At 37.4% G+C, this 72089-nt stretch overlaps 4 protein-coding genes across 7 annotated transcripts; all 4 read left to right on the forward strand.

Moving 5' to 3' along the window:
* Positions 1-1178: 1178 nt before the first annotated feature.
* On the forward strand, positions 1179-13922 carry mcoln2 (mucolipin TRP cation channel 2). Of its 3 annotated transcripts, none has more exons than XM_077226692.1 (14): positions 1179-1431; positions 2202-2352; positions 2967-3140; positions 4162-4309; positions 4395-4473; positions 4571-4667; positions 5281-5380; positions 5496-5608; positions 5761-5910; positions 7000-7101; positions 7262-7384; positions 8667-8873; positions 10762-10901; positions 13082-13922. In XM_077226692.1, the coding sequence occupies exons 1-14, from the start codon at positions 1382-1384 to the stop codon at positions 13116-13118; spliced, it is 1671 nt and encodes a 556-aa protein (XP_077082807.1). In that variant the 5' UTR covers positions 1179-1381; the 3' UTR covers positions 13119-13922. The 3 variants fall into 3 exon arrangements, with proteins under 3 accessions (XP_077082807.1, XP_077082809.1, XP_077082808.1); XM_077226693.1 differs by having other exon boundaries at positions 1181-1431; positions 2228-2352; XM_077226694.1 differs by lacking the exon at positions 2202-2352 and having other exon boundaries at positions 1180-1431.
* Positions 13923-16164: 2242 nt separating this feature from the next.
* On the forward strand, positions 16165-29246 carry lpar3 (lysophosphatidic acid receptor 3). Its single transcript, XM_077226673.1, has 3 exons — positions 16165-16568; positions 17441-18204; positions 28241-29246. Exons 2-3 carry the CDS (start codon positions 17463-17465, stop codon positions 28570-28572), a joined length of 1074 nt encoding a protein of 357 aa, XP_077082788.1. The 5' UTR covers positions 16165-16568; positions 17441-17462; the 3' UTR covers positions 28573-29246.
* A 5840-nt stretch (positions 29247-35086) lies between these two features.
* LOC143736092 (retinal guanylyl cyclase 2-like) lies at positions 35087-48450 on the forward strand. The gene is made up of 21 exons (XM_077226674.1): positions 35087-35135; positions 35203-35344; positions 36503-36635; positions 36800-36918; positions 38171-38275; positions 38362-38464; positions 38702-40732; positions 40945-41071; positions 41224-41310; positions 42540-42683; positions 42764-42885; positions 42991-44258; positions 44353-44460; positions 44602-44721; positions 45638-45731; positions 45925-46012; positions 46421-46560; positions 46653-46805; positions 46946-47044; positions 47363-47454; positions 48075-48450. Exons 12-21 carry the CDS (start codon positions 44031-44033, stop codon positions 48165-48167), a joined length of 1215 nt encoding a protein of 404 aa, XP_077082789.1. The 5' UTR covers positions 35087-35135; positions 35203-35344; positions 36503-36635; positions 36800-36918; positions 38171-38275; positions 38362-38464; positions 38702-40732; positions 40945-41071; positions 41224-41310; positions 42540-42683; positions 42764-42885; positions 42991-44030; the 3' UTR covers positions 48168-48450.
* A 189-nt stretch (positions 48451-48639) lies between these two features.
* On the forward strand, positions 48640-55891 carry LOC143736093 (afadin- and alpha-actinin-binding protein-like). Of its 2 annotated transcripts, XM_077226675.1 has the most exons (12): positions 48640-48814; positions 49602-49748; positions 49875-50078; positions 50626-50736; positions 51187-51322; positions 51501-51576; positions 51685-51865; positions 52229-52376; positions 53230-53345; positions 53542-53715; positions 53801-53912; positions 53984-55891. In XM_077226675.1, the coding sequence occupies exons 1-12, from the start codon at positions 48773-48775 to the stop codon at positions 54043-54045; spliced, it is 1509 nt and encodes a 502-aa protein (XP_077082790.1). In that variant the 5' UTR covers positions 48640-48772; the 3' UTR covers positions 54046-55891. The 2 variants fall into 2 exon arrangements, with proteins under 2 accessions (XP_077082790.1, XP_077082791.1); XM_077226676.1 differs by lacking the exon at positions 50626-50736 and having other exon boundaries at positions 48650-48814.
* The last annotated feature ends 16198 nt before the right edge of the window (positions 55892-72089 follow it).

Raw genomic sequence — 72089 nt, forward strand, 5'->3', positions numbered from 1 at the left:
AGTATGATTGATGTTTTGGGGACTGTTATCCCAATATAACCAGTCAAATGGCCGTGATCAGACTGGCAGCTTACTGACGCTTTGCTCGACGCTCATGAATCAGCCGCGGCTGATCAGCGAGTATAACGCGTTGGCTGACACTCTCGCTGCACGGAAATTAATTGTTTTCTTATTAAGCATATAATGTCATGCATCTGTTCTTTAGTATAATTGATGTTTTGGGGACTGTTATCCCTATTAAACCAGTCTAATGTGCCATGATCAGACTGGCATCTACTGACGCTTTGCTTGAGTCGCTCGAGGCTCATGAGTCAGCCACGGCTGATCAGCGAGTGTAACGCGTTGCCTGACAATCTCGCTGCACGGAAATTAATTGTTTTCTTATTAAGAATAATCTCATGAGTCAATTCACTGACAGAAGAGAGTGAAGCCCGACTGAATAGCTACAGACATTTTAATCCGTGCAGATCTACACTGTAACAAATATTTAAATGAAAAAAAACAAAGATCCCCTATACCCCTATAGGGGGTATGTCCCCCTACTGGACGCATCAGGAACAACAGGGGCGTAAAACTGCCAGGGGCGTATATCTGCCAGGGGCGTATATCTGCCGGCTCCAGGTCTGCAGCCTCCCCATATAGGCCACTACTTCACACAAAAACTGTTTTTTTTATGTATTGTTTTTCTGTCTTTCTCCATCTCATCCATATCATACATTCATAATGAACTTCTAATGATCTTGGATTAAATCTTAATGATTTTTTTGTTGTTGTTGTTGTTGTTGTTCGTTTTAGGTGATTTTTGTCACTCCCAGCAGAGAACGGAACACTTTAAACTAATTTAATGACATTGACTTTACATGTACTTTTATGATGATGTTTTGTAATGTGCATTGAGCACTGGCTGAAAGCACTGTATAAGTTAAACATTATTATTATTATCATAGAATACACCATTTTCTCGACTTGTGGTAAAGTGATATTTCTCAAATGTGTTATTTCGTTGTGAAACAAATGCACCTCGTGACCTCAGAAATAAGTTCCGGTTTGGAAGCATTTTTAATATCTAAAAAGGACATATTTTTACCTTGTTCACTTAACTTATTAAAAACAGCTTATGGTCTGTTTGTGTTTTAAGTTGAGACTCCGTAGTTCAATCGAACCTTTGTGACGTTTCTAAAGTCGGTGAGCAACTGAAAGAACGTTCTATTTGGTAGAATGAGCCCACGCCCATCGGGAAACTTCCAAGCTTCTGATTGGTCGATAGGTGCTGTTCAATGTGTATCAGCTGTGACGTCAAACGCGAGGTTATTTAGTAATTTTAGTGATCAAGGAACGCTTGTGGCTGGGAAACACGGTTTGTTCTGAGATAACAGGTGGCATGGAAATGTCTGATAGTTACTGCCAAGGCGTCAGGGTTGACATGCCAAGGTAAGTTTGACAAAAGTTTTTATTGAAATCCTTAGCTAGAATTATTTGTCATGGCAAATAAACAACCACACATTCAAAAGTCGCATTTTAATGTAGATGTAATAAAATACATGACACTGCAGAATTGGAATGTCCTGTGCTTTTGCAAAGAACATTTAAAAAAGAACTGTCTTGTTTTTTACTCCTGAAGTCAGTACGACATGTCAGTAACTACTGTCAGTGCCATTGAGCGGACGCTTGGACTTAAACCTCTGCGTTGGTAGTGTAAATGTGGTGCAAAGTTTTAGCAGTTATTTATTAAGGGCTCAGTTAAAATTTAAGAAAGGTATATTGAGCAACTCATTTCCCTCCTCTTCTGTTTTGTTGACCTCTTCCATGTTCCTCATCCCAAACCGAACTCTGTCACATGGGTAATGTGTCACAAAGTTGATTTATCAGCTGCTTGTGCTCTAAGACATTTTAGTAACATATCACAAATCAGACTTATCAAACTGTATGTTCATGGAGATATGCAAGGTTATCCACACATCTGAATGAGAAGTGTATATATAGCCTAATTTAATTCTGAATATTATTATTATTAACAAACTTTTGGGCACATCAAATATTTTATTTTTTATTCTTTTACAATTTAGAATAATATTTAAGTAATTAAAACTACTAAATAACAGATTAAAGCTGATTTTCCTTAACCACTTGTTTCATAAATGTAAACAATGTTTTCTGCAGATTTATCTTCAATCAGATATGTATTGTATATTTTAATATAGCGTCTCTACATCCATGTCCATGACAGAAGAGACATTGAGAGATGACCTGAGGTTTTACTTCATGAGCCCTTGTGAGAAGTACAGAACACGGCGGCAGCTACCATGGAAACTAGCTGTGCAAATTTTGAAAATATTCATGATTACACTCCAGGTATTTATAGGGTTATTGCCTGCTTGCTTAAAGCCGAAAAGTGTAAATGTGTTCTTTAAAAAAAAAAAAAAACTTTAGTATCTCAGTTTGATATGCTGAGACCAACCCAATTCAAATCAAAACACATTTCTGTTTGTTTGCAAATCCCATTCCCAATCAGGGGTGTGTTTCCCAAAAGCAACTATGGTTGCAAGTTCCGTCGTTAGCCTACCAACAGAGAATGGAACTTGCGGCCATAGTTGGCTTGCCATGCTTTTGGGAAAAAGACACCCCTAGCACAGCAACGATGGCTTAACCAATTGTTTCATTTGGGGGAGGGGCTATCTGTTTCTGTCCGACCAATGGAAGACAGGGGGAGTGGTAAGGAACCTTTTTGAACACAGTCACTATGTTTGCAATTCCATTTGCTGAAGCTAGGGGTGTAGAAATGACACACTTAAGCTTTCCATGTAAACATTCTCTGAACTTTTGCAAGATTTTTCATTATATGATTAAACATTTGTAGTTCTGTCTCTGTAAATTATCATTTAACGTTATTTCCTTCAAGTTCCTTACAAATCTGTAATGTTCCACCAGCCAGAATGAAAACCTCTCTTCCTCTGTTTATTTCAAAGCTCATACTGTTTGGACTGAATAACCAGCTTGTGGTGTCCTACAAGGAGGAGAACCTGATGGCCTTTAAGAATCTGTTTCTTAGGGGCTACAGTGGTGTGGATGAGGATGATTACAGTATTGCTGTCTACACCAAACAGAATGTATATGATAGTTTATACTATGTCATAGATCAGGTATGTATTTGCTTTTCATCCATCGTGCTTCTTTCTCCTCATGTTTATTTTCCCTTCCATCGCATAGCATTAATTATGTTAAATGTAATTTTGTTTGTTGCGCTGGTCAGTGTTTCTTTGTCTAAAAAGGATAGTGCACACAAAAATGAATGGTGAACCTCATGTTGTTCCAAACCTGTATGAGTTTTTCTTCTGCTGAACATAAAAGATATTTTGAAGAATGTCGGTAACCAAACAGTTGGTGGGCCACCATTGACTTCCATAGTATGACAAAAAAAAAAAATACTATTGAAGTCAATGTGTCCCATCATCTGTTTGGTTTGGAACAACTTGAGGGTGAGTAAATGATGACAGAATTTTAATTTTTTGGTGAACTGTCACTTTAAGGTTCGTTCACGCTATGTCGGAATTACCGTAATCACGAGATTCCAACTTGTAAAAAGCACTCATGTCCTTATGAAATACGTAATTGCAACTTGTAAACTGACTTTTCTTAGAGCTCTGACTTGAACCAAGTGACCGCTGTACCACCTGACCATTGCAGATTCATTTTGGTTGTTGATAGTGTTGCCACAGTAATGCATAGTTCCGAAGACGTATTTTCATTTTGCAATTATGCTAATTACGACATTTTGTGAATGCAGTATTATACTGATACCTAATGGTTTGGATGAAGCATCACATGAAAGCGAATGGTTTTTCATCTTTGTAAAAAAAAAGATCCAGATCAGTCCGCGATGATAGAAAGTGTTTGATGATGAAAAGATTAGGGTAACCCTAAATACTAAAATAGTATTTCACTGGTCAGGTGATTTCAAAATGTCTGCCCCCATGAGGTTACCCCCTCCATGTAAAATAAAATGGCTTTTATTTGTCTTCTCATCTCATGTAAGTGCACACAATTTTAAACATATTTATCAAAAGTGCTATTAATTTAGGTATGTGCAGTTTTAAAGTTTTTTAAGTTATAAACTATTGAGTTAAAATTACTCAAAATAACATTTATCCATGTCTTCAACAGTATTCACAGTTACGAAACCTGTCTGTAGGACCCATTAGTTATGCTGAGGAGAATGAAAAGTTTCTGATTATCTGCAAGAAGAGCTACATGAGAGGCAGTGTGGAACCGTCTGACGAATCTTATGATATTGACGCCCAGCTTGAAACAGGTTACACATTTTACACAAAATGTAAAAATATTGTAGCCTATAAATCATATTTTGTGCCTAAACTACACGTTCTTGTCTTTTCCAGTTTGCTTGGCTCTTGATCCAGAGTCTGCAACAACATGGAGAATGAACAACGCTTCCTTTTTTGAGTTGGAATTTTATAGGTTGCTAAACCTAAATTATATAATCAAAACATGTAAACAATACTCTAATTTATCACATAATGGTTTCATTGGCTTATTGGTTTTGTTTGAAATACAGGCTTGTTGAGATTGAGATCACTTTTGCGCTCAAAGGAATCAATTTGCAAACTGTTCGTTCGCATGAGCAGCCTGACTGTTACACATTTTTTGTGAAGGTAAGGTCAAATTTGGGATCTTAAAAAGGACCTATTATGCTTTTTTACATGGTCAGCTTTCTTCTTGAAAAATGTCTGCAAAGCTACAAAGCACAAAGTTAATCCAGAGAGAGTTATTCTCTTCTGTTTCTGAACTCCCTGAAACACCTCCATTGTAGCCTTGAGTTTTCTTCCAGGAACAAACACGTCACAATATTCCTCATTTAAATAATTCCCGCTTAAAACATACACAAAAAAGGGTCAAGGCCTGATTGAGTTAGTGTGTGGAACCTTATGGTTATGGTAAAGGGGCGTGACATTCCTGAAGCGCATTCAAAGCCAGTTGACCAATCACAACACACTGTTCCACGTGACCAATCAGAGCACACTGAGCTTTTCAGAAGGAGGGGCTTTATGATGACAGGAACTAAACGGAGCGTTACTGACAGACTGGGAAGAGAGTTGCTGCAACAATGTCAAATATGTGAAAAAGTGATTTTGGAACGTTCAAGGATGAAAACCTATTCTAGTAGATCCCAGAAACAAAACCAAGACTTTGTAAAATGGCAGTTTAGGTCATCTTTAAAAAATATCATCCATTTTATCTAAATTAATTAATTTTGATTCTTTGCAGATTGTCTTTGATAACAGTTGCCATAGCGGGAAGGTGAAATTGACTCTTGATTTTGATGATGCCAGTAGCGTGTGCAAAAACTGGAAGATTTCGGGAACTGGTGTGTGAAAAATCAACTACAGTGAATGCTTATTGTCAATGAATAATTGTGAGAAGTTTTTAATGTTATGACATGGGCATGTGGACTTCAGATGGTTTGCTATTGTGTTTTTCAGCTCAGAAGAGCACACACTACCTCCTGATCTTTGATGGCTTAGTTATTGTAATCTGTCTGATCTCTGCAGTGCTCTGCACACGTTCTATTATACTCGCTGTGAAGTTACTTAAGGTAAATCTGTCTGTAAATCTGTATATTACTGAATTCTGATACATCAACATTATAGTTATTTTTGAAGTTCTGACTCAAAGTGAACTCATGCTGTTCTGATATTTTTGTGCCCTGTCAATGTTTCCTTCCTGTGTCACTTCCTCTCTCTGCAGCGGTTTTCTATCTTCTGCCTTGAGAATTATAATCATAAAGTGTTTGAAGATGACCAGAGGGAGTTCTTAAACGGCTGGTACATCTTGGTGATCATCAGCGATGTTATGGCCATCATTGGATCGATACTAAAAATGGAAATACAGGCTAAGGTGCAAGAAAACTTTTTTTTTTTTTGCTGATGCATTCGATAACCACATAATTTCAAATGTTGCAAAGAATATTGTAGTTCCCCAATTTCAAAAAATGCTAACTGTGATAGATGTTATTATTGCACCCCCCCCCCCCCCCCCCCATGTCAGTACTTGCAGAACAATACAGTACTTTCTTTTATTTTAAATCAACAAATTAAAGACCTGTATTTAAACACTTTATACAGTAAAATATTTTATTTATTTTTATTATTTTTTATATTTATTATATTTATTATTTAAGTTTTTTTGTAAAAACAAACAAAAAAAGTAATGTGGAGAGGAAATTGTTTTTAGTTGAAATAAGTATTTTTAAAATTCATTTATTTATATTTTTGGTCATTTATATTTAAATTTATTTATTTTAAATGTTTTATTTAATAAGATTGATTTAGTAAGGTATTCTAAATTTAGAGGGGAATTATAAAAAAAATCCCTTTGTAAACACTTTAAAATTTATTTATATTGTTTTTATATTAGTTTTATTTAATTTTTTAATTATTTTTTTGCAAGGTACATTTGCAGGAGAAACAATACAATTCCTGGAGAAGAAATGTATTTATTTTTAATGAAAATAAATGGATTTTTGGCCTGAAATATTAGAATTTATTTTATTTATTTGTTTGTTTGTTTATTTATTTTTAATCATTTATTTAAAATGGTTCTTTGCCAAGTACATTTGGCGGAGAAATCTGCTTGTTAAATATTATTATTATTTTTATTGTATTTGTTTATTGATTGATTGATTGATTTTGTAAGGTAATAAAAATTTTGGGTTAGGCTGGAATTTGCTTAATTTTCATAAAGTAATTTGATTTGCATTTCTTTGTTAGTTAGAAACTTCAAAAAATGTATACAAAAATTCATGTTCCTCTAAAAACAGCACAAATGTTGCAGATTTGAGTTCTTGAGAGACACTCTTAGTCTTTGGACTTCAAGTCATGGCAGTTAAAAATGTTTTATGTAATGTTTACTTTGTGCTTGCATGGAAGCGCAAGTTTGGCCCATGTTTATGCTAATAAAGTCATCCTGTTAATTTTTTTCTTCCAGAGTCTGACCAACTATGATGTGTGCAGTATCTTTCTGGGAACATCAACTCTAATGGTCTGGGTGGGCGTCATAAGATATCTGGGATACTTCGAAAAATACAATGTAAGTCAAACTGCACAAAATCACATTAAGCACACCAATGTAAATGTAATAGCAAGGTTGCCAAGGTGTTTTATTGACCACAAGTTATATAACAGTGCTGGTTGTATAAGACCAATCATTTATTAAGGCCCTAAAATGTTTGTTTTTTATGATAACACAGGTGCTTATCCTCACTATGCGAGCAGCCTTACCGAAGGTCTTGCGCTTCTGCTGCTGTGCAGGAATGATCTATCTTGGCTACACCTTCTGTGGATGGATTGTTCTAGGGCCCTACCATGAGAAGGTACCAACAGAAAGTCAATATAACAGAAAATAAATAAATATACCCATTCTGTAATTGTATGTAGTTTGAGTTGTGTACCGGTGACACATGTACGTATATACTCTGCCTTGATTTGAGATTTGCAGTCTTTCTTATGAACAGTAGATGGCAGTACATGTTGGCTTATGTATTTAAAGAGCCATCCATTTAATGAATAATATATAGATGTATTAATTTTCAAATATTATATATTTAATAAATAATTATTTGATATAATAGTAGTTATAAACAGGTTTTATATGATAATATTTATGTTATATATATAACTTATTAAAATATATTAAAAAATATCTTAATTTAATTTTCCTTATGAACATTAGGTGGCAGTACATCTTAACATGTATATATTTAAACATCCTACTGTTTTTATAAATCATGTTTCCTTGATTTTGGAATTTTTATGGCAGTTTACGCTAATTTAATATATTAATTAAAAATATTGAAAATAGTATAATAATTTATATACAATATATAAATGGTGTAATACATTTTCAGCCATTCTGTTGTAGACTTTTCCATTTTGGCCTAGTTTTTGTTTTATTTTGTTTATAAATAAATAAATAAATAATGACACAGTTTAACACAGTAAACATGTGTTTTTGTTCATTTGAGGTTGTGTCTACCTAATTTTAAGACCTGCCATGGGCCAAAAATATTTTTTATTATGTCCTGATACATAAAAACATAGAATTCAAAGAGGATGTCCTTTCTTTTTCACGTGTGTGTGTGTGTGTGTGTGTGTGTGTGTGTGTGTGTGTGTGTGTGTGTGTGTGTGTGTGTGTGTGTGTGTGTGTGTGTGTGTGTGTGTGTGTGTGTGTGTGTGTGTATTGGCAGTATTTACAGACTATCAGATGTTTGCAATGAACAAATCAAACAAAAGAAAAACAACTTTTAATGACTTCCGCAGTCTCAAAATTATTCAACCCCCTGAATAGAATTATATAATACATTTATCATAAATGTATTATACATAAAATATTTTTAATAATTAAATTGTTTCCTTGATTTAAGATTTGTAGTCTTTCTTATGATCAGTAGATGGCAGTACGTTAACTTATATCTAAAGAGCCATTTATTAATATAATATAATAGTTATAAAGTTACGTTTACAGCCATTCAGATATTTGTATATAGGTGTGCATGTAGTTGTTTATATATATATATATATATATATATATATAATTAAATATATTTAATTGATGAATGAATGTCTTTCCCCTTGCATCTCCCATCTCTCCATCAGTTTGAAGGTCTGAGTCGTGTGGCAGAGTGTCTCTTCTCTCTTGTCAATGGGGACGACATGTTCCCTACGTTTGCAGAGTTTGGGCAAAAAAACACAATGGTGTGGCTGTTCAGCCGAGCCTATCTCTACTCGTTCATCTCCCTCTTCATCTACATGGTGCTCAGTCTCTTCATCGCTCTCATCACAGATGCTTACGACACCATCAAGGTACCATCGACTCGATAAAAGGTTTTGATAGATAGATAATGTGACTAGTTTTTAGGATTTTGCATGGCTCGGTGATTAGCTCACAAGCTCCAACACATTGTGAGTTTGAATCAAGCTGGCAACATTTCCTTATCTCGTTCCCCCTCTACATCTTATTATTTCCTAGTCCCTTTCCACTATCCTTATATCATGCCCTTAAATAACCGAAAAACGAAGTGTTGGACACTTCATGCACATGCACTAGCGAAGGGGGAGGGGCATCTGACTCTGACGTTGAATGGAAATTCATAGACTACATAGAGGTTGAGGATGTCCATAAGTACATAGTGTATAGTGCATAATCTGGGACACAACTTTAGGTATTTTAATTAATGAATTTAGGGGTTTAAGGAAGAGGACTTGTTAGTAATATAATAGCATATCAAATGAAAAAATAGCTATTCTCTTAATAGGTTAGTTCACGCAAAAATGAAAACTGTTATCGTTTACTCTCATCTTTCCCACCTCTTTTTATTTTCTTTCTTATGCAAAAAATTAAAATTATTTTATTTAAATAACGAAAAACTCATCATTTGCTCATTTCTTTCCAACCCCATTTTATTTTTTCTTCACAAAAATAAATAAATAAATAAGACAACACATCCTAGCTTCTCCATATAAGGGCAGTCAATTTGTTTCCTTTGGGGTTTTTATGTCTGGTTTTGTTTGGGTTTTATTTTTTTGGTGTCGTTTTACATTGCTTTGCTTTTTGTTTTGCGTTGCGTTTTGTTTGGTTTTGCTTCATTTTACAATTTTGTTTGTTTTTTTGTTTTGCTTTTTTGTTTGGTTTTGCTTTTTGTTTTACTTTTTTGGGTAACACTTTACAATACGGGTGCACTAATAAGCATTAATTCATGCTTAACTAATGCACAGATAATACTGAATTAGTGTGTAACTAATGATTGACTAAGCTATTCATTAATGATTACCACATTAGGAACTAATTAAGAGTCTGTATGGTTAATGTATTAGTTCATACATGAATTTTTATTAATTAAATATGTAATTGTGAATAAATTCCCTAATAACTCATTTTTTTAACTAATAGTGTTAATTAATATGTTAATTACCAGAATGAGCCAAAGCCTTGTATTTCAACTTCCAGATAATACAGGTACACATTAATACATGATTAATTACGTCAATTGTTAGTGCAAATTCATGTGTAAATTACTACAATTACTAAATGACTAGTTAATAATGATGTGCCTCAACAAGTAAAGTCATAACATAATGATACCTTTGCAAATCATTAGCTAATGATTAATTAAAGCAGACAACTGGTAGTTGAAGTGCATAGCTTTGACTAATTGTGGTAATTAACACATTCATTTACACTATTAGTTAATATAATATGTTATTAAGGAATTAATACACAATGACACATTGAATTAATATGAATTCATGTATTACTTAATCTATTAATCATATAGACTCTTTATTAGTTGCTGATGCAGTAAGAATTAATTAATGGTTTAGTTCTTCATGAATCATACATTAACTCATGATTATCTGTGCATTAGTTAAACATGAATTAATGCATATTAGTGCACCCGTATTGTAAAGTGTTACCCTTTTTTGTTTGGTTTTTGTTTTGCTCTTATACCACCAGAATTTGTAGTTTAGTGTTTCACCAAAGAAACAAATAAAACTGACAACATCAGAGTGAGTAAATAGGGACATTTAAGTTTCTAGATGAACTTTCCTTCAATTGAATGTATACTATGTATATTTATAATTTATGTGTAAAACGTTTCTCCGTATTGCATCACACATGGTAGAATTCAACAAACAAAGCCATGCTATACTTGTTTGTAGCGCTTCATATCAACTTCTCCATTTTGCCTAGGGTTACCAAACGACAGGCTTCCCCATGACAGCGCTCCAGCGGTTTCTGATGGGCCAGAAGGAGGGCTTCCCCCTCCAGGGGCAGGAGTGCGACGAGGTCGAGAACGTCCACCCTTCTGTTATGCTGTGTTGCTGCAAAAGGTACAGTATATAATCCCAGACATCAGCTGCAGGGCAGCAGTGTTTCCTCCAGAGCTGAGGTCAGCCCACTATGGCATGAGAAATGGAATTAGTGGTGGGAGAGAAAGACGGACACACCCAGCAAAGTGCTGATTACAGAGAAATGTTCTCTGTGGGGGGAAAAAAATCGAGAAGGCTTCCCCTTGCCTTGCAGGAACGATAAACAAACGAGAATTTAGAAACTCTCCATGATGCCCATTTATTTTCTGCGATTCTTTTCCTCTGGCGAATTTTGCTAGAGCCTTTTGTCTTGTTAGTATCTGGCGGTTTTGGGTTGCAATGCAAGAACTCGAAACTGACTCCACAAGGAGCATTCATTGTTTGCTTGAGTGTAAACTCAAGGGAAGGGATGCCCGGCTATAATTTGATGCTGCGTTTAAATATCAGGTTAAAAGCCACTTATTCTGCACTGAGTGGATTTTAGCATGGACATTACAGTACATTGGGATTGAATTGGGTTTTACTGTGATCTCTTTAGATTAGATCAACTGGTGTTCCTGCTCTACAAGTGGACCAGAATTATATTTCCATATCTATTCATCTCGCAAATCTTTATCACCCCATTATAAATGTTATGTTTAAATGGGCCACATCTGTTTAAATTTTTATGCTCACTAAGGCATTTACATGATCAAAAATAAAGTAAAAACTGTAATATTTGTACAAATATATTACAATTTAAAATTGCTTTTTTCTATTTGAATATATTTGAAAATGTAATTTATTCCTGTGATTAAATCGGAATTTTCAGCATCATTCCTCCAGTCTTCAGTGTCACATGATCCTTCAGAAATCATTCTAATATGCTGATTTGCTGTTCATGAAAAATTTGTTATTAATGTTGGAACAGTTGTGCTGCTTATTGTTTTTGTGGAAACCATGATACATATTTTTCTGAATTATTTGATGAATAGAAAGTTAATCAAAAGAACAGCATTTATTTTAAATACATTTTTTTGTACCGTCACTTTTGATCCATTTAATAAGTTCTTGCTGAATAAAAGTATTAACAAACCAACTTTTTGAAGTCCTACAGGGACTTTACCTAAAGAATTTACCTTATTTGACTTGAAACTAACCTGCAAATCTCTCTTCAAGTTTCTTGGGGAATTTTTACTTTCACTTCCTTTGGAAACTGCAACCGGACACATTTAAGCACATTTGTACACATTTATACTGGACACATAAAGGTAGAAGACCAATCCTCAATGAAAAATACTTTAGAACTAAAAACCAAATTTTCAAGTTGGTTCAAAGATGAAAGAAACCGTTTTAAAGACTGTTTCAAAACATCTACCTCCCAATATATGGAACGGTTTCCTCCGAGGAGGCAAGGGAGGCAGTGCCTCCTCAAAAAAACTGGATGAGAAAATAACATTACAAAAATAAAACGGCATACATATTACCAAATTTGACATAAAAAACTGTACAAATCACCCGTTTTTCTAAACTGTCCAACAGCGACACCAGCAGGTAAAGTTACAGCGGGACGCCGCATCTCTCTTGCCTCCCCTGAGCCCATTGACTTTAGTGGTGTAATTGAGTTGAATGGGGTAAAGTCACGTGAGAGGAGGCAATGCCTCCATTGCTCTATGACTGGATATGATTGGTTCACGCGATAAATCCCTCCTCTTGTTTTCGTGCGCATCCTCGAAACGGTCTGAATAAACAAGATTATGGCGTTAAAGGGAAGACTAATGAAGAGTAAGTAAACAGCTCAGCCACTTAAATATCAACCGCTTTGTCACATCAAAATCAAACTTGAAATGACCTAAAAACATGGTGACTGAAAACATGATGCATTTTTAGTAAGCAATCAGCTTAGAAATTAAAGGAGAAATTAAAGACACATCTTCGTGTCTGTGACCCAGTGTTTACCGAGCATGACTGATGATCCGAAAATATTTTACTATTAAAAAGAATAGCTGAACATCAGTTCATAAATAAAACATCGTTTAAATTGTAACTGTGTTTAGTTAGTTTATCCTTTAATATTTTGGAAAAAAAATCAAAATGCTTAACACTTGATGAGATTAATTACATAGGTAATGTAAAAATACAAATATAATTGTAATTTTTATGTAAAGTTATACTTAAACCAGGAAAATGTGACAATATACTTAATTTGTGTCCTTTTGCAGGATTCCCAAAGACGACTCCATGATTCTCATCAGCTGATCGCAGTGAATGATTCAACATTGAATCTACTGAAAACTGCAGTGGATTTGCAGCTTAATCAGGGAAAGATTGTGTGAACATGTTTACCGCTCTATGTACATGGTTCATGTACACAGGAAGCAAGAGCTTAGAGCACATGCCAACTTCATTAGAAACCGGTGAGACCTGCATTAGCAAACGGGTAAATGCCGTATAATATCTGCCAAAGTGCACTACAATGCAATTAAGTGCGAAAAACGAGGGTCAAATGGCAAGCATGGAAGATGTTTGATGCATCTTGATGTGCAATATGTAAAATTATCCCTGTTAAATGTTGTAAACCAGAGGAAATATATTTTATGAAATTATTTATGCGTCATCTGGATTGTCCACCAATGTTTTACATTAGAGGATCTTCTCAAATTACACATTTGTGTTTGTTTTTATATCAACCCGTTCTAGCATGATTCCTCAAAGGCATTTAGAACATTTGCAGCTAGATAGTTTGACAATAAAGTCTTTTAATATTGTGCTTCAAATATGTAAAGTGCATAAGGAGTGATTGCGATGTACTGTTTGTGCAACACTGGAGTGCTAAGAATGCATTGTTCACTCATGGCTGAGGTAACTTTTTTTTTTTTTGTCTTTGTGGAAATTATTTTACTTTATGATGCGAATTACATCTCATTATGCCCATCATCCCACAATTAACAGGGAATACAGACAAGTTTCTTCGTGACTTGCTTCGAAAAGGAGGTGCTCACTGGGAGAAGGACCTGGGGTGAGGGAATGAAAGATAATAAAATAATATTTTGTATTTGCAAACTTAGTGTTTGTGCAGTTTTCTTGTTTTGTTTTGGTTTCATTGTTGGCTTAGTAAATTGGATATTGCATCATGCTAGAATGCAACCTAGAAACATGGTGACATGTTTTTTGCAAAAGGTGCTTTTTGACCTCAAAAAAAAAAAAAATTCACAGAAGCGCTTGGTTTCTAGGATGATTGCTTCACTTCTTCTTTCTATAAGAAATGAAACTAAATTCCAAACCAGACATGAAATCTGTAATTTACCTGATCTGTCTGCCCGTATACTGATTTATTTTACTGTCTTTTATATATATATATGTAATTTTACTTTTTTACAGAACATCGTTTACAATCATTTACAATTGACTGGATGACTAGTTGACTATAAATAATAAATAGATATTTTTTGATAAATGTTCATATGCAAAATATATTAGAAAAGGCATATTTTCTTGATTAAATATTAAATGTTCAACAATTAAGTCCAAGATGTTGAGTAAAGGGGAAATGGTAACCCTTTATTTTACATTGACTTTGTTTACAGGTAAATTATGCAAACTTACATGAAACTAACCCTAATGTAATCAGATTACTTTTTTCAAGTAACTACTAAAGTAACGCATTACTTTTGAATTTACAACAAAATATTGAAGTTGCTTTGTTTCCCATGTATTGACTGACATATCTCCTGTCCCCAAGTTGAGAGAAATCGTGAGTAAGTGCCAAGGCGTTGTGTGTGAACATGATGGTGTTTGTGGTTTTAATCTAAATGTGACCAGGCATTTACTTCTCACTTGTACAAAAACAGATTCAGTAATTCTATCCACAAATGCATAAAAACAGTGAAATGGAAACTTAGAATATTACGCAGACATACAATAATTAAATATGTTAAATAACACAAATATACTTATCCCCCGTTTCACAGACAAGGCTCGAGCCAGACTAAAATGCATGTTTGAGCTGTTTTAACTGAAAGCAACTTGCACTGGCACATCTTAAAATATATCAGAGCCATTGTTTTGCCTCAAGGAGCACACAAGTTTTTTTTTTTTTTCGAAGGCACATTTATAAAAGCTACTTAAATGTCCTAATTGTACTAAGGTCTAATTCTGGCTTATCTAAGCCCTGTCTGTGAAACCCGGCCTTTGTGTATTTAATCTCACTTTATTTTCTAATGTCTTTGCTTCTGACCTTTTGATTATCCAATTCAGCCATACCAAAAATGACTTAAAACTTATAAACATCACATTTGTGTTTCTTTAGTTTTTATTGCTGACGTAAGAGTGTTAAACTTTCTTCTTCTGCAACCAGAACGGCAGCACAGCTGAAAGGTTTGTTTGAGCTGCGCCCTCTACTGTACAGGGTTTGAATGTATATGTCCTTCAGCCTGAGGGTTATTTGTTTTGAAAGGACCTTTACATTTGCGAAAAATAATACTTTTGTTGTTTGTTATTAAAACAAAACAATTTTAAATTAAAAATTAGTTAAAATATTACTACTTTTATATTAAATTATATTATTTATATTACTATAAACATTGATATTAGTACATTATCATATCTATATTAGTTCTTAAATGTATAATTACAGTGTAACGAGGGAAGTGCACCCTAAAATAAAGTGCAACTGATAAAATTAAGTGTTTATCAATGTTTTAAGGGCTGAAAGACCTTTCATCAATTTATAGATGTTCGGTGTTGTAGACACCGCCTTAATTTTTTCCCCACCGCCCAATTATTATTATTTTTTACCTCAAAAACCAATTAAATCAGAAGTGCTTGGTTTCTAGGATGATGGCTTCACTTCATCTTTCGATAAGAAATGAAACTCAGTCAGGAAATCTTTAATTTACTTGGTCTACCTGCCCAGATGCTGATTTATTTCATTGTAGCCTTCTTTTTTTTTTCTTCTTCTTTTTTTTTTTTTTGCAGAACATGATCGATTTTACGTTTGCAATTGCAATGAAGCATTAAGCCGTTGAAAACATGCTATTCAATGGCACCAAAATAAAAATGACTAGTTGGCTATAAATAAATAGATAGGCTAGGATTTTGATGTTCATACATTCGAAAATGCATCTTTTCTTGTTATCTTCACTGCCATTGTGTTTAAATATTAAATGTTCAAGAATTAAGTCCAAGACTGAGTATCAGACTAAATTAAGTCTTTATCAATATCTGACTGACAGACATTTGACCAAAATAAGTGTTGTAGACTCTCCTTTAGGCTACTTCACACACCTGAGGAAAATTGCGTAACATTACGCAATAGACGCTGACACAGAATAAGACTCATAAACAAGTCATTTATACACCTGACTTCGCTTGAACTTTAAAAAACGATTACAGTTTTTCTATTTAAACACTAACAATGATAGTTGTTCGGCTGATAAGATGAGTGCAAATTTCGCGTTGCCTAATTGCGTTTTAAGAAAACGTCATAATGTTTTATGTGCTTTTTCACAATTGAAAGCAGTCAGTGTTCTCTGACCACGCCCTCAGAGACAATCTGTGACTCCCGCTCTCCTCCCTAAAACTCTCGAGATCAAACTTCAGCAGATACTTCACCGAGAGTCTCCCAGTGTTAGTGGAGTCACGCCGGATCTGAGCGATACTTCGGAATACTAATGGAGAGTGAACTGAGAAACTGACGAGTCTGTCTAGGTAAGAGCTTTATCTATCATTGCACATTATTGTACGAGTTTCATAAGTTTGGTTATTTTTTTAAGGATATAATACTGCTGAAACCTGATTTCACATGAAATTTTTAAATAGCATTCCATGAGCTTGTTCTAATTGAGAGACTACATTTTCATCTAAAACAAACATGTGAAAACAAAATGTGATTAAAATGGGGCTAAAATAAAGGACTTAAAAATGTTAAAAAACAATGCTACAGTAAAAACGTTGGCTATATGAACTTAAATGTTATAATTTAAACCCTTCGTACGTTTTTTTAATAATGCAATACAACTACTTTTATGGTAAAATGTAATTTATTTATTACTTTTTTGTGGAAATGAATGGAAGCTTAGTTATACCACGCAATACTTACATACAAAAGGTAGCCTACCTACAATTCAGATTTTTTCCTCGCACCTCTGAAGAAAACAAAACAAAACCCCAGAATATGGTATACCCAGATATTTAAAGTTCAAGAAAATTCTGAATTGTGAGATGTAAACTCAAAATTCTGAGGGGGGAAAAAGATGAATTGTGAGAGAAAGTAAAAAAAAAAAATGCTTTCTTCCATGGCGGAATCAAGCTTCCATAGAAAGGGCCATCAAAATCACATTTATTTGGATTTTATTGAAAAAGTTAGTCATTTGGTGATCAGTCATGTACATTTGAGTGTTTATGTTGCATTTAATGTTGTTTAGTATTGGATTTTTTTTTGTCACGACATGTCTGTTACCCTGATGGCATTTTGTCTTTGAATAATGGGTTTTCCTATAAATGAGTCATGAAAAACAAACTGAAATAATTGAGACATTATAGTTCCAGACAATACACTCATATTGTTGTTTTCCTTCCAGTCATAGTGTTTTGTGTCTAAAGATGGCAAAGTATAACATTTGCAACTATGATAAGCCCATGGGCTTTTTCTACAACAACAGCAACACAACCTCAGACGATTGGGACCGGACGCAGCTCATCCTGGTTCAGTGTGCTGGATCCATCTGCTGTTGCTTCATCCTAGTGGCCAACGCCATGATCATTGCAGCGGTGGTGACGAACAGAAGGTTTCACTACCCCTTCTACTATCTCCTCGCCAACCTCGCCGCCTCAGACTTTCTCGCCGCGATCGCTTACGTGTATCTCATGTTCAATACAGGGAAAATATCTCGTGATCTAACCGTTCATGGCTACTTCTTTAGGCAGGGTTTGCTGGATGCGAGTCTCTCCGCATCCCTGACCAACCTCCTTGTGATCGCTCTCGAACGCTACATCTCCATCATGAACTGGAAGGTCCACAGTAACCTCACCAAACGTCGAGTGACCCTGTTGATCGTCTTTGTGTGGGGTGTATCGATATTCATGGGGGCCGTACCTAGTTTGGGCTGGAACTGTATCTGTAGTCTAGACCTATGCTCCAAACTGGCTCCCATCTTTAGCCGGAGCTACGTGATCTTCTGGTCCGTGTCCAACCTGGTGCTCTTCCTCATTATGGTGTGCATATATTTGAGGATATACATCTATGTGATGAAAAAGACTGCCGTCTTGAAGGCGCACACTTCGGGATCTATGAATCGTAAGAGGACGCCAGTCAAACTCATCAAAACTGTGATGACCGTACTAGGTAAGTTCTAGAGATCTTCTGAAAGATATAGAAATGAAAATTTGCACTTTATTTTAAGTTGTCCTTGTTACAGTGTAATTATACATTTAAGGACTGAGTAATAAAAATTAACTACATGTACTTATGATAGGGTTAGAATTAAGGTTTGGTTAAGGGTTAGTTGCATGTAATTATGCATTATTTACTGTTATTACTACAGAAAGTACATGTAACATGTAACAAGGACCCTGTAAAAAAAAAAGTGTTACCAAAAACTCTCATGTCGTACCAAACCTGTATGATTTTCTTTCTTCTGTGTAACACAAAATAATTGGTTTTGGTTTCTTTTCTTTTTTCTTTTTCATTTCTTTTTTCACCGTTAAAACATTAGGCCTAATCAAAATATCTGCTTTAGGATTTTTTTTATACCAGTTTGTATTAATGCACTGAAATTCCATCAACCGTAGATATTTAGTCATTTTTGGCCTTAATAGTTTTGGAAGGCAGACTGATTCTCTGATAACTCATTTTGTGCACACAGCATTGATAAGCTACAGCAGGTAAATGTCAGCAATGTGGACACAATTTACCATGACCAAAAATGAGGTCGGAGTAGCAATATTTAAACTATATTTAGCTGAAATATTGAGAGGCGACTCATTGCCAAAGACCTGTACTACAAGGATTTTTATACACCCTGAACAGCATAAAGAGCTGGATTACCCAAACTTCATTTTTAGTTTTGGTTTTCAGCTAAATTAAAAATTCTGTGGAAAAGTGACTTGAGATGTTCGTTTAGATTTGTTTTTGATAAAAGGGATAGTTCAACTGTCGTACCAAACCTGTACGACTGACTGACTTCTGTAAAACACAAACAAATTTTTTTTGAAAGTCAGCGGGGTCCAATTTGTGGTTTTGGACCCCATTGACTTTCATTTTATGTTCAAAACAGTTGAAAGCAGCACTGGACTTCAGGCATTTTGGCATTTCCTTCTCCCCAGTCTTCCTCCAGACTCTGGCACCTTGATTTCTGAATGACATGCAAAATTTGCTTTCATCTGAAAAAAGTACTTTGGACCACTGAGCAACAGTCCAGGTCAGGCGCTTCTGCCGCTGTTTCTGGTTCAAAAGTGGCTTGACCTGGGGAATGCGGCACCTGTAGCCCATTTCCTGCACACGCCTGTGCACGGTGGCTCTGGATGTTTCTACTCCAGACTCAGTCCACTGCTTCCGCAGGTCCCCCAAGGTCTGGAATCGGTCCTTCTCCACAATCTTCCTCAGGGTCCGGTCACCTCTTCTCGTTGTGCAGCGTTTTTTGCCACACTTTTTCCTTCCCACAGACTTCCCACTGAGGTGCCTTGATACAGCACTCTGGGAACAGCCTATTTGTTCAGAAATTTCTTTCTGTGACTTACCCTCTTGCTTGAGGGTGTCAATGATGGCATCTGGACAGCAGTCAGGTCGGCAGTCTTACCCATGATTGCGGTTTTGAGTAATGAAACAGGCTGGGAGTTTTTAAAAGCCTCAGGAATCTTTTGCAGGTGTTTAGAGTTAATTAGTTGATTCAGATGATTAGGTTAATAGCTCGTTTAGAGACCCTTTTCATGATATGCTAATTTTTTGAGATAGGAATTTTGGGTTTTCATGAGCCGTATGCCAAAATCATCAGTATTAAAACAATAAAAGACCTGAAATATTTCAGTTGGTGTGCAATGAATCTAAAATATATGAAAGTTTAATTTTTGTCATTACATTATGGAAAATAATGAACTTTATCACAATATGCTAATTGTTTGAGAAGGACCTTTATACACGTGTGTGTGTGTGTGTGTGCGTGCGTGCGTGCGTGCGTGTGTGTGTGTGGGTGTGTTCCATAGAAGGACAAAATGCATACTGGTTTGTATTGATGAACTGAAATTTAAGTGCAAATTACAGCAAAAAAAATAAATAATTGTCAGTTTTGGCTGAAATAATTTTGAAAAATAGTTTTGGCCATATGTCTATTTTTTTTCACAAAGTGAGGATCAGCTACAGCAGATGAACATAAACTGAACATAAACAGAACTGCATAAAGAGTTATTTTAAACTACCCAACAACCAAAATTTAAGTAGCCAATCTTTAGATTTAATTTTGGTTTTCAGCTAAATTAAAATTTTGGTTTCAGTGTTTCAGGAAAACGACATGATGTTGAGGAAATGATAACTGAAATGTTTATAGGTGATCTATCCATTAGTATAGCAATACTACATTAATACATTAATACAAGCAGCCTGACAAAATGGGAAGTGGAGTCATTGCAGCATGTTGAGGCACCACATGCATTCCAGACTGTGAAATGTATAAGTCAGAATGCACCATCACTCCTCAGTCACTCAAAGTTCAATGGCAATTACAGTATATGTTGGTTTATAGTTTTCCCACAAGCCTTCATAGCTCTGATGAGCTGTCCAAAGTCTACGCCTTTGGTCTGTAAGCATGATAAACGCTCCCAGACTGCTGAATATATTAATTTAGCTCACAACAGAGGCCTGCGGGGTCTGAAACATGTCTTAAGAAACTCGTAACCCACCCAACTTTGGGTGATGTGGGACTGGGTAGGTAAATATTTTAGTGAATTTTTACAGCCATGGCAAATATTTAGATTGGAAGGATGTGCTCATATCCTGTTATCCACAGGCAGACATTAAGTATATGTATACATAATACACCTTGCTTTTAAGAATTTGAGAACTTGATGAGATGTACACAAGAAACTGAAGAGTTAACGTACAACGAGACGCAAGTGTTAACAATTAGACACAAAACACGAAACCTCACACCCTCGCATTAACCGATTGCTATCAGAAGCTCAAAGGTTGTGTTTTTTGCCTTTTGTTTTTCTTTCTTTCATTATGAATCTCATGTAATGAGAAGTAAAAGTGGACTTGATAAAGAGAAAGACAATATTTTAGCAATCTAATATCAAATTTTTAGAAATGTGCTTGTTCATGTAAAAACTAAAAACCAATGTAGATAATGCCCTGTAGATAATGATGTGGTTACAAGCAGATTGAGTTACGGACCTTTCAGCCTGTGCCATCTAGAGTTTCATGACACAACCTTGTATTTTATTCTAATATTATAAATCATTAATTCATAAATATTATGTTTTGGTGGAGTTGCACCTCATGACATTTTACAACTTTGACACTTTACTTTTGACTTTAGACAGGTTTTAGGAGTATCTCTTACTGCTGCAAATTGCAGATAGGGCCAGAGTGGAGGAGCCGTCTCTTCCCAGCACAACAGGCTTCCTCCAGGCCTGTATAATTATCTTGCACAAGGTCGCTCTTTACACTGCCTGGCATCTGAATCAAACCACCAGCGCGAGTGGCCTGTGGCCTTGAAGAGAAAGAACATGAACCTCATAGTAGATGCGTGTCTCTCTTTTAAACCAATTGCTCGCATGTGTGAAACCCCGTTTTTGGTCAGACGAGTTTGTTTAGAAGGTTTAGAAAATGTGTCTGGGAGACTTAATGAAGATATGTGAAGATTCACAGTCCGTTACTCATCAGTTATTTTCTTGAAGGAACTGCTAATAAAAGCAGACGCCTGCGTTTCAGAAGCACGCTACATTCTTGCTTTTGTTGTTTTGTGGCATTTTTGGAGGTAAAGGTTACATTAATCTGTTGCATGTTGCTTCTTTTGAAAAAGGATGAAAAGTCTTTGTTTAAAAAGAAAAAAAGAAAGCACACCAGTGAAACACTTTCTTCTTGTAAATATTAAATTAATCATAGCTATATTTGCTTACATTCTGTGCAAATGTTGACAGTTTGAGATGTTTTGTTCTTCAGCTTGTAGAGATCAAAATTGCAAGCATTACAGGATAATTTCTTGAAAATCTTGAAACCAATTTTCAGTCTGTGCACACTGAACGTGACACTTTCACAGCCAATCAGAAAATATTTGATGTTTAATGTACAGTTATGAGGAGGAAGATTTTGGACCAATGAGATTTCACAGTGGGCGGGGCAAACCAGTGCAACAACAAAAAAAAAGATTCGATGTGGCGATGGCTGGTTAGCACATAAACTCAGATATAAAGGAGATTTCACTGAACATCGGTTAACGTTCTTATTAGCATATTTATGAGGTTAAAACATTTATTAAAGATTTGTATACTCAATCTGTATAAATGTTTCCATGTAATCTGTCCAAAACAAGTCTTCTGAAACACATTTTTTTTTATTACAATTACAAAAAGACGAAAAGTTATTTAACATTTGTAACTGCTTCCTAAGTAGCCCTTAAAGGAACATGGTGACAGAAAGTTTTGAAGGGGACATTTTTAATATTTCAATACCTTTGCACTCCCCCGAAAAACTTTGCGTTCCCATGAGAAACTTTACTAGCAAAATTCCTTGGCTGATAACCGATATATTGTCTGATAAATATAATAAAATTTTTTATATAGTTTTTGAGAGTCTGATTACAAAAACAAAAGTCTTACCATTAAAAGCCATATTCCAATCACACAATTATAATGTTATATGACAGACTTGCGTTGCACATGTTGCACTTAACTGTATTTATCTTTTTTGGAGTGATTCCAATCATATTTCAAGCAATTCAAAACCATCTTGGCAAACAGTGCGCATCTGAAGTGTCTCAGCTTAAAGGTGCAGTGTGTGATTTTTAGCGACATCTAGCGGTTCGGCTGCGAGTTGCACTGAGGGCTCAGCCCACTGCTCACCCCTCCCTTTCAAAGAAGCTACGGTGTCTAACATGGGACAAACATATCGTCGTCTGAGACAGCAGAGAATAGTCAGAGTAAGCCGAGAGTGTGTAACATTGTCACTGTTTCTGTACCACAGTCCGTTATAAACCACATCATGGATAAAGTTTACAAAGCCATAGTCATGTGAGGATCAAGGGTCTTAATATATAATATAATAATAGTAATCAGCTGATTGTCTCACAAACGTAACCAGCACATTTCCCCCCACATAGCAAACCCATAATACAGCGAGGGAGAAGAACCACATGAAACTATATGCAACTATATATCTTTTCTAACAGGAAAGTAAAAGTTTAGCTGGCTCAATATGAGCTGTTACTGTGGCTGAGCTGGTTAAAGCGTAAAGCCTTGTTTAAACTAGATTGTTTAAACTTGTTCCCCTAGACACCATTTACTACACACAATAGGCTTTTTTTCTCTGATTTTGAAAACTCTTCGCGATCGACTTAAAATGCTTCCAAGATCGACGGGTTGGTGATTCCTGTAACGTTACTGTTTTGCGGTCAATGACAAGAGTGCAAATCAGCTGTCTCACAAACGTAACCAGCACATTTATCCCCACATAGCAAAGCCATTACACAGCGAGGGAGAAGAACTAAGTTACATGAAACAATCCAACTACATATTTTACACCACTGACAAGGGAAAAGTCACTACTCATGGTGTTTATGGCTAGCTTCTAGCTTTCTGCTGCTTCTCTTTCAAGGTAGTGATGAAACACGCTCTGTAGCGCTGTTTGTTCGCGTTCGGCTACGGTAGAAACATGACGTCACAATATGTCGACCTTCATAGAAGGGGATTCCCGCGGTTATGTAGATATAAATGCCTCATTCTAAGGTAATAAAAAAATTACGGTTTATTAAGTAAGTTCTTTATACACCACTGAACACATAGTTATGGATGTCATATTGCATTTCTGTTAATAGATACTCAAATTTTTTACACATTGCACCTACATTATTTATCGGCCGATACAATATGGTGGCCGATGTATTGTACGTCCTTAATTGAAATATCCTCACATTTTTCTCCATCACCATGTCCCTTAGGAGCGTTGTAACCTAACACAATGACTGCATCCAAAATTTTACCCTTTTTGAGTCGCTACTTCTTTTGAATAAATGCTTATTTTGCGATTTATTACAAAATAATGTTCTATATGTGTGTAGTATGAGTGTAGTCAGGACGGGCTACAATCATCATATTGTCATTATCATGTGACCTGTCAGCATCAGTTGCATCGCTTACCTGGCATTCACAAATCCTCTCCCGTGGCCTCATGGGATAGTAAAGTGTCCGTCCTGTGGGCGGAATACTTGTGTGAATACTGTGAATTCTCACATACGACTCGCATACTGTTTTACAATAGGGAAATATGTGATTTCGGATGCTGCCGAAGTGTTAAAGCATAAATATTAAGCAAAGTTCATGAATAATTAACTTAATTCAGTTTTTGTTTAGGATTGTTTCGGTGTTTTGTTGCTAAATACTTTCTATAACATTTCATAATGTTATGTAACTGTTACTGTTGATTTTTAACAAATTATATTTACTTTTAATTGTTTATGCTTGAATGGTGTTCAGCAGTGCTGCCATTGTAGGAGTTTTCGCATGCATTCAAAGTCTTCTTTTAAAATAGTTGTGGCCCCTGTGGCCCTGCGGTACCCGGCCCTTGCACCACTGCTGTTCATTATGCTTAGAAAACGTGCCGTGTAATAAATTCATGCACGCAAAGAGCGCTTATAACACTGTGCACATCTGCAACAAACATGGCGTGCCGTTCTCCTCCACATGCTGTTTAATATGATTAAAGAGGAAGAGTGCTCCCTTAAATGGGGAACTTATTGGAACCACAAAGGAGCCCCCATTTGATGAGGTTTGGTCACAACCTCTGCATAGCCTTCTCTAGTAAGCGTTTCTGGAGCCAAATAAGCACATTTATCACACTTTTAACCTTACAAAAACCTTGTGTGTGTGTGTGTGCATGGATCATACCAAAAGTATGGGGGGCTATTCAATATTAGCTAATCAATAACTACTATTTTTTTCATACCTCCCAGAAGTATACTGATAACTAATATATACTGGTTCATAATTAATTTGAATAATGCATAATATATCATTAATTATAAAGTGAAGGTACTGGTAACCCACTAGTTATGACTTGAGCATTACTACATCCTTCAGAAGGAACTACTAATTGTTTGAATCAGTATTATAAAGTGAAAATCATGATAACGCCCTAGTAATGACTTAGTCATTGTACGTTTTTTTTATTATTTTTTTTAAGGTTTTGTATAGTAATTCCTTCCAGTGGATTTGGTAACACTTGAGTCATTACTAATGTGTTAACATGATCTCACTTTAGAAAACTGATTCAAATAATTAGTGATTTCTTTAGAAGGATGTAGTGACACTCGAGTCATTACTATCCAAAACCTTACAAAAACCTCAAAAGTTTTTCACATTAGAATACTGATCCAAATAATTAATAATTCCTTTTGATGGATTTGGTAATACTTGAGTCATTGCTAGGTTACCATGATCTTCACTTTAGAACGAATCATACATTATCCACATTAATTAGACCCTGTATAGTAGTTATTAGTAGTCCTCTGGGAGGTATGAAAAAAATAGTAGTTACTGATCAACTATAATGAATCATAGACATCAGATTCTATATATCCAGATTAAAAACTTTAATCCCAATACTTTGGGATATTTATCTTTCTATAATACTTAATATTTGCAACTCAGAAATTATATATATATATATATTTTTTTTTTCTAAAGAATGTTTCAATATTTTTACTAATAAAAAAAACACAATACTGATTAAGAAAACTACTTTTCTGTATAACTGGAGATGGGTTTTCAGGAGAAGCTCTGCCACCTGAAAACAACCATCTCCTTTGTTCATTTTAGTCATACAAGTGTTTTCTGACCTTGAAAGACGTGCCGCTACATGCTCTCCACCTGAGATCCGTCCTGTTTGTCTAAGCTTGTTTTGCGTTGCAGGCAGAATTTCATGGTAACTTGAAAGAATTAAGTGGAACTGCGAATAAAGGCAGGTTTGTTGCTGTGAGTCACCATATCGAAGGTCGGAAAAGGGTTATTGAACATGTTGGGGCAGAAGCGCATTCTCTAAATTAAAACAAACAATGAGAGAAATCACTGTAGTGTCTATGCAGTGCAACATGCAATTTGTGTTAAAAGTTTATCTTAGGGTGAATATATATATATATTATTAAAATAATATACATAAATAAAATGTAAAAATAAGATGTGTGTGCATCTATGTATATATATATATATATATATATATATATACGCACATTTACGTAAACAATTAGGCACAAAATGTGTGAATATGCATACCTTTAAAAAGTTTACAAAAATATATACATAATCCTGAAAATTAAACAAAAAAAGACTTATTGATAACTTAGCAATCATATTTGTTTTGTTTTATATATATATATATATATATATATATATATATATATATATATATATATATATATATATATATATATATATATAAATAAGGCAGAGATTTAATCTATGTAACATTATATATAACTTAAAAATAATATAGGCCTACATAAATATAAAATACTTATGCATATGTAGGCTTTTTACACTCTCGGAAAGGAAAAAAGGTAGAGGATCTCGAGCACAAAACAAATATGATTGCTAAGTTATCAATAAGTCTTTTTTTCCCAGCAAGTTTTTTGTTTAATTTTCAGGATTATGTATATATTTTTGTAAACTTTTTAAAGGTATGCATATTCACACATTTTGTGCCTAATTGTTTACGTGATATACACAATTATACATGTAAATTGGAAGATATATCTAGATCAGTTATGAAACCCTACAGGGCGCAGGCTGATAGGTACTTTACATGCAATCTGCAAGCAATCGCATAATTACTGAATGGCACAAGCTGATTGGCTTCCTCTGATCCTGCAGCCAATGAGATTGCTTGCTCAACATTTAAATAGTCTGGTTTAGTGTTTGCTGTAAGCTAGTCCTGCAGTGCACTATCAGAGTTCCTTTTAACCCCTCCACCTTCCCCAGCTCCACCTGCCCAGATAAAAAAAAAAAAAAAAATTGTTTGGTTCCGGTTTCCGACCGACCCTGTCAATTTATGTGCGACCCAAATTTATTTTATGAGCTTGGGGACGAAATAATACAAATTAAATAAATACACAAATAAAAAACTTTGAGGCAAACTATAATTTATGTTTTTGTACAGCACCGTATTTGTATAGCCTGTTGTCCTCCAGCAATGCTAACAAACGAGGCAGCCAGGGGCGTTCATACATCGTTGTCGTCATGTAGATGCACTGCTGCGCTTGTGACAGGGTGCATTAACTGAACGAGCAGAGATAGAGAGAGAGTCCCGGTCGCGCGCGCACTCTCTCTGCGGAGCCAGGCGAAAGTATAGGCTTCACCGTCTCAAAACTAAGCACTGTCTTGCTCTCTCTCCCTCGCACATATTAATCAAAATAAATCGACACGATGGCAAGGTCGGAAGACTACAGTTTTTCGGAGATTTCTTTTTTCCTGAATTACCGCTGAGTGGGAATTGTGCTAAAATACGTTGCCTTATCTTCTCTGAAAAGCGTTCCACACATTCAGCTGACATATAAACCACACTTTAAATAAACGAAAAAACTATCCAGTGATGAAATGTTTTCTGTGATAAAAAATGTTTTGTGGGATGTCCTAACCGCCGGGATAATCACACAACGCACACACATTCGATAATGACACGTCCAATTCGCAAACTAATGACTCATTTGAGTACATGGACAGGTAGGCTATGTTATGAAAAAGGAGAGTAGCTTATCCATCGCTACTGTAAATTAAAATTTACAAAAAAAAAAAATTTCGTTCCTATCCATACATAGAGGGGGGGATCTCCTCAACACCACCAATCACCTGGTATTTCTCTTTATGCAGCATATCTTACATGCTCACAGCAGTGTGTCGGTGTATCTATTAGCAGTAGCAAGTCCATTCTTAATTTTGATTATTACATGAAATCAATTTTAAAAAAAGGATTTTAAATACAGAAATGTCGGCCCTCTGAAAAGTATAATCATGCATTTGTATATACTAAATATATTAGTTTCACCTTTTAATTTGAATTACTGAAATACATGAACTGTTGCACAATATATTGATTTTTCGAGTTTCAACTGTGTGTATATACAGTATATAAAATGTGTGTGTGTGTTAACATTTAAATTAATTGTATGTCTTTTTAGGAGCCTTTGTGATCTGTTGGACCCCTGGACTTGTGATTCTGCTCTTGGATGGCCTCAAGTGCGAACAATGCGTTATCCTGAAATTCAAACGCTGGCTGCTGCTCCTCGCCGTCCTCAACTCCGTCATAAACCCGATCATCTACTCCTACAGAGACGAGGAAATGTGGAGCACCATCAAGAACCTGATGTGCTGCGTTCGCATTGGGACGAGGCGACAGAGGTCTTCCAAAGCCAACATTCAACGCGGCTCCGATCGGGAGACAACCAGCAGTCTGAAAGAGAATACAGCAGAGGACAGCAAGGTCTCCACACAGGAGATGCTGAAGTCTTGAAGGTCTTGTTATTGACTCCACGAAAACCACTCCTAGCAATATGGCTTGCCATTGCTCTGAAATACTCCTGCAGACTGCTGTCAGAGATGAAAAGTTAAACCAGAACTCAAAGAGAATTTAATGACAGAACAAAGCAATGCACTTACTTGTGCAGCTTTTATTGATAGTCACCCACATAGGCGCCTCCGTGAAACATGTCCGAGCATGTGTACTACCCACCAGGCCACATCTTCAATAGCAATGCTCATTAATTCAGCTTTTGACAACGGTTTTTCAGAATCAGAAACAGCTTTCATTAGTACTCTGTACCTGTGTGAATCTGTTGATTACTTCCTAAGTGTACTGTACTGTTTAAAAGGAGTCTTGACTTATTTTTTTAATCTTAAAATGATGTATGTAGATGTTGTAGATATTAATGTAAGCATTTGAGTGATTTCATATGCATTTCAGTCTTTCATGTGTAAGAATAATGACTATTTAAAGGTCTGTACTGTATATTGCCGATTGCTATCATGATTATGTGGTCCTACATGATTAAGTGGTCAATTATGCCAATGTAAATACATAGCGGTACTGCTAATTTCTATCTGTGGTTTCATGTGTAAAAGATAAATATGTATTTTATAACAAATGTTAAAAGTAAAGTCTTGGTTATATTGGAGCTGTTAAAGTGCTCATGAGAGTCGTAAAGAGTCTTTTTTTTTTTTAAATGGAAACTCACCGAAGACTCACTTTGAGTGGGATAAAGAGAGTATTAAGTTCTCTAATTTTGAAAAACATTAATAATAATTTGTCATACAGTATTTATATATACTGCAGTTATATAGATGAAGTCAAAAGTAATTTAAAATAAAGTTGAAATAAAATATAAATATTAATTTATTTTTTACTTAAATGAAAATTAAAAATGTTGCATTGTCAACTAAATGAAATAAGTTTAAGTATTAAATCTGAAATAAAATTAACAACATTAATCAAAATTACTAAAATTTAAACTACAATGAAAATGAAAACTTAAATAATAAAATATCCCCTTCATTTTTATTTTTATTCTGAAGTGGAAACTAGCTTCCATAATATGAACAATTTATTACTGGGTTAAAAAAAAAGGTTAACATTGTTGGGTTCTTGTTGAAGTTTTCATCTTCACCACTCCCAATGTGCGTTAAGATGATAGGCTGAAATACAGACTGCTAGGTCAGGGGTACAAAATAAACCGGTTTCCTTTCTTTATGCTTTGAAATAGCCAGATATTCCCCATCTTACGCAATTCTGATGCAACGAGCTGCTGCACGTCGTCTCACCTGAGCTCCACAGTCAAGATCCTGGAGTTGCGCCACAGGCTAATTACAACATGACGAAACCACCGTGCTTCAGTTTTTTGAATCCTGGGAAACGAGCTTTTCCTGTTGACACTTGGACAAAAACGTTCTCAATGACCACCTACAGGTCTTTATGAGAGTGTCACGTATTCAAGCCCAAACAGGATGGTTTATTCTTCCGGTGTGGGCACTGATTCCATAAAGATAAACCTCATTGGAACCATGTCACTTCACAGCTGTAAACAGGAAAGAAGCCTACACATTGTCTATCATAGCGGCTTTTGTTTTAGTGGCTCGTAACACTCATGCGGCATTTGAAATTGCATGCATCCCCACTATATAGTAGACGAAAAACAGTACTATGTCAGGCTAAATTCAGAAGTGCATGTCCACACGATGGATACTTTACTAACTTATCCCATAAGTACACGGGAGGGAGATGAGTTGTGAACAGGTTGTGAATGTGACGGCAGTGACGCGACAAAACGGACGCTGGTAGGTCACATGACAATGACAACATGGTGAATATAGTACATCCTAATTACACAATCATAGTATTTAGAACATACTTTTACAGCGGTACTTAATTAAATACTTATTCAAAATAAGTACGTTAAGTCAGCTTAATTTATAAAGCGCTTTTAACAGAGATTGTTTTGGCTTTACAGCAGCTCTAGAATAAAGGTAAACAATCATTACCGTTCTAACAGAACACCAGCACTCCGGCCTTTTCATTCGCACAACAGTGCCTGGCGGCTCGAGAACGCAAACCTTGAAATAGGTTCCAAGGTGCAAGCCTTGAAGAAAAATAAAAAATATTTTTTTTTTATTTCTGCACAAGCTTGAAAAACGCAAACCTGTGAAAATGCTGACGGCGTGCACATGAGTAGCCTAGTAGGTATGCACGTTTGAATATGTGCACAGGGGTGTGGTCTTTAAATTGACTTCAACAAGTTACTTGTCTGGCCTTTAATTCTATAATACAGAATTATTTATCACATCTGAGTAGCCATGTGAACAGGAACTATTTTGACAACGTTTCATCAGTACAGAGGTAAAGGGAAGGAGGCCTTCACAGGGGAGAGACTAGTTGACACTTCAGGACTGCATTGTCATCATGTCCAGGCGCAGGTCCTTCATCAGATCCGGATACGGCCTGGATCCGGCGGACTGCGGTAAACCATGGTATAAACAGAGACTAATATTAGCGTAGACGCCATTCTTCTTATGATGTAATGAGTACATCAGGATTTATAGGGAGGGTTCCCGGTTCCGGCTGATCTAAATTATGCAGCCTAACATTACATTATTGAAGTTTATAATGTGTTATGTGTATGCTAAGGTCAAAGAGATGTGTTTTTAGTCTAGATTTGAACTGACAAATCTGCAAATCAAGTGTGTCTGCTTTCCGGACAATGTTAAGAAGATTTTTCCAAAGTTTAGGTGCTAAATAGGAAAAGGATCTACTGCCAGCAGTCGATTTTAATATTCTAGATTTTATCAACTGGCTGGAATTTTGAGATCGCAATAGACTTGAAGGACTATAACGCGACTATAATGCACCTTGGAACCTACTCAAGAGAGTAGGCTAGCCTTTGCGATTTTGAACGCATCCCATGTTCGGTAAGATTTCAGCGAAATCTTGTCCACACCGGAAGAAAAAATCATAGTCAATCAGAAGAGCGTGTGGGTGGACCTCTTTCAGCAAGCGGACTGCACTACAAGATGGATAAAGATGCATTCACGCCATGTTGTAATTACCGTAATTACAAGGTTTCAACTTGTAAAAAGCATTCACTTCATCGTAGAGCTTGTAATTACAGCTTGTAATAAATTTAGGTAACACTTTATTTTACAGTGTCTGTTACACACGTTACATGCAGTTACTTACTATAAATTGTGCTTAAGTACAAGCAAATAGCCTAAACCACACCCTAATCCTAACCCTATAGTAAGTACATGTAGTTAATTATTATTACTCAGTTCTTAAATGTATAATTACACGGTAACACAGACCCCTTAAAAAAATGTAACTGAAATTTCTTAGAGCTCCAACTTGTACCACCTGACCGCTGCAGGTTCATTTAGGCGTTGATAGTGTTGCCATAGAAATGCCTAATTCCCAGTCAGAGGATGTGAACAGTTCCGAATGGAACTTCACGTGTTATCATCTCGAGACTATGGTAATTACGGCATGGCTTGAACGCAGCATAACTATAGCCTACATAATGAAATTAATAAATATTAGACCATTTTAACTAAAAAATACTGAGTGACTGAAACAACCATTGTCATAGCATACACTTTTTTGTTTACATTGAGTTTCACAGTTTTAACTTTCATGTTTGCTTTTTAAGATCTGAGGTCAATTAGAGGTGAGCACTAGCCTACTTACTATTTTGATAATCAGTTTCTTGTGGGTTAATAGTATTTACTAGAATGTTAAAAGTGAGTTACTCATTTGTTACTGTGTAGTTATTCATTATATAGTATTCATTAATGCTGGAACAGTGTTCTACAGTGTACTGACATTTTTAAACATTTTAAGCACATAATTCCTGGCTGAGATTATCATTGTCATAGTTTGTATGTTGTCGTTTCACCTTCGACTTCGCAGAATAGAAATAATTTCTAAAATTGAATCCCGTTGCTCGTCACAAAAATGGAATACTTTTATCGATTGTAGGTCGCATAATCACGTCATGTCTGGTTAGGGCACTGTTTAATGGTCTAGTGTAAATGACCATTGTCTAGAGTTCTCAAGAATTATAAATTGTAGAGTCCTTGAAGGAAAAGGGCTGTAACAGCACCGAAATGTATGAACATCTGAGTTTCACATTTTACCTTTCAAGATTTAATCTAAACATGTTACCTCTGATATCTAAATGCAACATCCAGAAAAAAATGTTTGTATATTTGATCTTAAAGAGAAAGTTAACTCAAAAATTTAAATTTATTTTATTAAAGTTTTGGGGTATGTCAGTGGGGTACAGACACCTTCATGTCCTCCAACTTCATGTTACTCATTGAACTCATATGACTTTTTTTTCTCTCCATGGAATAATAGGAGTTATCATAATGTCAAAGCTGTTATTTTAGGCAATGAATATGCAGTTTTTATCGTTTTATTTTGAAATAAGTTTGTTACATTTTGATCATGTTTTGAAAATTTTCTTGCTCATTGAAAACTGCACCACTAGACTAATATGTACCATATTTGCATAATGATCCCAATATATCCCATAAACGACTGTCGATTAAAGTTGAGTAGGCTACTCGATTTAAAAAAAAAATCCTCTATTGTAATTTACCCGAGTCGAGTAACTGGTAAAATACCAGAAGTGGCGCGTTCCACGGACGAGAATCCATGAACCGCATTTTTAAACGTTTTCTAAGGCTACGCGATAAAAGCACTTAAAATCACAATTTAGCATATATGGTATTGTGAAATCTCTAAGGCTGCGATTCAGTTTAAAAAATATATATGCGCTGTTTTTGTCCACAGAGAAGCATAACGCTTTAATTATTTACATGTTTGCAGATTACGTGTTAAAAGTAGGCTACCTCAAATCCGTTCACGGTAAATGCTGCGCTACGCAAACTCAGTCTTTGCATGAGCTGTTTGTTTAGGTTTCCAATAACGTGCATTTGGGAATGCAAAAAGTCGGATGCGGTTTGTGTTCATAGAGGGTTTTTATGGAAGCTTGTTTCTGCCACAGAATGAAAAATAAAAAGGTAATTGCGACTTTTTATCTCACAATTCTGACTTTATTTCTCAGAATTGCGAGATATAAAGTCAGAATTGTGTGAAATAAAGTCGCAGTTGCGTGTTATAAAGTCAGAATTGCGAGATATAAAGTCAGAATTGTGAGATATAAAGTCGCAATTGCGTGTTATAAAGTCAGAATTGTGAGATATAAACTATTCTGAGAGGAAAAAAGTCAGTCTTTTTTCCTCCCATAGAATTGGACTTTATAACTCGCAATTGCGACTATATCTCACAATTCTGAGAAAGTATGTCAGAACACCGAGATATAAAGTCGCAATTATGTTATAAACTCAGAATTGCGTGATATAAAGTCAGAATTTCGAGAAAAAAAGTCAGAATTCTTAGTTCCCTTTCAGTCACTCACGTTCGACGTGGCGACGTAATGCGCCACGTCGACGTCACGTCTCCCGTTTCCTCCTTCAGGGAACGAGGGTTACATTAGTAACCGAGACGTTTTCTCTCTGGCAATGCTGACTTTATAACACGCAATTGCGACTTTATATCTCACAATTCTGACTTTATAACATGCAATTGCGACTTTATATCACGCAATTCTGACTTTATATCTTGCAATTCTGACTTTATAACACGCAATTGCGACTTTATTTCACACAATTCTGACTTTATATCTCGCAATTCTGAGAAATTGCGAGATAAAAAGTCGCAATTATTATTATTATTTATTTATTTTGTGGCGGAAACAAGCTTCCATAGGTTTTCACTACACGTCATCAATCCGAAAGTCGACCATTTTGGAGGCACTGGACGTAAACAATGCCTGTGAACTGAATGGACTTGCATATTTGGCTGATTATTGCTGATGAAAAATGGTCGTGTTTTGGTCTGTAATAATCGGTTGCACCGGGAAAAAACATTTCGAGTTCTATAGACTGCCAAAAGTTAAAGAACGTGCAAAAAGTGCAAGAAGTGCAAAAAACGGATGGAAGAAGGCGTTTGTGGTTGAGAGAGGCACAGCATTAGCCACATGTGTAAATGAAGCGTTGACTATGGCTAAAATGTTGACTTAAAGTAGTTAACTATGGCTACATTCACACTGTCAGTCCAAATCTGATTATCTTTGTATATGATTGGAATCTGATCTAAAATGATTTCCACACTGTGTATCGCAACTGTTCAGATCTGATTTGTGTGTTCATGCAGCTCTTTGGCAAAATTATTGTTCATCGCGATTTAAAAATTAAAGTTGAACACCTCGCCATGAATTTGCATGTGCACATGTTCTTGTTCAAGAAATTACAGCGAATTATTATTGCTTATTACAGTGAATTATTACAGAAATTATTATTGCTTATTAGCTATTTGTATTTTAAGTCATTTTAAAGGCTGTTGTTCACATTGATTTTTTTTTACTACCAGAATTATTTTCTCTGATTACTCGATTAATCGATTAAATTATCTGCAGAATACTCCAACATACCCTAAACTGCAAAAACTACAAGTGGAGGCTGAAGGTGAGTTGGATCTCCTTGGGATAATGTTTGTGATTAGCGTGAGCTCTCCAACTGATTGTATAATTAGGGGGCTATTGAGGCCACAAGAAAAGAAAGAAAGAAAAAAATAGAGGACAAGAGGCAGCCCCTTCTTACCAAGTCAGTCTACACGGTGCATCCAAACGGACAATATGGGTCTGTGAGAAACCTGCGCTGTCCTTATCCTTATGGTAAGTGCATGATTTTGTGCCTTTACTGTTAATCAATATCGTGATGCAGGGAATTATTTGATTACTTTGACAGGTCTGAAAACATGATGCTGTTTTGTTGTTTAAGATACAACAAAACACCATTTATAGTGATACATGTAATCAGTTTCCCTGCCAAGAAACTGTCATTGAATGGACTGGATCAGACAAAATCACGCTTAGCTTTTGTTGCCGTGTTAGAAACACTTGTGGCCAGAATTAGGCGGTGAAGGACAGACCTGTGAACTCACCAAGAACTGAAATGAGGGATGTATGAGTTAGAGTTATATATTTTTGCACATCATGGTGCTATTATATATATATATATATATATATATATATATATTTTTTTTTTTTTTTTTTTTTTTTACATATACCATGGTACATATTAGGGCCATGGTACATATCAACATTGTTTTGATGATGCAATTTTATTTGATTAAATATGGGTTACATTTTTTATTTAACATGCTCTGAAATGTGCCACAGATGCAAATTTAATTTATATGATTATTTTTATGTTAATAAATATATATTAAAAGATTTAACATGTTCTGAAATGTATCATATATACAGGTTTGACAGGAAAATTGTATTTTATTAAATAGGGGTTAAAATATTTAACATGTCATAGATACAAATTTATTTTTATTATTATTATTATTATTTTATTTTATAAGGGTTAAAAGAGATATAATGTGCTGAAATTAAAATTTGGTAGGAAAATATTTAATAATTTCAATCTCCCAACATGCCAAAGTCAAGGTAACATAGCCGATACTATTGTGTATCAAATTTAGCAATATTACATTCAAAAGTATTGATTTCACTAAACAATAAAATCCCACGCAAGTACACTTGAGCAAGACATCATTCATAAGAGTTGGCATATGTTATCATATAAAAACACCTGAACTGTCCCTTTAAGAATTGCAGACGAGACCTTAAATTTACAAACCAACAACTTAGGAAGTTTCTAATCAGTAGGCCAACAAAATAAGTGCCGTTCATTTGAAAGTTGATTCAACTCTGTGTGTATACCGTATACCATACAAGAAGATAAACATTTGCTTTGCTAGATCTCTTGGATATTTCCCATTTAAGCTTCCTTAAACACTTCACACCCACATGTTTTCACAGGCTTAGAAATGGCTTGGGTTCAACGTCCATCAGAAAAGGTCACAAATGGGGAGGAGTTCAACGTTACCTATTCTGTCACTGCCACAGATTCCTTTTATGAATATGCCGTTAAAAACAAGATTTTCCAGTTCAGGTGAGCGCGACTCACAATGCCGACCTTCTCAAATGTGCTTTATTATGTTTAGAAACCACTTTTTACTCTCACATTGAACATTGAGTTTTCCTTGAATGTAATATTATGTTAACAATGAATGTAGGAATGTTGGCTTATGTTACACTATACACTTTCTCCCACAGTAATGCTTCAGAGGGCAAAAGATTCTGCCTTGAGCACGAATGTCCCGCAAACTGGAACAATGAAGACAACTGCTGCAGTGTACCATGCCAACATTCACTCCTGTCCTCTTGCGCTCATGGTCCGTTTTGTTATGGTCAACGTAAAACCTCTTTGATTTAATCAAACTGACGCTGAACTCTTTGAAATAAAAAGTCGACTAAACATGGCACATTTTGGCATGATATCAGAGGCCACAAAATGATAGTATTGCAGCATGTAGACCAATTACCATTGCCATAAATGCCCTGTAGCGGTTGCATATATGAGCGTGTGTGAGAGTTTCGAACCTACATAGGCTTGCCTAAATTTGCTGAAATTGTGTAAGCTAAATCTGTTATAACTTTTTACGGGTATCATATTGTCATTAAAAAGTGATTAAAAGTGGTTCGATTTAATTAATTATTACTTAAATGAAAAAATACAATTAAAAAAAGATGACCTGGTCAAAAGTTTAGGGTTGGTAAGATTTATGATTTTGAAAGAGGTCTCTTTTGCTCACTAAGACATTTGATAAAAATACGGCAAAAACAGTAATATTGTGAAATATTAGTAGGCTACGATTTAAAATAACAGTATTTTAATATATTTTTAAATGTAATGAAGTCCTGTGATCAAAGCTGAATTTTCAGCATTATTACTCCAGCATTCAGTCACATGATCCTTCAGAAATCATTCTAATATGATGATTTGCTGCTCAAGAAACATTTCTTATTATTATCAGTGTTGAAAACAGTTGTGGTTCGTAAAGTTTTTATGGAAACCTTTGATGTGATACTTTTTCCCCTGGATTTTTTTGATGAAAAGTCTGTTGTAACATTATAAATGTCTACTGATCCCAAAAATGTTGAACAGTTATATGTATATTTGGATAGAGTAGGTTTATACAGTTTAAGCTTTATATAATATAAAGAACAGTAGAAGTCTATGGTAGGTCCTTATGTTTAGCCGTGTGTGTGTGGGTGTGTTTGTGTGTGTGTGTGTGTGTGTGTGTGTGTGTGTGTGTGTGTGTGTGTGTGTGTGTGTGTGTGTGTGTGTGTGTGTGTGTGTGTGTGTGTGTGTGTGTGTGTGTGTGTGTGTGTGTGGGTGGGTGTGTGTGTGGGTGGGTGTGTGTGTAAAAAAGTGCTGGAAGTGGCAGACGCTCATCAATGGGAAGTGTGCCAACCTTGATGAGCACTTATTCAGGTTCCACTTAAACTGGTGATATTATTTGTACAGTGTGGTAAGCTGTTATTAAAGTTTTTGTATAATCTTTCACAGTCAATATTAGACTTGATTGCTACACATCCCATTAAAACTTTAAACAGTCAGGCGATTACATTTTATCTATTTAGAGAGGTGGAGGGATTTGTGGTCCCTGGATTCCAGACGATGGCAAAATTGTAACCAACACGGTATCTAAAGCTGGCAAGATGAACCAACTGCTCTGGACGTCAAAGGTTACAAGCAAAGCTATATAAATATAAAGAATTTTTATAATTAGCTTTATTTTATATTTTATGGGGATTTTAATTATTTTACACAGTTGGTGTTGATCCATGTAGGAGTTTCATCGGTTATTGCTCATATCAAAGTGGGACAGATGCATGCAGCACTAGAGTCCAAAGTGCTTGTAGTCAGCGCTCAAGGTTAGTATAACTTGTTAAACACTTTAGGCATTTACAGGAAAAATGTCTTTAAACAACTGGTACATCAAGGAAATAGATGTTACTTGACATGCACCTACTATAGAAAGTGTTTGATTAAGCAAGGCCAATTGTTGACATATTCTAATATGGTCCAGGAAATAATTTGCATCATATTAGAAAAAAATAAGATTTGTCTAGGGATGTTTATGTGGACTTTCATTTCTGCATGTGTGTCAGTGTGTGGAGACGACGCCTGTGAGCTGGAGGAGAATTGTCTGACGTGCCCTGCTGACTGTGGTGTTTGTCCTATGCCTACATCCATCAAAGTGGCCATCGGGCTTCCTGGCGCCTTGTTCTGCAGTGTTTTTTTCTTAACGTTGGTGGTGAGAATGCTGGTTCAAGGCTTGACAAATATTTGCTCATTTAAAAGACCCAGTCAGTATAACTTGCAGATGATTATATAGGCAAAGAAACTTACACTGAAGGAAGGAATAGATAAAATAGAGACTTGGGGTGGGCTCTTTTGACTTGTCAAAGTAAATAACCAACTAACACCCCTGTAACATCCTTAAACCAATCAGATACCTTAGCAATGCCCTAGCAACCACCAACAATACCCTAGTATATGCAAATATTTCACAGGGAAGCACCACTCACATTCTTACGCAGTTTAAAGGGACATGGTGATGAAAAAATATGAGATTGGAGAATGGTCAATGGTTTTGCGATAACTTGCAAAATTGTTGCATTCCCCAGAGCAATTTTGCGTTATTTCACAAAAAGCATTGTGTTTCCTCAAAATACTTGTAATTGGCTCGCAAAACTTTTGTAATCTCTCAAAAAGTATTGTGTTCCATTTGGAGTACGCTCAAGGCCCTATAAAGTTACATCTGGCCTCGGGGTAAGGCTTATGAGGCAGTGGGTCAGGCTGGTGCGTCGCTGAATACGATGTCGGTGTAGGTGTGCCAGCCTGACCTGCTGAAAGACCTGGACTCTGGCGAGGGAGTAGAGTCTGTGTCAGTGAGAGAACTCTGGGGACCATAGATCTGGCTTTCTGTGCCACAAAGCAGACGGCCCGGCCATGCGTTGGCTGCTATGTTTGCCATGGAGAGACATCTGTGGCTCAACCTCTCTGGCATCAAGGAAAAAGATAAAGGCTTCCTGTTGAATGCCCCAGTTTTGCCTCTGGCCTATCCGGCGATGCAGTCAATGCTGTTGTTGATAGGTTTGAAGCTATCGGCAGCGTTTCAGCAGTTCCTCTCTCGCCGGTGGAGTTTTTGAGCCAGCCCTGGCCAGGCCCTAGCTCCTCCAAAACAAGAAAGGAGGAGGAAAAGGGCCATTGTGAGTGTGTATGCTCAGTGTGTCATGCTTCAGGAGGGACCTGTGTGTTGCACACAGCTGTCCAAGCCCTGATGGTCATGGCCAAAGGGTGTTCAGGGCATACCCCCTTTGGAGAAGAGATTGTGGCACCACTACATCATGCCTCGTCTAGTTGTTCTTTCCTATCTGGTCCAGAGTGTGGACCTTTCTCAGACTTGATGTCTCTCCCTGGGAGACTCTGTCTAGGAGGGATCTTCTCTTCCAGGCCTGGGCCACAATATTTCACCTCAGGCCTGAGATGTGGAAGCTGTCAGTGGGTCTGGTTCGTGAGGGGTACCAGCTCATAGATTGCACTCAAGACCGGGTTACTTTCCAAAGGTGCCGTTTTTGACTGTCTATCGACTTGTCCTTCAAACCTATTTTCTCTTTGAAAAGGTATCCTAAAGAATGCGCCCCCTCAGTATTTCAAGTTTACCTGTGGGACGCACAGTGGGCCTCATCCCTGAGTAACAAAGCCCACTCCATAGAAAAGGAATGTGTGTCTCTTGGCAGGCTGGCCCTTTCCATACACATTCATGGATATTATTGAATTGGATTGACCCCAGGCTTGAGCCCTTTTGGGTTTATCCATTCAATTCATTTCAGGCCTCTATTTATGGTCTCGGTTTTGTCACCTGACCATGCTGTTGAACGATAGAACTGACGTGTTTTCACACATGCTTCAGACACCGGCTTATGCAGAGCGTTCCATGTAGCGTCAATGTCATCGCTCAGTGTTAGTAATGTATTATTCTGCCTATGTTCTACAGTGTGTTAAAAACCATATTTATTGTTTTGTCCCATTATGAATTTTTCAAATTATGAAAATTTTCTATTGGCTGCTGTACCAAAAACAGAAAATGTTTTGGGATGAGAGCTGGATCATCAACTACAATAATATCATGTTTGGTAAGAGTTTTTAGACTCATCCACTGCTTTATGTGTTACTGCCAAGTATAAAAATATTTAAATTTACTAATTTAGCATGAGACAACAATTTAGATAATTTCAAGTCAATACATTTTTTTTTCTCACTGAACATCCTGTTTTGCTCCAAAACGCATCAGATTTTACCTAAAAAAATTTGTGTGTATGGCTTATATGTAAAGTATGTTACACAGGTTTTTGTAGCACCACAAGTCTTTGGACAGTAAAGAGAAACTCCAGTGTAAGTAGAGTTACAGATGTGACGGTCTGCACTGCAGTGAACGCCAACTTCAGACCGCGCTTCATTCAGGCCGGCATCTAGTGAGTGTTTGCCAGTGATACTTCCTCTTGGGAGTCTCTACTAATGTATTTTATAAAAACGAATGTTTTGTTGAATGTATAGTCTTGTCTTTGTTTTGTTGACTTTTTTGTTTTGTTATCTTTTGTCTTTTTATTTTCTTTTGTTTTTTCAGTGATGGAAGGACTGTAGGGGTAAAACAAATCCAGAAGAAACACTTCACCCTAACTAAAACAATCAGAAAAGAAGTCAAAGAGGTCAGGTGAGTAGCTGTAGCCACAAATCTTAGAAATTACATTAAAGGAGAACTCCGGGCAATTTTTAAGTTAATCTTGATCGTTAGACCTTTGTGAGTACTGACTATAGAAAAAAAAACCAACCGGATTGGTGCTTGCTACGCGGAGCTGCGACCGCGAATGCCCAGAACTCCCACTCAGCTAAAACGGCAGCTATGGGGGCATCGACATAAAGAGCGTTTTTGAGCCTCTTAACAGACACAAAATGCAATTAAAATGTCTGTCCAACATGAACAGGGACCCTACATGTGAACAATATGCGTTTAGCAACTTAGCCATTGTTTCAACTCACCTAAATAGTCTTTTAGACGGCAAGCTGTAGTCTCGCGCTGCAGTCCCGTGCTGTAGCCAGAAAAGGTAAACAATGTCCAGGTGGGAGGAGCGTTGATCATGTGCGACGAGTTATGATCAGAGTTGATTACAAGTGAAGAAGAAATGGTTTGTGTTTGTGCCTTTCCGAATTGTGACAACAGAATGCGAAAATATAAGAGCTTATATTTTCATCGTCTTCCTTTCCATGACCTCGAGATTCTGCAGTTTGTGGCTAGTTGTATTTCAACTTGATGTGCAAACTCCCGTAGAAGTACTACGCGCTAAAGATTACCGCATTTGCAGTGAACACTTTGACAAGGATGACTACACACACTCAACACAGCGGGGCCGTTTGAAGAAAAATGCCATTCCATGTACGAAGACTCGTCGCACATGATCAACGCTCCTCCCACCTGGACATTGTCTACCTTTTCCGGCTACAGCACGGGACTGCAGCGCGAGACTACAGCTCGCCGTCTAAAAGACTATTTAGGTGAGTTGAAACAATGGCTAAGTTGCTAAACGCATCTTGTTCACATGTAGGGTCCCTGTTCATGTTGGACAGACATTTTAATTGCATTTTGTGTCTGTTAAGAGGCTCAAAAACGCTCTTTATGTCGATGCCCCCATAGCTGCCGTTTTAGCTGAGGGGAGCTCTGGGCATTCGCGGTCGCAGCTTCGCGTAGCAAGCACCAATCCGGTTCGTTTTTTTTTCTATAGTCAGTACCCACAAAGGTCTAACGATCAAGATTAACTTAAAAATTGCCCGGAGTTCTCCTTTAACTAGACCAAATCATTAAATGCCTGTGTTAGATTTTAACTAACATCTAGAATAAGAATTTTCCCAGTGTTTTTTTTGTTGTTGTTGTATTTTTTACACCAGGGAGCTTGATCACCCAAACCTCTCAAAGTTCATTGGAGGCTGCATTGAATTTCCTTTCGTTAGCATTATCACAGAGTACTGTCCAAAGGGAAGCCTGGCAGACGTGCTGTTGAACAACGACGTCCCCATCAACTGGGGCTTTCGGTAAATATGTCTTGTGGCATTAGCTCTTTAGAAGTTCCATGATGGAAATTTATAAATAAAATGAACACTTTTGTCTACAGATTGTCTTTTGCTACCGATATAGCCCGAGGGATGACTTACCTGCACCAGCACAAAATGTTTCACAGCCGCCTTCATTCACATAACTGTGTGATTGACGATCGGTGGGTCTGCAAAATATCAGGTACATAATTCTAGATTTTTTTTAGAGGTGGATTTCTTACACATATTCCAATGCATGTGAAAAAAAATTATTCAATTATGAATAAAGACATAATTAATTATACAGATTATGGGCTGATGGCCTACAGAAAGGAGGACTTTGAGGACATGAGCACCAATTTCCAATGTCAAAACGTCTATCACATTTGCGCCCCTGAAGTTCTTCTGAGAATCAGCACTAGTTTCACAGCCGCAGCTGATGTCAAGTCAAGTCAAGTCAAATATATTTATATAGCGCTTTTCACAATACAGATTGTATCAAAGCTGCTTCACAGTATCAATCAAAACAACTTAACAATGTTTGTTTATTACTGGAAAAAAAAGACATCCAAGTTTGGTAGAGCTAATCAATGGTATGATTGGTTAATTAATTTAAATGAGCAAGCCAAAGGCAACAGTGGCAAGGATGTGTACAGGTAGGAGAAATGTTTTTTTAACCATCCTTTTAAATTTGGATGTTTAATGATTTATCAAACAAAAACATGTTTGGAATATCTTTAAGTGAGGTTAAAAATCTGGAATATTTTTGAATTAAAGTATGAACATATTTAAAATGCACTAATTCACTTCTTTGTTTAATTATTTGTGACAAATAAACATAAATAAATAAATGTGACCTTGGATGACAAAACCAGTCTTATGGGTATTTTTTTTTAAATTGAGATGTATACATCAAATGAAAGCTGAATAAAAAAGCTTTCCATTGATGTATGGTTTGTTAGGATAGGACAATATTTGGCCGAGATTCAACTATTTGAAAATCTGGAATCTGAGGGTGCAGAAAAATCGAAACATTGACAAAATCGCCTTTAAAGTTGTCCATTTATGTTCGCGATTGTGCTGTATTCACACAAAAATAAGTGTTTTATACATTTACGGATGGAAATGTACAAAATATCTTCATGGAACATGATCTTTACTTAATAATGATTTTTGGCATGAAAGAAAAATTGATAATTTTGACCCATACCATGTATTGTTGGCTATTGCCACAAATATACCCGTGCTACTTAAGACTGGTTTTGTGATCCAGGGTCACAAATGAAAAAAATTGTAAATCAATAAATAACCTAATAATCAATAAATAGACATGATGGGGACTATAAAATGTACTGCATAGCAGTTATGACCCTGTTTTTTTTTTATTATAATTATTTTTTATCTTTGTACACATGGAAATGCTTTGTATATTTTAAAGATGCATCTCAAAGCAGCAATTTGTTCTCAAATAAAACACAATCTCTCAGAAGCATAAATAAACATTACTTTTCTTCCTGTATCTCAAGCTACTCTGTTATTTTGGTGGAAATCGCCACTCGCAGTGACCTCATTTCAGTAAGTATATAAGGATCAGGAAGGTTTTGGGGTTTTAGACAGTTTTTTGGATAAGAGGAGATGATAAGAAGTGCAATTATTGTCATATGAGCAGGAACAGGCGGATTCAGTGAAGCATGATGTTATGTGGCGCCCATCGCTTCCCATACTAGAGGATGGGAATTCAGACCATGATTGCCCAGATCCAGATGATTACTGTGAGGTTTGTATTGATGTAACTGATGCATTGCACTAGAACGCTATTTACTTAGGCACATTTCCTCTTTTTGAATTACTTTGAATTAATTTGCTCTTGATGACATAAATGAAAAGCACTCAGTGTTCATAGTCAAATTTCACACAGCTGATAAAGAGATACTGGTCCCACAATATCACCATGAGGCCGACATTTGAGCGGATGAAAAAGATTCTTGAAAAAATGAACCCACACAAGGTCAGCCCTGTGGATATGATGATGAACCTGGTATGTACCTTGTCTAGTCAAGCCTTTCAAGTTTTGTTCCATTTTTACCACACACACACACACACACACACACACACACACACACACACACACACACACACACACACACACACACACACACACACACACACACACACTCACACTCACACACACACACACACACTCACACACAAACACTCCAGTTATTTATATATTTTTGCTGTAGTGTGTCGGTAGGAAATATCAGTTTACATTTCCAAACATTCCTTTTGCCGTTAATTGTCATAATCCAATGAGATTTTTGTATCCACAACGAGTCTGACTGACAACAGCCAGTATATCTTATCTCACCATCATTCAGTCTGTCTGAGATTACATGAAGAAACAGAAAAAACTGAGACAGACCAAATCCAGAAGAACTGTGGCAACATCTCCAAGACTCTTGCAGCAAAATATATAAATAACTGGCTTAAACCATTTTTTTGGGCCGAAAATACTAGCGTGGTCAAGACTTTAGCACAGTACTGTATACATATATATATATATATATATATATATATATATATATACAGTTTTATTAACTTTTCGTATAAGCTTTTACTTTTATATTTTCACTCTTCAGTTTAATGTTTAGTAATTTTATTATGTTTTTTTTTCATTTATTATTATTATTATTATTATATATATTTTTTAAATATTTCTATTTAGGTCTAATGGATTGTTTTTGCGTTTATTTATTTATAGTTAATAATTTTGACTTATTTCAGTTTATTACCAAGGCAACACATCTAATTTTCATTTAGTTTAAGTTTTTAAGCTAAAATGTATATTTTATTCTATTTCAGCTTTATTTCAATTAAAGATTTCAACAGAAATGTTTCTAATAGTATTATTATTTTTTAAAATTTAAATCTCATTTGTTGTTTTTATTTTCTAGATGGAAAAGTACAGTAAACATTTGGAAACCATTGTAGCCGAGAGAACACAGGATCTACTTCAGGAGAAGCAGAAGACAGACCGTTTACTCTACAGTATGGAAGTGTATATGGCTGATGAAAGTTAATTATCCATTATAATTTTTTCAGACAAGAAAAAAAACTTTCAATGAATGAATGTCCAAATGGTTCCACCTACTGGACATTTAAAGTACTTGTGCAATGACTGTTTCCAGCTTGAAATTTTTGGTGCATTTATTAACATATATATATATAATGTTTGTGCCAGGCATGTTACCAAAACCAGTAGCTGATGATCTTCGTCAGGGATGCACAGCAGAGCCCCAGAGTTACTCCAACGCCACTGTATATTTCAGGTAAGAATGAAAACTATTAAGGACTGAACCAATAAATATTTGCTGTTTCAGACAAGTGAGATTGGGTCATATATCCTGTACTACTGTTCAAATGTTTAGGTTTGTTAAGATTTTTTAATTTCTTCTATGCTCACCAAGGCTGCATTTACAGCAAAAACAGAAATATCCAGCAACATTATTCCACTTTAACATAACTTTACTATTTTAGTATTTTTTAAATGCAGTCAGAACAGCTTTTATGTGAAATAGCCATTTATGTACCTGTTACTTTTGAACAGTTATGCATTCTGCTAAATAAAAGTTCTTTAGGAAAAAATCTGATCCCAAACTCTTGAACTCGTTAGCATATTATAAATTATTATATGATATATTAATGAATATAAATAATTTTGTGTTTCTTTTGGGCAGTGATATAGTGGGCTTCACCCAACTCTCAGGCTCCAGCACTCCTCACCAGGCTGTGGATTTTCTCAACAAGCTTTACACCCCATTTGATGACATCTTCGACAACTATGATGTGTCCAAAGTGGAAACTATAGGAGATGCTTGTGAGTCCGATTACAGAGATCCTGCTTCTTTTGTTTGTCACATGCTTACATCAAATTGCAATGAAATCAATGAAAACCCCCTCCCTCCGTAGATATGGTAGTCTCAGGAGTACCGAAAGAGAACGGGATCAATCACGCTGGGGAAATTGCCAGCATGGCGCTGGACTTGATCAGCGTCTGTCACGCGTTTAAAATCCCAGACAAGCCCTCCACACAGCTGAAGATACGGGCTGGCATTCACTCGGGTCAGCATGGCTTGCATGAATCATCTTTCCTTGAAATTAGCATCAAGCTGGCTACCATTTTAAACAAATATTGTAACCTCTGTCTTTTGGATGAGACAGTATTTTATGAACTTTATTTACAGTATTTTCTGTTATCTTAGGCCCCGTTGTAGCTGGAGTGGTTGGCACCAAAATGCCACGATACTGCTTATTTGGTGACACTGTAAACACCGCGTCCAGTATGGAGTCCACCAGTGAAGGTATTTGGGCAAACGCAGCTGTTTACACAGTGTCAATTAGTAACTGACCCTGTCCGATACTTCCGGGCGAATGGAATCTTGTAAATATTTGTCTTTGAGTACTGTTTTATTGGATATAAAGGGATAGAACTGAATGTTGGTTATGGTTGGATCCAAGTATTTTCCAAAATAGCTAAAGATATCTAAGCACTGTGATATTATTACCAAAAGTCTCTAGAGTGTTTTGGATTATTATAAAACTTTTTGAAAACTTTTTTGGGCTTGTCGTTTCCATTGCACATGCCTTTATATTTCGTATTGTTGTTATGATGCTTATAGCTTTAAAGATCCAGTGCAGTTACTCTTCAGCAAACCTACTATACACACTTGGTGGATACGTGCTGATGTGTCGTGGGTCTCTCAATGTGAAGGTAAGATGGTCAGTTCAGAGCACTTGATTGTGTATGCAAAGAAGCCACCCACAGAGTAAAGTTTGTGGCAAAATATTTCGTTCATTCACCCTGGTTGCCATGGGTAACTTGCAAACTTTGCATACTACAAAGCCCCTAAAGAGATTTGGTGATGAAAAAATTGAAAAAGATGGGAGGAAAAATTATATTTCAGTGATTTAGCATTCTTTTGATTGCCAATTATGGTCACAAATTCCATTGTTTCCAACACAATTCAACGTAACTTGTGACTATAGTTGGCTAATAATGCTTTCAGGAAACACAGCTCTGGTATATTATAGATTCTTCTACCAAATCAATCTTCTATTGATGTTTTTCTTCCTTAGAGGATGGTATATGGTCCCCAGAGGGTGAACTTTGATCTCAGCCCAGCTGTGCCTCTCAATTAGGGCTCGGCCTCAGCTGGCTTTTGTGTTTTCACTTGTGTGTTCATTATGTACAAGCAAATACACACCTCTGCTCAGTCACGCTCTCTCTCCCCTCTTTCTTTCCTTCTTTCTTTCTTTCTTTCTTTTGTTTGATGCTGTCCTTCAGGACATTGTGTTTAGGAGATTTACTGATTGCGACTTTTTGTTTAACAGGGCAAAGGCGAAATGACAACTTGGTGGCTGGAGGCCAAAAAGAGACCCTTTGTCCCGGGAAGACGAACCTTTGGGTCTTCCCATTCCTGTTAGCAATTAACTTATGGATTTCAGTGAAGTTTACTTTAGGTGTATATGTATGTGCAAAGTATTATTTGATTACTGCTATGTGGCAATGTTGCTGCTTTCATTGTATATTTGACCAACATTTTTTAAAATATGTTTTGTCTGAAATATTAAAAATTGCATTTGTCATAGGAAGGGCAAATGTGTTTGTAGAGACCTTTCATTAAAAAGTTTGTGGTTATTTGATATTAATCAGTACATAGTTGTATTTGAAAGTTAGATATGCTGAAATAAAATGGGCAGACAAAAATGTTGCTTGTCCGATGTAAATGTCCTTATATTTAGCATTGCATTTTGGTAGATTGTTACTATAACTAGCCTATTTTAGTTTTTAGCACCTGCATTGACTGCGACGAAGTCTATTGGTCGATATTCCGCGGAGGGGGCATGAGTTACGGCCAATGACACGCCCTCGTATTCGTTGCATGGCAACGCGTTTGCTTGTGACTGTTTTCCTTCAAGGTTGAGCCTGTGCAGAAAGCGCCTGCATCAATGTAACTACGTGCCACAATAAGACGGTTTATTACGCAAACTTCCCGGGAAAATGTATCAGTCTGTTCAAATGTCGGGAAATGAAGCTGACAAGCCTCACGAGTGCTCTTGAATGCCACGCGGTAAGTCATATTTTGTTAACCATCTGTAAGTTATTCCTATCCTAAATAGTAAAGATGTAAATATCGATTTTATGTCTCATTATCATCGTGTAATTTTGAGTAAATTCAGCGTCCTAATGCAGAAATCCTTCTTCTCTCCTTAACCTACTTTAGACCTGATTATTTAGGTGTGTTGCCTACTATCCAGTAATACCGAGCTTCCCATGGATTGCTGTGTTCATATATGTTTTTTATATTTGCATAGCCCAGCTTTATAGCAATTTTGTGTTTTCCATGCATGGAAGAGTACAATGTTATATTTTTGGAATGTATTGGAAATATTGGAATTTGCTATAGTGAATTTTAATCACTATATATAATTGGTTATAAATGCTCTTTACGAGTGCAATTTCTTTAAAATTAGGACTAGAAAATCAGTGAAAATGAGGTGGACCAAGGCAAGTAAATAATGACAATGGGCGAAATATTCCTTTAAATCAATTGTATTTGGCATATTAAGTCATTTACTTAGAACACAGTTGATATTAGTAACAGAGATTTCACATCCGTGCTCCAGATAACCAAAGTCTTGTGGGAAAAGGGAAAGATTAGGCGACTCAAAATACTGTGGAAAGTTATTTTAAGGACAGGTTCCCCTCCTAACCTCATTTAGAGCAGTATTCACATTCACTTGTTGTAACCGTAAAAGCATGCACAAGTAATCTTGAGAGAAATCTTTACACTTATTAGTGCGTTTTTTTGATTGTGGATTATTTTATGCACGTGTACATTTCTTGTTCTTTTCCAGAACTTATACGCATTATTGGCTAGAATGTCTCCTTCAAGACTCTACACAGCATCTGTGATGCCTCCTCTGCCTTTAAGTTCTTTCAGTGTCTCAAGCAACTTCTGCACGGAAGAGAATATCTCTGAGTGCATTCTGTACATCAATCAGGTAAGTGCTCTTATATTTGTCTGCAGCTTGTCTAAGCATCTAGACAAGAACAAACTTGAATCTCATATTATAAATGGACTCGCGTGGCAATGCCATGAGTACATTTGCCACTCTTTACATTCACAGGAGTTGTCATCCCTGTGCTTTCCGCCAATTTTCCGTAACTCAGACGGCATTCGTGATCTGGATGCTGTGGTTGCTTTAAACAACCTACATGACTTGCTTCAGCTACACCGTCGAGCTGTTGGAATGATGGAGGAGCTGGAGGTGGAGCAGCTCAAGTCCAGTAGCGACCTCCACTACCAACACCTCACCAACTCCAGACTAAAGGTTTGGCATTGTTACTACATACAAACAAATTAATATTTTTTTTTAATGGAAGCTTGTTTTTGCCATGGAATAAAACAAATCGAAAAGATAATTGCAACTTTTTATCAAACAATTTATTTTTTATAAATTATTGGATATAAACTAGCAGTTGTGAGAAATTAAGCTTTTTTTTCTCACAACTGCGAATTTAAATCTCACAATTTTGACATTTTTTTCTGCAATTCCGAGTTTATATCTCACAATTTTGACTTCTTTTCTCTTTCTATAAACTCGCAAATGCAAGAAAAAAGTCTGAATTGTGAGATAAACTCTGAAATTCTCGCTACTGCAAGTTTATGTCCCATAATAACTCGCAATTGTGATAGAAAAAAATGTGACTTCTTATCTCTTTCTATAAACTCACCATTGCGAGAAAAAAGTCTTGTAGAATTGCAAGTTTGTATCACGCAAGAATTGTGAGATAAGTCCCAATTACCTTTTTTTATTTTTTATTCAGCAGAAACAAGCTTCCATAGTTGTTCCAGTAAAACGTTTTACTGTTTTGTAGGACCAGCTTGATCTTTCGAAAAAGGAAAACATGCGCTTGCACGAGAGAGAGCGTCAGCTGGAAACAAATATAAAGACTTTGCAAAATTGCCTAAAAGATGCAAAAGAAGAGGTATGAAAATTGAATGAGAAAGCTGCGAAGATGGACTTTATGTCCTGTGGTTTTTTGTGTGTTTTTTTTTGTTCTACAGTGGTGGTGATCTAGCCTGGGAAAATCCAGACGAACTTCTGGAAAAATTTAGATTTTTTCTGCAAGTTAGTCTGGTGAAGAGCCCATTCAAGCTAATTTCCAATCTTTCCAAATCGGGGCACCAATCACAAACGTTGAGGCTGGGTTTACAAGATGACGATTGATCTGATTGGTTTTAGGTCTATCCAATTGCGCCCAGAAGCATTTGAGCGACGTCCGTTGGTGACGCCCCCTTGGAAATGAGCTGTGAATTAACCTTCCCAAAAAGGGAACTTTTTCTTAAAACTTTCCCCAAAAAGGGAAGGTTTTAACCAGGCTAGTGGTGATCCTCAGTCTTTTGTCAAATCAGATTTGTTCTTTACTTTTTAATAGGTGCAAAGGCTGCTGGGTATCATTGCAAGCCGTGCCACACAATACAACCATGACATCAAAAGAAGAGAAAGGGAGCACAACAGAGTAAAGGAGCGCCTCAATCAACTACTTATTGCCAAAAAGGAAAATAAACTAGGTACCGGTAATATGTATTACTTAAATATCAACCAATAATATTACTGTATATATAGTGTATATTTTTAATAATAGACACAATATTAGGAAGGCTGCGTCACCAAGGCTGCATTTATTTGATCAAAAACAGTAATATTGTGAAATATTATTACAATTACTGTACTACTTTACTTTGTCAGGAATGGAAGTTTTGAATTATGTTGGAAGGTCAGACGGGAAGAGATGTCTTTGGAAAACTGGAAAAACTGAATCCAGGTAAAATACATAATCATTTGGTTTTTTTTGTTGTCTTTGCAGTTTTAATTGTTCCTCTTCAGTATAATATCATATAAAAAAAACATTCTTTTTGTTTTGTTTTTTCAGACATGAGGGAGAGATGTACAAAACTCTTCTCAATGAATTTGATAACCGTCAGAGGGAGCTAATGATGGAGAACATAGAGCTGAAGAAAGTGCTTCATCAAATGAAACGAGAAATGGTGGTGGTTTTAAATTCAAAGAAGACATGCCAAAAGGAAGAGAAACAAAGCAATAATATGGATCAGGTTTGACTGTCATGTCCATAACAACCATTTTACACTAAAGACTTTTATGTTTTATGTGCTGTATAAGTGTTATTTTTATTTTTATTTTTAAGATAAAGAGTTGATCTCTAAAATGTTTTGCACTTTATAGCACTTTTTTTGCACGTCTTTTTGTTGCCTCTCTTGAAGTATAATAAACGAACAGTTGGAGAGCCTCTACCCTATTTGTTGTATTCAGATCCTTTTTCCTACTTTTTGATTGTTTTCTTTCTTTTTGATTTATGCACCCAGTAAGTTTTGTGACATTGGACTGTCCATATACATTTGGCGCTACACCATATTTTTAAGCGATTGAAATTTTTAATGATTTGGGTCATATTTCAGTTGACTCTGCAGACAAATTCAGATGACGAGGAACCTTTGAAAGGATATCCTGAGATGTCCTGTGATCACGCTCGGGAGAAACTGACCAACAGCATTCGTCAGCAGTGGAGGAAACTCAAACATCATGTTGAGAGACTGGACAGCCAAGGTAGAGCATTAGAATTAAGGGTGTGTTTACACTTGGCAGGTTTGGTTCGATTAAAACAAACTCTGGTGCGATTGCTATCCTAGTGCAGTTCATTTGAATTAGCATGAATATTGCCAACTGAACCCTGGTGTTACATTGCCCATTACATTCGATACAGGCTCCTTGTAGCAGATCTTCATTTGTGTGCAAGGGTGGAATTTCTGCCACTGTTTTGACTCCTTTACACATTTGATAAACTCTTCATGAGTTCTCGGCTGGTAAAAGTACCATCATTTGTACGAGAGCATTTAGTCCAGCATACAACATTGTTTTGGATGATCGGTGAAGTCCGTCGCAAAATATACATCATAAAAGCTGTTACTTGTTTTGTTTCATGTTTAGTAGTAAAAATGACAGTGTGAACGCTAAGCAAACCAGGTCTAAAGGGCCGTTCACACCAAAAACGATAACTACAAATTCTGCCACTTTAAATGCTAAAGCTCATAAAAAAGAATGGATTCTGATTGGCTGTCAATGTTTTTATCGTCCTGAAAATTATTCCAACAATATCGAATTGAACGATATTGTTTTACTGTATGTTTAGAATGATTTCTAGAACTGTATCTTTATCATTTGCATTATAGTTACAGTATAGCCTCAAATGTTTTGGTCAGGACCAAAAGAACCAAGAGAACTGAACTACAAGTTCAAAACACACCCTAAGTCTCACCTTTTTGTTCATCACCGCCTTTTCTGATTTATTTCTTTTGTGGCTTTATTAGCCAATACACACGACTTAGCATTTGAATATTTATTTTACATTAGCTTAGTGTGTCTGTTATTATATTTTGTTATGCAACATCAATGCTGCAAGCTGGAGACAGTGAAGAGACGATCGCCAAACAACTCCATGAAGAGGAGATAGAGAGGCTCAAACAAGAAATTCAGCAGTGCAAAGAGTTTATTCAGACTCAACAACAACTTCTGCAAGTAAGTAGAGGCACAGTCAAAAAATCCATTCTGATTTGAAGCTTGTGACATATAAACACGCCCATCAACCCGATCACTTTATTTAGCGTTCAGATTCATTAAGATGTCTACTTAAATATAGCTATTAATGCTTAAAATGACAAGTAAACACAGCTGCTTTCCTAGAACCAGTTTGTATTTTTTTTTTTTTTTACAGCAACAGCTCAACACACCCTGTGATGAGGAGACTGCAGCTGTTCTGAATGATTCCTACATGCTGGAAGAGAAGGAACGCTTGAAAGAAGAGTGGAGAGTGTTTGAAGAACAGAGGAAAAACTTTGAAATGGAAAGGAGAAATTTCACGGAGGCTGCCATCAGATTGGGCCATGAGGTTCTGACCTGTGGCCGGTTTTTATGGACTTCTGAATTCATTTCTTAATTCATCTTGATTTTACCACATTGTTCTCTTCTTTCAGAGGAAGTCTTTTGAGGACGATCGTGCAACGTGGCTCAAACATCAGTTTCTGAACACAACATTTGCAGACCAGATGAAACCACAAAGTCGCACGACAGAAGAATTTTCAAAGCGTGAGTGATTATTTCTGCTAGTTTAATTTCTCTTTCAAATTAAACTTGAAATTTGTTTTCTGATTTTGCAGACTCCGCTCATGAGGAGAAACTCATCTCAATTTCTGGTAAAGTCAGTAAATCTCATCTTTAGTCTGTCCACCTATGGAACTGCTTGGAGATGGAGCTACATTTTCTTCCAACATCAGAGGAGAGATATTTGGAGCCAATATGAATGAGTTTGAATGTGATTAAAGTTTATGTGATAAAGCACCAATATCTTTATGAAGAATTTACAACAACCAGACATGAATATTAACAGAATTGTGTCAATTTTGGATAAGATTGTCAGAGACTTAAGCCTGCGGAATCTTACAAGCCTCTGAATTGTGTACGTTTTGAAAAGAATTAGCAATGTTTTAAATATGGCCATGTTGACTTTTTGATACATTTAGCATTTTCATTTAGAAAATCCATATATAATTTTATTCATTTTGTGTTTTGCTAGTAGAAATTAATTGTATTAGTTTATTTTTTTATGGTTTGCTTCTAGGTACTTGGATAATCTTATGCTTCATTTTAAACAGTGTTGTTACACCTTTAAAAAAAAAAAATTTAAACTCTTTTTTGTTACTGAATATGGCGTAAAGTCCCTTCAATCTAAGTTGTAAGGAAAAGGTATTTGACTTATCAAGATCAAATAGTTTATGTCCATTGTATTTATTGCACATTTGCATTTAAACATACATTTTTATTTATTTTATCTTTTAGACATTTTTTTAAGATTAATCAGTGCACCACCATTATTGTTTACATCACCTCCAAAACCACAACGTTTTGATTTCTGTTTCATATGGATAAAGTGCTTAATATATCATACTAACAAATAGGGACTGATCCTAAAATTAATGTAAGCTATTTTAGATATAAAACGTGCTATTAAGGAATAAAATTTGTTTATATAAAATGGCAAACTGGAATATTACTGTAGACAGTGTTTCATAATGCTTTAATTCCATATTTATTCAAATAAAGAAAGTAACTTGTGTAAAAACGTGGAATAATTATAAATTCATAGTCTAAAAAAATGGTCCGCGCCTCCTGTTGTTTCAATGCAATGGAAAATGTAAAAAAAAAAAAAAAAAAATACATTTTATGTTTTGAAGCAAAAATGTAAGTTGTCCGTTGGGATGTAAACGTACTTTTGGTTAAATGTTTTTTTTTTTACATTTTATCTTTTCATTTTCAAAACGAAAGGATTACGTAATACCTTTCCTTTGATTCAAAGGATTGCTTTGAATCGAATTCCGTTGGCGCAAAACTTGTTCACATGGAGTCACGACTAGTATTGATAATGGCGGGAAGGAGTCTAGAGTTTCCCAAAATTCCCAAGAACATGACCTTCCGTGTTAAGGTAAACGTGTTACGATTTCTTGCTCTCATATTTCTGTAATAATGTGTCGTGTCTATGATTTATAGTTTTTTAAAATTGCTGATGCTTTACACACTAAAAGTGGTAGTCTGCTTTATGCCCAACCATTCAGTCATATAGGCCTACCTAATCTTCAGACCAAGTCTGCGTTATACTGCAAGAACATGATCTGCTTTACTCGGTTTGCAATTGTAAAACAAACTTTTTGCAAAACACTAAACAGTTCTTCAAATAACAGCTATTTTGAAAATCTGCCACACTATCATTTACCTATTATATACACCCAATAATATATTTGAAAACACTAAGGCTATGTAATTTGTTCACGTAGAAATCAAAACGTAATGTTTTGAGAAACAATTAATAACAATACATTTTTCACTTTGCATTTCTGTTCATTTTGTAAATATAGACTGGATTTACAAGTCAAGTCACCTGATGTATGTAGGTTTTTACAGATGTAATATTCTTATGTAGTTTGACCTATATATAATCACTCGATGGTTTGTGTGTAGAGAGTTAAAGAAAATTGTAAGCAATAAATAAAAACTAATATGTGGTAATCTGAGAACTGTCCTCCATCTTGAAAGTGGTTATTCTTGACATACAGTAGGCCTATTATTGCTGTTTTTGCCATCTTTTGATAAATTATTTCTTAATCGACTTTATTATGAGGTAATCCGGTTAAGTAAAATCATTCTCTGATGACTTTTGCGAGGTTATGAAGCTCAAAGTCCACTCCAGCTGGAGATATTTTATTTAACAGAATTCACTTTCCAAGAAATATAAGCTTTAGCATTAAGTTCTGCCAGGAAGACTTAATTACTACGTCACTTATTACATTCACATCTATCCAATCACGTCCTTATACTCGCTGTATAAGATTGGTACTAACACACGTTTGAGTTCGCAGATGCTGACGCGACAACTACCTCCATCCTCCCCACCACCACCAGGATGCTCCTGTCCATACCTCCCGGGGGGGTCGGCTGCGCCCCTGCCTTCGTCTTCAGGCAGGAAATGCAGATCCGCTACCCTCGGATAATGAACTACGGACTATGGCAAATACTTTATAAATGATTGCTTGCTGGGCTGTCAATAAATTAATGCTTTGTTACATCATTATATCTCCCGAGTCTTTCTGGTAGAACTACAACGATTGGCTCGTTTGGACTACAGCAAGTTTTTATTCCGGAACTTGTGAAGTGACAGTGTTACTCATTTAAAGGGGTGGTAAAACACATTTTTTCTAAAGGCTTGATTGTATTTGTGGGATGCACTGTAACGTGTTCATGCTTCGTTTTTAAAACATTGCATTATTTTTCATATATTTTACCTGTATTCTACACTGCTCTGTCCCTCCTTGTAAAAACGGTCTGATGGTTTCCGGGTTTTATGAAGCCAGTCCCTCAAAACTATGCAATGGGCTCAGATTGGTTAGCTGACCCACTGTGTTGTGATTCACTAACCGCCTAGTCTACGTTTTTTGGAAACGTCACGCCCCTTACATTTACTGGTAGTTTGTGCTTTGGTGTATTATAAACGATGGCGTCAATAAAACTGTACCAATTTGAGCCCGAATCGGACCCAGAGAATGTTAGTGAAGATGATCGAGCAGAACCTGTTCAAGAACGGCTGTTAAATGACGTTTCAGAAAGGTTTCTTTTTTGTTGTTGTCTCATTACTTTTTAGATACCCTGTTATTTAATTGTACTAATTATTATAGTATTACAAAAAATAAGCTTCATAAACAAGAATTTCCTATAATCAGTCTAACAAATTATACTACAGTCCACAAAGGGATTTTTTTTAGTAAAGACTGGATCTACACTCACCTAAAGGATTATTAGGAACACCATACTAATACTGCGTTTGACCCACTTTCGTCTTCAGAACTGCCTGAATTCTACGTGGCATTGATTCAACAAGGTGCTGAAAGCATTTTTTAGAAATGTTGGCCCATATTGATATGATAGCATCTTGCAGTTGATGAAGATTTGTGGGATGCACATCCAGGGCACGAAGCTCCCGTTCCACCACATCCCAAAGATGCTCTATTGGGTTGAGATCTGGTGACTGTGGGGGCCATTTTAGTACAGTGAACTCATTGTCATGTTCAAGAAACCAATTTGAAATGATTTGAGCTTTGTGACATGGTGCATTATCCTGCTGGAAGTAGCCCTCAGAGGATGGGTACATGGTGGCCATAAAGGGATGGACATGGTCAGAAACAATGCTCAGGTAGGCCGTGGCATTTAAATGATGCCCAATTGGCACTAAGGGGCCTAAAGTGTGCCAAGAAAACATCCCCCAAACCATTACACCACCACACCAGCCTGCACAATGGTAACAAGGCATGATGGATCCATGTTCTCATTCTGTTTACGCCAAATTCTGACTCTACCATCTGAATGTCTCAACAGAAATCGAGACTCATCAGACCAGGCAACATTTTTCCAGTCTTCAACTGTCCAATTTTGGTGAGCTCTTGCAAATTGTGGTCTCTTTTTCCTATTTGTAGTGGAGATGAGTGGTACCCGGTGGGGTCTTCTGCTGTTGTAGCCCATCCGCCTCAAGGTTGTGCGTGTTGTGGCTTCACAAATGCTTTGCTGCATACCTCGGTTGTAACGAGTGGTTATTTCAGTCAAAGTTGCTCTTCTATCAGCTTGAATCAGTCGGCCCATTCTCTTCTGACCTCTAGCATCAACAATGCATTTTCGCCCACAGGACTGCGGCATAATGGATGTTTTTCCCTTTTCACACCATTCTTTGTAAACCCTAGAAATGGTTGTGCGTGAAAATCCCAGTAACTTAGTAGATTGTGAAATACTCAGACCGGCCCGTCTGGCACCAACAACCATGCCACGCTCAAAATTGCTTAAATCACCTTTCTTTCCCATTCTGACATTCAGTTTGGAGTTCAGGAGATTGTCTTGACCAGGACCACACCCCTAAATGCATTGAAGCAACTGCCATGTGATTGGTTGATTAGATAATTGCATTAATAAGAAATTGAACAGGTGTTCCTAATAATCCTTTAGGTGAGTGTATAGTGATCGTTACTGACTGTATGGCACCGTTACTTTTGTATTTTTAGAACGATTGAAGCCAAATATCGGTCACCACAACTATTAACCCAGATGAACACTAAACATTGGCTTTACTACAGTAGCCAAATCAAACACAGAACCATGTTTAGCATGCCTGTAGATAAACAAGCATATAGATAAACAATACATAAAAGCTCCAATCAAAGAATAATTTACACTAATTCCAAGTTCGCTGTTGTGATTAAAAAAAAGTTTGTAACGGTAGGTGTTTGTAGGATAACGTTAAGTATGAATGAGCATTTAAGTGGGTAACTGGTTTGCAGAGCCAAACAGCGATGTCATTTGTTTACTTCCTTGCTACAACGTACAATTAACAATACAAACTATTACAGTAAAACACATTGACGAAAAATAAATCATACTTGCAGGTTGTGGCCCGTAAACAACACCTTCTGTTCTTAAAGTTGGAACTGCTCCATCTTTCAGGACAAGCCGTTGTGCGAATCCTGCATTGAACTCACAAAGATTGTGGAAGCTTTCCTCCGTAAAATGTGCAGCACAGAGAGCGAGATTTGGGTAATAACTAACCATTGATCCCTAACTCCCGCGACCCGGAAGGCTGAACAAAGTGGACCTGCAATCCGGATGGAAATAACAGCGTTACGACGGCATTGCCGCAACAACAGCCTACTAGACCACAACAACTCTTCTCCAAAGCAATATAAAATGGCCTCGCTCCCCTTATTTAGTATTCTCGGAGGAGGGGTTAAGTGGGTTTAGTAATGTCAGCAACCCGTAGTCCCTACCGGCTGTTTGCTGTAGTCCTTAGAAATTGATTTCTTCAAAAGCAAATATCTTCCTTTGCTTTGAACTTTGAGTGCTGTAACGTTGCAGATGTTGTTTATGCTCAAACAGCAACATTACACACTAGCTAAAGTTAGAAAAATGAAATCGTGTTTTACCACCCCTTTAAATAATCCACACCAATGGAATACGAGAAAAAAGGTGAGGGGCCTGGTTGAGCTGCATTAGAGAAGACAGCGTTGTCGGTATATCGAAGAGACACTGTTTTTTCCAAACCGTTCCCAAAACTCATTTGTTTGACCTTCCTAAGGCTTGGTTAAGGAGTGGTTAACATTTATTTTAAACACTGTTCCTGAACATTATAACCCCAACGTTTATCTGTGTGCTGCACATTTTAAGGAAAACAGCTTCCAGAACCTAAGAAAGTACAATGCAGGCTACGCAGAAAAGCTTCTCCTGAAATAGAGCAGTTCCCACTGTTTTTGGACAACAACTTGTAAAGGGCAAATCTTTTTGGCTCACTCGCCTGCTAGCCAAGATTAGTGCTGATAAGGGGTGGGAGAAAAAATCGATGCATCGCAATTCTCTCTCCTAGTAGTGGGAAGTTTGGATCATTTAACTGACTTGGATCTTTGAATTTCTTTCATCAAAATGAAAAAATATTTTTTCGAGTTATTTAATTCATTTCAGCAGAATGTATTTAAAATGTTAATAGCCAAATTCCCCAAACACATCAAACGTTGATCGCATTTAGAATAAGAAAAAAAAATGCAAGGCAATGCAAGGAAAATACCAAATTATGAGAAACAGAAACAATTAATTTATTTATCTGGGTCTTCAGACTATGCAGTCTATTAGTTTACCTCACCTCACCATCACGTGACAGCCACATAAGGTGAGCTATGCAATCAGTACCGGATACAGAATTGATTAGTTCATCTTTTGAGTCTTCAGTTTGAGTCGTTCGTTCATCATGTGACAGTTCCATTGGCTGAAGCTATGCAGTTGGTACCGTATACAGAATTGATTACTTCGTCTCTCGGGTTCGAGTCGTTCGGTTAAATGTCACGTAATTGCATGTTGTTATTAGGCTATATATAGGTATCTTTATCAAAGTGATTTTCCCCATCATAGATAAAGTTTTAAGCATTACCAACTCTTTAGTACCACATTCATATGGAAAAGAACCATCATGACAGAAATTCAAAAAATTATAAATTGAAAGAATTAAAAAAGCTATAATTTGAGACCAAAAACACAGCATGTAACTGTTAAAAAAATGGACTACACGCTTGTTTATGAGAAAGTTTGGGAATTATTAACTCATTTATGTGCCCAGCGCTGTCACATCACGTCACATGACAAAACGAAAGACCAGACCCGAAGATTCGAGAGGTGAACTAATCATATATTTTTCCGATATTGACAGCATAGCCTCTATGAAAGGGGTTCCCAAACTTTTCAGCCCACGACCCCCAAAATAAAGGTGCGAGTGATTCGCGACCCCTATATCCTCGGAGGTGGTTAAAGTATACAAACATAGCGTGAAACTGTCCACCAGTGTTTGGGGTAACTTATTACAAGTAACTTGAGTTACGTAATCAGATTACTTTTTCAAGTAACTAGTAAAGTAACGCATTACTTTTTCAATTTACAACAAAATATCTGAGTTACTTTTTCAAATAAGTAACGCTAGTTACTTTTTCACATTTATTGACTGACAGCTCTCCTGTCCCCATGTTGAGAGAAATAAAGTGAGGTGTTGTGTGCATTTGCATTGAACATGCATTTACTCATCTCACTTGCACAAAAACATTCAGTATTCCTCAAAATGAATAAAAACAATCAAATGCAATCTCAGAATTTTGTGCAAAAAGTTTTATAATTAACTATGTTAAATTACACAAATATACTTTATGTATTTAATCTCACTTTATTAACCAATGTCTTTGCTGCTGACCTACAATGATCTTATTCAACCATACTAATAAGCAAAAATGACTTTAGATTAGGTTTAGAAATAAGAGTGTTGAACTTCCTTCTCCTGTATCCTATTGTTATTTAATCAAGAACAGCAGCAGCTGAAAGGTTTGTTTGAGCGGCGCCCTCTACTGTACAGTAGTAAATATGCATTTCCTTCAGCCTGAGGCTTATTCATTTAACTTTTGATGTGAAAGGGCCTTAACAATTGGCAAAAATAGATTGTTTTAACTAAGTAACGTACTTAGTTACTTTTTTGGGGAGTAACGCAATATTGTAATGCATTACTTTTAAAAGTAACTTTCCCCAACACTGCTGTCCACACGCACTAATAGGCATAGGGCCTACTCACAACACAAAATAACACAACAGTCAAAACAACCATTATATTATTTTATATTAAATATTAACATCACCTAATGAGATGGGTGCATAGACGTTGGAACAGGGTAAATTTACATAAGTACTAAAAAAACAATACATTTAGAGTTTGTGAAATACACACTGATGTTAATGGAAGAGGTAATAATAATCCTTTCCATTATAATTCGACACGTTTTATTCATATCAGATACACATTGTGTAAGTAACTTTAATGTTTAGGCTACTCTATTCTTCCAGTTCACCAGTCACTACTTTTAAGTATTTCGGGAGTGGATGAATTCACATGTTGTGATCCTCTCCCTCGTTCATTTCACCTAGGGGTTCTATTTAATAGCCATTTGTTCATTTCATTCATTGCACCTTGACACCAGTTCAAAACTGAGTCCCAAAAGTCCGCGCAAGCAGCATAACTGTAGTAAAAGTACGGGGAAGCTTATTGAAGCTTGTTGACGCTTGTTAAAGCTTGTTGATGCTTTGGTCGCTCTGACATACCAGCATTATGTTCGAGAGAAGAGAAGTGTCACAACATGAAATGTAAACAGAAAAACAAGCAATACATTGACACTGGAAACCTTTTATAATGACAGCATTTTTATATTGCCTATTCCGCATCTCAACGCACGCATACAGCTTGCCACAAAGAACCGGCCAAAGTAAGGATTGTGAATTAAACATTTGAATTGTTTGCTCATAAATCATGAAATTCCACACATCGACCATCTCTTGAGTTTTATTAAAAATCTTTAACTTTTAGGTAGCAAAATATTTTTTTAGTAATTCTGTCAATTACACTTCTGGAAATCATCTTGCGACCCCCCCTCGCTGTCTCACGACCCCCCGGGGGGTCGAGACCCCTACTTTGGGAACCACTATTGACAGGAAGAACGAAAGACTCGCACCCGAACCCGAAGACTCGAGGGATTAACTAATAATTTCTGTTTCCAGTACAGAACCTGTACTGGAATGTTATGGATGTTGGGACTGGATGCAATGGTACAGACTTGGCCGAGACTACAATTCTATGCTTTACCCCCGATCACTCTGCTCCCGGGAGTTCTGGAGAGAGTTTGCAGGGAGCAGGTGCGCCTACTTCTTATAGCCCCGTGGTGGCCGGGCCAAGTATGGTTCCCCGATTTAGTGTCTCTCCTAAACAGGTCTCCACTGGAGTTACCCGTCAAGAGGGACCTTCTGTCTGCTTCATTGTTCACCCCTGTCCAGATCTGTGGAACCTGTGGGCTTGGCCTCTGAGGGGGCCCAGCTCATAGGGACAGGTCTCTCAACTGAGGTGGTAGAGACCATTCTACATTCCAGAGCCCCCTCCACGAGCAAACTTTATGCCTTGAAGTGGAGAGTACTTCATGGTGTAGTGAAAGTTGGACCCAGTTAACTTCCTGGTTGGTACAGTGCATGAGTTCCTGCAGGTCTATCCCCGTCCCCTTTGAAGGTTTACGTGGCGGCCAAAGGTGCTTACCCACTGATCTATATAGAATGACTGGATAGCTCATGACGTTCTAAACTGCCAGCAGGCAGTGAAGCCACCGGAAATGTTTGAGTGGCCATCTTACGATTCGCTACCAGCAGAGGGCTCCAACGGCCATCATACAGAGATTGGTAGCTCCTAGTGCACTTTTATGATGACCCACTGTGCAGCATACAAGTGTAAAACGACGTTCACAAAATGATGTTTTATTAACAAAGTTTGGGAGGAGCACGTTCAGATAATTAACACGGGTGGAGAGCACTCAGCTATCAATGATAAGAGGTGTATATAGATTCAGCAGTCTCACCTCAATCCATTTACGGTTGAGCATCCCTCCACCACCCCTTCTTCTAGTCCTAACCATTTACATACGCGGGGGAGTACTCCGGATTCGGGCCGAAATCCGAGCTCGGAGCACAGCCCCCAACCCACCCCAGACAGCATGCCAAATATGCATTAAACTTTACTCCCTCTAATTGTATATAAGTGTGAACTCGTGAAAGGATGTAGAAAAACTGCCCACGGGTTGTAATTCAAGCCCTATAAGTAGTAATTTATATGCACAATTGTCGATATTCCCGTGTTGTTTTCTCCGAGGCAAGAGTAATGCATCTTCAAACACAATCAGAAAGAGCCATATTTTAAGTACACATATACAAGGTATTTTTTCTTCAGTTACAAATCTTTCATTGTTTTATTTGACTGTTAAAAAATTCTTTATCTGCCATTTGAAGATTAACATCTCTGATCAAGTGATTTTCAAAAACTGTCAAAAATTGTATTTAACACTTTATTTGGCTTTTTGTGTACAACTTTAAAAAGATCCCGTCAGGAGGAGAGAATGGGTTGTAAAGCTCAGGAGGGAAAACTTCAGGTCATCTGCTTACTCCCGCCTATGCTCTGATCAATTCACTGCTGAGTGTTTTGATAGGACAGGACAGACAGTCTGGCTTTTCTCAGATGCTGTGCCATCAATATTCAGTTTCCCTCCACATCTGCAAAAGGTAGACAGATAATTGCTTAGTAAAGTAGATTAGATTAAGTCATTTTTGGTTAAGTAGTATCAGAGAAAGCTTATTTTCAATATAAATTCTAATACAGGACGAACAAAAACCTTGTTTTCTAGGAACAGACCAACAGAAAGGCCCCTGTATTAAGGGACACCCAGCAGTGAGGACACCTCTGACACCACAACTGATAACCCTTTTCAGGCTCCCACAACAAATGAGCACAGCTACTGCTTTTCCAGTCCAAACACCCTCAACAGAAGGCTGATTAAAGCAATTAAAAAAAATCAAAGATCACAAAAAGAAATCCAGAATGTACAAAAAAAACAAAAACAAAAAACAGGAGAAGCAAAAAAAAAGTCAAACCTACAGATTTTGTGTCACGGAACGCACACAAACAGGTAGGGTAAGATCGAATAGCAATTTATTAGGGTGATCCGTAATCATAATCCAAGTCAGGCAAAAGGTCAAAATCCAACAAAGGCAGTCCAGAAAACACGAAACAATACAGGCATGGAAACATGCAAGTGCGCGGACATCAAACAAGGACTCCATGACATAGTGATGTTACGTATGACACTGAAGCTTCGATGCGCGTATCACACATGCGACACAATTTCTAGTGAAGCCCCGTATCGGGGTGTGTATTGGTTTCCCCAGAGTCACGTGATCGATGACAAATGAAGCCTCACTTTCTGTCCAATCATGTGCGCGTTTCGCTTTGGGTGTCAAGAAGGCTCAAATTCAAGATCTCATTTAATGAGTCATTGTTGAGTCAAGTCTGGTTGATGGGTGTTTCAGGAGAGTGCTGTACTTTGAAAGTTAATAAATATAATACATTAAATAACCAAAATTTATTTTTCACTACTTAGGCTATTCTTTTTTCTTTTGTCTTTTTGTTTTTGTAATATATTTGCACTTTAGCTGATTGTAGGTAATTTGGTGTTGGGATTTGGGATTAGGGTGGGCTTAGGGGAGAGGGGATAGGGTGTTGGTGTTTGGTGAAGGGTTTGTATTTAGAGCAATGGCAACAGCCAAAAAAAGGAAGACTTCCCCTATCTGGGAATATTTTGAGTTTATAGCTTCCAATGTGTGTATGCATATATATATATATATATATATTATTTAAAAAATGTTACTGTGGTACGTAATTTCTTACTTTCATATAACTTTTTTAGAAGGTGAGATGCTTGGTGTGTGACAGAGCTTGTTTATGGAAACAACACATCATCCATGCTAAGGCATTTCAGAGCTTTACATGAGACTGCTCAGCCCCACAATCAAAGCACACAAAGTAGGACTGTTGATTCATGATTTTTATTAATAATTGTGAATGCATTATCATGATTTCAATTAATTATATATGATATATATTTCTTCTTTCATTATAGTATCTCGCAAGCAAATGGTTGATGAGGCATTGGTCAACATGGTCATAAAAGACTCACAGCCATTTACAGTGGTTGAGGATGAGGGTTTCAAGGGCCTCATCCATGCCCTTGATCCTTCCTATATAATCCCAACCAGACAGGTGAGGATAGCAGCAGAGGTTGATTTTTATGTATAATCTATATAATAAATCTTTATCAATAATATAATTTCTTTATTGATAACTATACCTGTTTTGTGAACTCAAAAAGGCTTTAAAGAAAATGGTGGCTTCAAAATATGAAGAAGCAAAGAGGAAGGCCAAGGCAGACATGGAAAAAGCAACTGCTGTGTCTGTAACATCGGATATGTGGACTTCTATCAACATGGATGCATATCTTGCAATAACCTGCCACTATACTGATGACAGTTATAAGATGAATACAGTGTTGTTGGATGTTTAGAAGTTCCCAAACAGGCACACAGCGGAAAATATGGCCCTGGTGAAAACGAATGTCATGATGGAGTGGGCAATCAAGGACAAAGTGAAGTGTCTTGTCACAGATGCAGCAGCAAACATGATTGCTTGTGCAAGAATTCTGCAAGTGAGACATTCAGTTTGCATGGTACATGCACTTAACACCATGGTTAAAAAGTATTTTGATCAGGTAACAGCTCTGTGTGACATTCGGAACAAAGCTAAAAAGGTGGTCACCTATTTTCGAAGCAGCACCTCTGCCAAAGAAATGTTGACCCATGTGCAGCAAGAGATGAACAGGCCAGTTCTTAAACTTGTGAATTAAGTGGAAACACGCTGGAACAGCACTTTTCACATGCTTCAACGGCTGCATGGGGAAAGGCAAACTGTGGGAGCATCCCTTGCCTCACTAAAAACTGATATAGCTCCACTTCATGCACAGAACTATGAAGCCATACAGCAAGTTCTGTGTGTTCTCGCCCCATTCCACCAGGCCACAGTAGAGCTGTCCGAGGAAAAACGTGTGTCTGGCTCCAAAGTAATTCCTTTGCTAAAAATGATTCACCATTCATTACAGGTTGAACAACTAAGGTATTTATTTTTATTTGTGTAGAATACTCTTAATTATTAAATTATTGAATTATTAAATTTGTATTTTTGCACAGAGTAAATAGTTTTCTATTTCATAAGTTAACCATGCCAATAACAAAGGAATTAACTGAAAACCTTATCAGGCGTCTGAGGGAGCATACCTGGAATATGGAGTCGCTCAGTATAATGACCATGGCAACTCTGCTGGACCCAAGGTTTAAAAAGTTGGGTTTCCTAAACCAAACTAAAATGACAGAGGCTGTCAAACGGCTAAAAGCAGAATGTGGTAATGTCATCAGGGCCGAAGATGAAAGACCATCCACATCATCAAGCACTCAGTCAACAGAAGCACCACCATCAACCCAACAGCCCACACCAAGCTCAAGTATTTATTTATTTTTATTTATTTATTGTATTTTATAATTGTTGACCGTTGATGTGTCTTATATTCAATCAATGTACATGTACAGTCACTCCCAATAAACATAATAATAATTTTCCTCACACTTGTAAGGTGGAAACCTTTGGTTTCTGTTGGACAGTGCTGTGGAGCAAAGCTCAAATGCCACTTCTGATGCGATCGTAGAAGTGGATAAATACCTTACAGAACAGAGACAAACATACAAAGAGCTGAAGATCCACTTGAATACTGGAGAATGCAGAAACATGTCTACCCCCACCTATATACATTGGCATTACAGTTTCTTTGTACCCCGGCTTACTCTGTGCCATGTGAAAGAGTCTTCTCTAAGGCTGGGGAAGTACTGTCTAAGAGGAGAAATAGACTCAGCCCCAACACTGTGAAACAGCTTTTATTTCTTAATAAAAATAATTAAAAACTTTATAACCTTTCTGTCATTCCTACAGTTAGCACTATCACTGCCAAGTGTCATAAGCACATTTAATAACAGATGATCCTATCAGACAATGTTCTTATTCAGTGGGTGTGTGTGTGTGTGCGTGTGTGTGTGTATACAGATAGAGAGAGAGAGAGAGAGAGGCCTACATTAAATCTTATTGAATCTTATAAGCTTATATTATTTTTTATTGTCACACTTTAATGGGAAAATGAATTTATTTAATGAACAAATCAAACACAAACATGTAAGGGTTTTATTTGTACACATAACATTGAAACTATGGAGTGTGTTGTGGTTGCTTCATCTGCCAGAGCTTCTAACACAGGCTTCTGGCTGCTTTATTTTAAATAAGCACCAGATGGCGCTGTTCTCGACACTCTCGAAGCTTTGAATCTTTTCCTGGAACAGTCAGGGGAAAGCCTCATTGATTCACGAGGCTTCATTTCCCCATCCCTACCATGACAAACACTGACACAGACAGGGTATAAAACAAAGAACTAACAATGAATAACAGGGAACAGCTGGGTACAATGATGACGGGGAACAGCTGAGTGCAATGAACAGTGATTGGTACAGACAAGGATTGTGGGGAATGCAGTTCTAAAGTGAATGGTGACAGTATGGGGAAGAGACCTCTAGTGGACACCCGGGGAAACACTGCCAGACACTGTGACATAACCCCCCCTCTACGGAGCGGCTACCAGACGCTCCAAGACCCACAAAAAACAAACAAAACAAGAGTCCAGGAGGGAGGTGGAACGGTGGAGGATCAGGTGGAGGGATGGGGGGCCAGATCCATGGAAGGGAACAGAAACAGGGGGTGATGGTTTAGCCGGCGGCCAGGGCGAAGCAGACGACCCATCGGGCGGCCAGGACGAAGCAGACGACCCATCGGGCGGCCAGGACGAAGCAGACGACCCATCGGGCGGCCAGGACGAAGCAGACGACCCATCGGGGGGCCAGGGCGAAGCAGACGACCCATCGGGTGGCCAGGGCGAAGCAGACGACCCATCGGGCGGCCAGGGCGAAGCAGACGACCCATCGGGCGGCCAGGGCGAAGCAGACGACCCATCGGGCGACCAGCGCGGAGCAGACAGTCCATCGGGTGGCCAGGGCAGAGCAGACGACAGTCCTTCGGGCGGCCAGGGCGGTGATGACCCTTCGGGCGGCCAGGGCGGTGAAGACCCTTCGGGCGGCCAGGGCGGTGAAGACCTTTCGGGCGGCCATGGCGGTGATGACCCTTCGGGCGGCCAGGGCGGTGATGACCCTTCAAACCCTGGCTCAGGAACAGGCACAGACACCAGCTCAGGAACAGACACCGGCTCAGGCCCAGGAACAGACACCGGCTCAGGCTCAGGTGGCCATGGCGGTGGAACAGGAACAAACCCTGGCTCAGGAACAGGCACAGACACCGGCTCAAGCTCAGGAACAGACACGGGCTCAGGCTCGGCAGACGTGACGTGAACAGTCTCTGGATCGCCAGACGTGACGTGAACAGTCTCTGGATCGCCAGACGTGACGTGAACAGTCTCTGGATCGCCAGACGTGACGTGAACAGTCTCTGGATCGCCAGACGTGACGTGAACAGTCTCTGGATCGCCAGACGTGACGTGAACAGTCTCTGGATCGCCAGACGTGACGTGAACAGTCTCTGGATCGCCAGACGTGACGTGAACAGTCTCTGGATCGCCAGACGTGACGTGAACAGTCTCTGGATCGCCAGACGTGACGTGAACAGTCTCTGGATCGCCAGACGTGACGTGAACAGTCTCTGGATCGCCAGACGTGACGAGTCGCGGGGGTGGCGCCGGTAGGGCGAGCAGCTTGAGTGGGGCCGGTAGGGCGAGCAGCTTGAGTGGGGCCGGCAGAGCAGGGCGCTTGTACGACGCAGGCAGAGCAAGGCGCCTGGGCAGCGCGTCAGGGATGGCAGTCACCTCTGGGATGGTCTCTGGGTTAGGAGCCACCAGACAAGTCGTTGAGGAGAGCTTTCTCCTCCTCCTCCGTCTCCGGACCACCGGACTCGGGACCACCGGAACTCGGACCACCGGAACTCGGACCACCGGACTCGGGACCACCGGGATAGGGGCCACCGGAACAGGTACCACCGGAACAGGGACCACCGGAACAGTCACGGAGGAAGTCCTCCTTCTCCTCTGTTTCGGGACCAACGGGATGCTCCAGTGTGGAAGCCATCTTGTCTGGTGACACCGGCGACGAGTCGGCCACTCCTTCTGGAAATCTAAGCCCAACTGAAATATCCTACCTGCTGCGGGAATGAAGATATCCGACAAAGCCGTCAAAGTCCAATATCTCCAGTCCCCTAATTTTCCAGGCTGGCAAGGGATCATCAAGGCAGCAATTAAAAAGTTCTTTCAAAGCTCCATCATTATATCGCATGCCTCCTGAAAGAGTAAAAAATGTCTGAGCCAGACAACCCACCGTCTGGCCCTGCTGGCGTAGTGTCACCAAATTTTGGACTCGTCCCCTCCTCTCCTTCTCCGTATTGGGGAAAAGGATACGTAACCCCATAATGCTGCATCTATAAATGATGGAGTCCTTCTGTCATGGAACGCACACAAACAGGTAGGGTAAGATCCAATAGCAATTTATTAGGGTGATCCGTAATCATAATCCAAGTCAGGCAAAAGGTCAAAATCCAACAAAGGCAGTCCAGAAAACACAAAACAATACAGGCATGGAAACATGGAAGTGCGCAGACATCAAACAAAGACTCCATGACAAACACTGACACAGACAGGGTATAAAACAAAGAACTAACAATGAATAACAGGGAACAGCTGGGTACAATGATGATGGGGAACAGCTGAGTGCAATGAACAGGGATTTGTACAGACAAGGATTGTGGGGAATGCAGTTCCAAAGTGAATGGTGACAGTATGGGGAAGAGACCTCTAGTTGACACCAGGGGAAACACAAACAAGACACTGTGACATTTTCATTCAGTCTCTCAGGAAATCTCAGTTATTTTCAGAGAATGGAGCATTCATGCTTGAAAACGGTCCTAATGTGCCATTAGAAATCCTTAAGAGATGAAAATGTGGTAACACAAAATACCACCCAGCCCTTAAGTCATTTGCACTTACACTGCAATTCTACTCAGCTAAGGCCTACAAGCATGTCAGGGAGACCTTCAACTTAGGTTTACCTCACCCATTAACTGTGGCGTAACGAGCCAACACCGGGCCTTATGCAGGATTATCAAGGTGGGGCCGTCTACTACTGCATGTGATGACGCAATGCCCACAAGTAGGCTACCATGAATAGAACAGGATAGGATCATAGAGACACAGCATATAAGAGATGAGATGACTAACAAAATCAGGAGAAGCCTACGCACACCACACACACAAAAAAAAAACACTGGTGAATGCGCACCATAACACATGAAAAAACACTGCTGGTGGCGGCGCAACTGCACCAAAACACATGAAAAAACACTGCTGGTGATGGTGCACCATAACACATTGTTACTCACTGCTATGACTACACACACATAGGCCTAGGTCCAAATATATTCAAAAAAAGATGCTCACTTACATTATAGCTGAATTTTCCGGGCATGTTCCGACCTGGGGATTCCCCAGTCCCAATTCGAAACAAATAACACCAAAATCCATCATTGTTCGTTTCACACATGTATTCAAGGATCATTTAAATATGTTGTTGTCATTATTCAAATAAATCCACGAACAAGTAAAATGTGATCAGACTAAAAGTAGTAAAAGGCGATAGGGGGCCCCGTCTGTCAATCAATATCTTCCAGTCACGCGGGCCCCTGATTGGTCCGGGCCCGTAAGCAACCGCATACCCTGCTTACCGATAGTTACGCCTGTGCCCATCAACAATAAGAAGGTGGTACAGCGGCACTGGAAGAGATCCTGGATCCCTGAAAACTCCGGTTTCCCAGATCCATCGCACAGCCACAGAAGGATCCATGCCATCTTAGATGTTTGTCATATGCTGGTACGCAACACCTTGGGGTCCTGTGGCATTACTGTAGATCCATGTGGAAATAACATAAAATGTGAGTACATCAATTCTTTACACCGACTGTAAAAGGACGAAGGGCTACATCTAGGCAACAAAAGAGATCAGCTCATATAGATTGGCAAAGTCCAAAAATTGCTTTGCTGCACAGACCCTAAATGCCAGTGTGGCAGATGCCCTCCTGTTCTGTGAGCGACACCAGCAGCTCCCCCAGTTTGCTGGCTGTGAGCCAACATGTAAATTTCTGGAGACATTGGACCGCATTTTTGATCTGATGAATTCCAGGAATACCATCGCCAGGGGATTTAAAAGTCACCTGAGGCCCATTAATGAAAACACCAACATGGCCTTCTTAATGGAAGTGTAACAGGGCACTTATTATAATGTGGAGTGAAGTGCTACCTTTCTAAGGAACTTTTCACAAGAGGAGTAGACAAATGAAAGTACCAAAATAGTTTACTCAGAACATATAGCCGGCATTTATTGAACATCAAATATCAACCAGTATGACCTTGTTTATCTTTTCTTTGTAATGTCCTTTTAGTTGTGAATATCAGTGTTTCTCTTAGTTTTTACTTTTTTTCACACAAGTTGGGAAATATGAAATAAAATAAACTCAGAGCTCTGATTAAATAACCTCAAAATAATAAACCAAAGTCCATCTACCCGGGTAGTATGTTTTTTTCTTCTTTTTAAAAGTGGGGTGAGATCTCGCGGTTATCTGTACGATGCAATGAAGAAATGGTGAGTAGAAGC

Source organism: Siphateles boraxobius, unplaced genomic scaffold (genome assembly GCF_051911475.1).
Source record: "Siphateles boraxobius isolate OS27281-9 unplaced genomic scaffold, OSU_SipBor_1 13, whole genome shotgun sequence".
NCBI classification, from domain to species: Eukaryota; Metazoa; Chordata; class Actinopteri; order Cypriniformes; family Leuciscidae; genus Siphateles; species Siphateles boraxobius.

Excerpts from the sequence above, each read along its gene's own strand:
- mcoln2 (XM_077226692.1), top strand. The coding sequence starts at position 1,382 with ATGGAAATGTCTGATAGTTACTGCCAAGGCGTCAGGGTTGACATGCCA. Across the intron at positions 3,141-4,161 it reads TATACTATGTCATAGATCAG|TATTCACAGTTACGAAACCT; the intron begins GTATGTATTTGC and ends TGTCTTCAACAG. Across the intron at positions 8,874-10,761 it reads ATGCTTACGACACCATCAAG|GGTTACCAAACGACAGGCTT; the intron begins GTACCATCGACT and ends CATTTTGCCTAG.
- LOC143736092 (XM_077226674.1), top strand. The coding sequence starts at position 44,031 with ATGTACTGCATAGCAGTTATGACCCTGTTTTTTTTTTATTATAATTAT. Across the intron at positions 44,461-44,601 it reads ATCCAGATGATTACTGTGAG|CTGATAAAGAGATACTGGTC; the intron begins GTTTGTATTGAT and ends AATTTCACACAG. Across the intron at positions 46,806-46,945 it reads ACGGGCTGGCATTCACTCGG|GCCCCGTTGTAGCTGGAGTG; the intron begins GTCAGCATGGCT and ends CTGTTATCTTAG.
- lpar3 (XM_077226673.1), top strand. The coding sequence starts at position 17,463 with ATGGCAAAGTATAACATTTGCAACTATGATAAGCCCATGGGCTTTTTC. Across the intron at positions 18,205-28,240 it reads AACTGTGATGACCGTACTAG|GAGCCTTTGTGATCTGTTGG; the intron begins GTAAGTTCTAGA and ends ATGTCTTTTTAG.
- LOC143736093 (XM_077226675.1), top strand. The coding sequence starts at position 48,773 with ATGAAGCTGACAAGCCTCACGAGTGCTCTTGAATGCCACGCG. Across the intron at positions 50,079-50,625 it reads TCACCAACTCCAGACTAAAG|GACCAGCTTGATCTTTCGAA; the intron begins GTTTGGCATTGT and ends ACTGTTTTGTAG. Across the intron at positions 53,346-53,541 it reads CTCAACAACAACTTCTGCAA|CAACAGCTCAACACACCCTG; the intron begins GTAAGTAGAGGC and ends TTTTTTTTACAG.